The sequence below is a fragment of the Tuber melanosporum genome (assembly GCF_000151645.1).
Source record: "Tuber melanosporum whole genome shotgun sequence assembly, scaffold_135, strain Mel28".
NCBI lineage: Eukaryota > Fungi > Ascomycota > Pezizomycetes > Pezizales > Tuberaceae > Tuber > Tuber melanosporum.
The window spans coordinates 43167-114415 of NW_003298792.1; the positions used below are offsets into that span (position 1 = coordinate 43167).

At 46.3% G+C, this 71249-nt stretch overlaps 7 protein-coding genes; 5 read left to right on the plus strand and 2 right to left on the minus strand.

Moving 5' to 3' along the window:
* Nucleotides 1–27152: 27152 nt before the first annotated feature.
* Nucleotides 27153–34016, plus strand: GSTUM_00002531001 (uncharacterized protein; the record flags this gene model as incomplete). Its single annotated transcript, XM_002836203.1, has 8 exons — nucleotides 27153–27233; nucleotides 27299–27474; nucleotides 27530–27733; nucleotides 27797–28517; nucleotides 28594–31668; nucleotides 31702–31730; nucleotides 31788–32703; nucleotides 32760–34016. The coding sequence occupies 8 exons, from the start codon at nucleotides 27153–27155 to the stop codon at nucleotides 34014–34016; spliced, it is 6459 nt and encodes a 2152-aa protein (XP_002836249.1).
* A 987-nt stretch (nucleotides 34017–35003) lies between these two features.
* Nucleotides 35004–36809, plus strand: GSTUM_00002532001 (uncharacterized protein; the record flags this gene model as incomplete). XM_002836204.2 has 4 exons in its annotated part: nucleotides 35004–35489; nucleotides 35562–35929; nucleotides 36059–36736; nucleotides 36777–36809. The coding sequence occupies exons 1-4, from the start codon at nucleotides 35090–35092 to the stop codon at nucleotides 36807–36809; spliced, it is 1479 nt and encodes a 492-aa protein (XP_002836250.1). The 5' UTR covers nucleotides 35004–35089.
* Nucleotides 36810–36811: 2 nt separating this feature from the next.
* GSTUM_00002533001 (uncharacterized protein) lies at nucleotides 36812–37786 on the plus strand (the record flags this gene model as incomplete). XM_002836205.2 has 2 exons in its annotated part: nucleotides 36812–37323; nucleotides 37395–37786. 2 exons carry the CDS (start codon nucleotides 36812–36814, stop codon nucleotides 37612–37614), a joined length of 732 nt encoding a protein of 243 aa, XP_002836251.1. The 3' UTR covers nucleotides 37615–37786.
* Nucleotides 37787–40158: 2372 nt separating this feature from the next.
* On the minus strand, nucleotides 40159–40932 carry GSTUM_00002534001 (uncharacterized protein). XM_002836206.2 has 1 exon: nucleotides 40159–40932. Exon 1 carries the CDS (start codon nucleotides 40857–40859, stop codon nucleotides 40308–40310), a length of 552 nt encoding a protein of 183 aa, XP_002836252.1. The 5' UTR covers nucleotides 40860–40932; the 3' UTR covers nucleotides 40159–40307.
* Nucleotides 40933–41091: 159 nt separating this feature from the next.
* On the plus strand, nucleotides 41092–42078 carry GSTUM_00002535001 (uncharacterized protein). XM_002836207.2 has 1 exon: nucleotides 41092–42078. The coding sequence occupies exon 1, from the start codon at nucleotides 41160–41162 to the stop codon at nucleotides 42015–42017; it is 858 nt and encodes a 285-aa protein (XP_002836253.1). The 5' UTR covers nucleotides 41092–41159; the 3' UTR covers nucleotides 42018–42078.
* Nucleotides 42079–44928: 2850 nt separating this feature from the next.
* GSTUM_00002536001 (uncharacterized protein) lies at nucleotides 44929–46058 on the minus strand (the record flags this gene model as incomplete). XM_002836208.2 has 1 exon in its annotated part: nucleotides 44929–46058. The coding sequence occupies one exon, from the start codon at nucleotides 46056–46058 to the stop codon at nucleotides 45783–45785; it is 276 nt and encodes a 91-aa protein (XP_002836254.1). The 3' UTR covers nucleotides 44929–45782.
* Nucleotides 46059–51193: 5135 nt separating this feature from the next.
* GSTUM_00002537001 (uncharacterized protein) lies at nucleotides 51194–52965 on the plus strand (the record flags this gene model as incomplete). XM_002836209.2 has 2 exons in its annotated part: nucleotides 51194–51384; nucleotides 51457–52965. The coding sequence occupies exon 2, from the start codon at nucleotides 51712–51714 to the stop codon at nucleotides 52963–52965; it is 1254 nt and encodes a 417-aa protein (XP_002836255.1). The 5' UTR covers nucleotides 51194–51384; nucleotides 51457–51711.
* Nucleotides 52966–71249: the final 18284 nt, after the last annotated feature.

Here is a 71249-nt window from a genome sequence, read left to right on the forward strand (position 1 = left end):
GCTCTTCACAGAGAAGAGTTAGAGAAAGCTTACAATAGCTGTTCCCGATAGAAGACAGAGGTCTTGTACTATCGGTAATGTAGGCAGAGGCCTCGTGTTATTGTAATGTATTCGCAAGGTGCTAATCACGTTATCGGTAATAGATACGATAGTTGGCAGGTGGCCTGCTCTTCCAGAGAGGAGGCGAGAGCTGAGAACTAAAGGAGGCTTTGAGAGTGTACTGAGGAATAAAGAAATAACCGTTCAACCAAGTATATTGAAATACTATCTGTCGAAGTCTGCCTTTTCTATCGTAGAAACAGGCCGTCCTTAAATACACAAATCTGTTCATGTCTAGCATAAACGAAACTAATCAACGGTATCAATCGATACACTTTGGTAAAACTCCTTAAGTATCAAAACGATACTTAAAACAAAACATAAAACAAAACCAAGTATCAAACGATACTTTCAAACAAACCAAGTATCAAAGCGATACTTTAGTAAAACATAAAACAAAACCAAGTATCAAAGCAATACTTAAGTAAAACATAAAACAAAACCAATAACCGAGTACCCGTACCGGTTACATGAACACACTGATGTAAGAATGCCAATAGAATTCTCTCAGGATAGGGATTATTTGTATAGGCATTCTCGTTATAAAGTGGACTTGCTTTGGTATAGGATAGTATATATAGTTATGGGGTGATCATGGCATAATTATGGAATGGGCAGCTGTAGCATTTATAAGTCCACCCACGCGCCATTCGCTATATTGTTCCACAAGCCATGTGTGGGCCACCTCATGTAGATAACTTGGTATCACTACTCTGAGATAGAGATCGGGCGGTGAGAAGTGAATACTAATTTAGATCAGCAATTGGTCAAATTTTGTACAAAGGGGTATTACCGAAACCGATGTTCTTCTAAGTGGTTAGCAGGATGGAATAGGCCTTTGATTACCTCCTGGCAGTCCGCAGATGGAAGATGAAAAAACTCAAGTACTTTAGGTTTCCCGCACTTAATTGCGTCGTGGACTTTGTAAAAGACTTCTTTGGACATAGTTTCAATTAAGGGAAGAGAGGTGTCGAATAAGAAAGAGAAGTCACAATGTTTGTCCAAGGAAAACACGTAAGCTGTTATGGTTTGCTTGTGTTGTGAAGTGGGCCCAGGGGAGGTTTTATGCTTAGGTTCTTAGTAGTTTTACACCATGATTTCGGAGTGAGGTGTTCACTTTATTCTGATGTGTGGGGGAACAGCAATACTATAAAAACTTATGAAATTGGCTATCTCCTATCTATGACGAAAATCTCTACAAATGGTGACATCAGCACAGTATAGGTTTAGCTTGCAAGGTTAACAAGATCTAGCAAATCCAAATGGGTCAGGCCATACCATGTCAGGAAATTACTAATTCTTCTTAAGGGATGCTGACTTGGACTCCAGAGATTAGGAGTTGCCGGAGAGAGCCAATTTCAGGAGTTTTTATGAGTACAGTACTGTGGTAGTCACAGAAGTCTTAGTGTTAACTTCTTCAATTTTAGTGTACTCTAACCAATATGAAAAAAGACAGAGGCAACACTAGAAAATCCAAACCAGTTTAGGTGTTACTAATCAAAGTGTAGCTGGCAGGCTGGACTCTCCTGTTTTACGGGTGTCTCCCTTTTCTAGGTCACAGGATCCCATAATCTGTGGCAGATTTCGCAACTTTTCAGCCCGATTAGTGGCATATGTTAATCAGACCTTTACCCAAGGTAGCACCGCCATGGAGCTCTCGCTGTGCCCCAACCAGTAGAAAATATCTCTGCGATTGCAACACTAGAGCAATTCCTGATCTCGGAATATTCTAAGGAACTAAAAAGCGACGAATACTGACGAAGGGATAAGGCTTTTTAGCCCCTCTCGCCTGGGTGTTTTTGGCGGACCCCGTACCCAGCTTTGCTAATTGGGAATTCGCTATGCCGGGATTTTCTTAAAGGGAGGTTTCGACCTCTATATGAAGGAGGATAAAGCAGAGAGACAGGAGACTCGCCAAGGCAGGCAGTAAGGTATTAAATATTACGTCTCAGTCTGTTGGGATTTAATACTGATCGTGCTAGTAAGAGAAAACCTTTCAAATACCATGGAAAATAGGGGGGTACCTTTATAATACCATTCTTGGCAAAAACATACCATTGCAAGGTTTCACATTGCAATGATCAACAAAATATTCACTCTAGCACAGAGTTTCCCAGTCTTTTTACCCCTCAAACAATCCAAAAATTTTGTAAAAAGTCTTATAAAAAATCCAGAACTACTTGAGACCTGATGATATTTTTTTATATTTTTTCTTGAAATCTTCTTAGGATTCTTGGCCCAAAAAAACACCAAGAACATGCTACTCTTAAGCAAGGTCAGACCAATGTGGTTCTGTGTGAAGGTTTCACTTTTTTGATGGTATATTTCGCGATCAATGGTATCCGGAAGGTTTTTTCGCCAAGAGCATGGTATTGAAAAGGTTCACTCTGCTAGTAATGGTTTTGCTTCACAGGGATACAGAAGCGGGAATGTTCTCCCGCTTTACTTCTTTTGCTTCTTTTATATTATGGAGTTTATAGCTAGGTGTTTACCTGTACAGGGCATGATGTTGTTTTTGTTACATCTTTTCTGCACACCCTAAGGGTATATTTATGCTGAAATACCTCCAACAAAAGAGGTTCCTCACAGGTATAAGCATCACCCGATTAATGGAACTGGAATACCAATCAGCGAACCCAATCAGTAATGTTCTACCACTGTGATATCGGAGGGAGCGCTCGTACAAGTACTCCTGCTCTCGAGCCAAAAATTGCCACCTCTTGTGGAATACTTGTGTCTCCGCGCCAAGAATTGGCACCCGTTTTGGAATAGTCACCTGCGGGCCCATATACTCTTATACTCGTAGTGTTTGAGCTGCTTGGAGGGGTTCTACTCGTAAACGCATGACGTTTGCGAGTAAAGGTTACTCTCTCTTCCAACGAGGCAAGGTGCTGAGTCAAATTTTCTTTTGACCTCTGAGGGTGGAAATGATGAGGTCAATAACAGTTGTCAAGGTGCCCAAAAAGGAAGCAAGTAGCATGGCACTCTGATTGGGGTCTGCACTATTCTTGGTGCTCATTTGGGTACCTTGGCAACTGTTATTGGTGGAAACAATGAAGCCAATAACGGTCATCAAGGTGCCTAAATAGGATGGGGCACCTGATTGGGGTCAGTAATTTTGCATCTGGTGCTGCCTATAATACTTGACCTCAAGAACAGTCTGGATACAAACAGCAAAGAGGGGGACATTATGCAGAGCTGGCTACGTAAATTTGCACCTGCATTGATCAATTTTATAATTGAGTCAATTGAAGAGACAATATCGCAGATCACCAGGGATCGGGAGATAAGTCAACTAATAACTCTGGTTGGATCAATCTTATTAACTATCCAGGTTCTGTTCTTCTTGAATGAATATCTTGTCTGAGGAACGATATCTGATATTAGCAAAATAAGTACCAGCCAAGTAGGATATAGGTTGGTTAGAGAACAAAATGCCGATGCCCATATGATAGAGAATGTAATGGCTGAGGTCTGAGTTTAGAGAGGTAGTCCAAGGCACACTAAAGTTCAGGTAGGGGTCGAGTACAGGCAAAGGTTCAGGAGTACAGGTGGAGGTTCAGGGGTACAAGTACATTGTACAAGGTGGCCAGGGTTTCCAGGGTTCTGGGGTCCAGGTGACACAAAGTCAAAGATAGTTGTAAGTCCTAAGTACAGGTGTAGATAGGAAAATACCAGATTGCATAAAGAATGTAAAAGTAAGGAGGCACGCCCCCTTTATATAACAAAGGAAAGTACTCTGATTAGTAATAGGCTGTCCTCCACACAGCCTCCATCTACCCTTCTATCAGATTCCATTATATTCCGTTACATGATAACCATATCTAATTATAATTACATAAGAAATCCATTGATATAACTAAAAACTTAACCCTAGTATATGCAATCAAAAACCCACTACTGCCCACACTCCCATTACAGGATGGCCGTAATAAGAAACAAGAAAGCCAATCTTGATCAACTTTGCCCAGCGTATCCCAGAGGCCTTGTGCTTCGGGCTATTTCGTTGGGCTGAGGGTTGGGTCTCAGTACTGGTGGGGGGGCCGTGGCACACTGGAAGCAAAATAATTTTACTTTCTATCAGCAGATACCTTTGCAATCATCACCTAGGGAGAACGAAGAGGAAAAGGTGTGGTGACTTTATCAGGCAGTCAGAATTACAGATACAGGAATACAATTGATAGCATATCAGCGACAACTATCGCTTTTCCTATCGGCCTCAGCTACTGAAAATACCAGGCAAGATAGATTACTCGGGATCTTGGAGAGGATTGACAAGTGAAAGCTGAGTTATAGGCTTAAGACTGTCCGCAGATAGTCAACACTTGTTGATGAGTTTAGTATCGGTATCCTGGTACTGTCCAGCATGAACTTCCTGCACTATATGTAGGAATTGATGCTCCTCTTAAATTGAAAACCAACAAATTGGATTAGTTACGAGCAAAGACTAAGGGGCGGAGGTATTGAAGTACTTATCGAATATTTACGAAACTATTGCAAGGAGATTGTAAAAGCTAGCTGAAGAGGGTTCTGGTATCAATCTTCAAGGTCTTTCTGGTGGATATGGCGGTAAGGACTCGCCAAAGACCTCCGCTGATGAGGAGGGCAAGGGAAATATGCAAGACAACTCTCCCATCAGAGAGGGAAGTGAAACACTAGAGAGCTATATCAGGGGGGATAATAGGAATCAACTGAAACCCCGTCCTGCTGGAAATGGCAGTACTGGCCAGCCAAAGACTTCCGATGGGGGGGAGGGCAATGGAAATATGCAAGACAGCCCTCCCAGAGTGAAGGGAAGTAAAATACTGGACAGCTGCACTGGGAGGGATAATGTGAATCAACTGGAACCCTCGACCAGTAGCGATATCGAAAGCCAGCTAGACATGTGTGATGATGGGAAGGACAATTAAGAGCAATAGCCCGAAATATAAACTCCTATGGGCTGCAACAAGTAGCGACTAAAGACTGGTGTAAGGGGAGGTGGGGAGAGACCTCTTCCTGAAATCAGTGGTGAGGACAGTCTGAGGGGGTTTCCAATAAATAGATTTGTCTGAGATTGTGGCAGTGACCAAGACTCATTAAGGGTACTTACACTTGAAGATAGAGAGGAGGAGTGGCCAATAGATCCCGTTCGGGGTAACAGGGGCCAAACTCGTCCTTTTACTACTGTTGGCTTTGGGCATTATTATGAACTTGAGGGTGTGGGTGTTGGTGTAGAGGTGCAATTCCCAGTATCTTTAAAGTTTTCATCTTAGGACAATTTCTCGCCTTCAGCCACTTTGGAGCCAGGGGAAGATTTTTGGAGTAGCTGGGTAGATATTGTATGTCTGTCAGATCGCAGATCCATGCTAATGTGCTAATAGACAGAAAGAATATGTTGCGTAAGATTTGTGTCACACAATCCATTTCGGAAGCAGGAATTTCGTCCTCATATGATGTTAAGACTAGTTCCAGGAAACTGCCAAGAGGAGAACATTGTTAGATACCTGCTATTCCTCCACAACAGAAATAGTAGTGATCAAAATAAAAAGTATATCTCCGGTCATTCATATCTAGCTAGTGACTCTAGGTAACTCGAGAAATTTCTCAAATGCCATACCAATTTATATGAGAAGACAATAGTATTTCCATTATTAGTCAGTGGAAACTACTGGGTTTTGGAAGTCATGAACTGGCAGGAACAAAGTGTAAAGATCTATAACTCCTTAGGTAATGGAGAGAGGGGCTAAAAAGTAGGTACACTTAAAAGTCTGTGGCTGTCACTGAATCTGGGGAAAGGAACTTGAAAAAATAAGCACAATCTTCAACAGCATGGTCAAAAAATGGAGATATGAATATGTAGTATATATAACATTTATCTTTTTTTTTTCCTACCAAGCCCTGATATTATTAGAAATGTGTCATGCAAATGAATATTGTGGATTATAGAGTTCATACAATCTGGAATGCGATTTGTGTTTTTATTGAAGGCAAATCCTTTGGATTGAGTCAGTACTGAGTGGCTGAGACAAGAATTTGCACAACTCTTGTGGCAAGCTACCGAGGAGTTCGATTCCATGCTTCTAGTAAAATAAATGAGGTAGATAGAAAGGGCTGATTAGATAGTAGAATAAAGACGATACAAAGGTGACGTAGACAGAAATATTAGAGATTTAGTAGTTTCTTTTAGAAAAATGATAAACCAATATAATGCAAGTGAGTAATAGATGAAATTGTACCAGGACCATTGTACCAAATATGTTGGAAATGCTGCTCGACATGGTATAGCTATTGCCTGTTGGTTTGCATACTACCAGCCGGTCGCATCCTATCACTTTCCATTGTTATCCCTTATCATCTTAATATCTGCCTGTATATCCTATCCTGTATCCATGATCGCCCACGTGTACGTTATTGTCCATCCGTATCACTACCTCGCCCGCTACTACTATCGTCACTCTTTAACGTCTAAGAAAAGGCATGAGAGTCCCTTGTAGGAGATTAGGAGCGTGAGAGTCTCTCGTAAGGAATCTGGAAAGCTGAGGGTGGAAAGAGTTAGGAGAGTTCTTTTGTAAGGAAGTACGGGCATGGGCAGAGGCTAGAAAGACAGGAGAGAGTTCTTAAAGTTTGTCTTTCCTTTGTTAGCGCAAGAGTTTAAATGAGAGAGCGGGAGACATGCATGGAAAGATAATGTATGGTAATATGAAAAGATAAAATGTTGAGTTCCATGCAGGGCTCTCGTTGGTTTTTTTTTGGATATAAATATCTCTTGTCTTTTCTATTAGTCAATTAGTATAATGATCCTACCTTGGATAGTTAGTTCTTGGTGACAGGAAACCATACTTCTCTTCTTCTTCTTCTTCTTTGTCTTACGATAGCACTAGGCATATGCCGACGTTGCCAATAGTACAAGACCTTTATCTTCTACTGGAAACGCCTATCGTAAGCTTTCTCTAACTCTTCATCGTGAAGAGCTTTCTTGGCCTAATAATAATAAAGGTTGTGATAATAATAAAAAGTGTAAAGGTGTTTTATATTTGTTAAAGTAATAAGTAGGAAAAGTACTTAGAATTCAATCTAATTTTATTTAAACTTGTACCTCCAATACTAGTATACAACGAGCTCCAGGGCCGGGCTCCCAGGTTGTCGCATCCCAGATATCACTAACTACAAACTAACTAAAACTCTGACCCTATACCTTAAATGTAAGGTGTTCGTAAGGAGCTAATCACGTTATCGGTAATAGATACGATAGTTGGCAGGTGGCCTGCACTTCCAGAGAGGAGGCGAGAGCTGAGAACTAAAGGAGGCTTCGAGGGTGTATTGGGGAACAAAGAAGTAACCGTTCAACCAAGTATATTGAAATACTGTCTGTCGAAGTCTGCCCTTTCTATCATAGAAACAGGCGGTCTTTAAATACACAAATCTGTTCATGTTTTAACATGAATGAAACTAATCAAAGGTATCAATCGATACACTTTGGTAAAACTTCTTAAGTATGAAAGCGATACTTAAAACAAAACATAAAACAAAACCAAGTATCAAACGATACTTAAAACAAACCAAGTATCAAAGCGATACTTAAAACAAAACATAAAACAAAACCAATAACCAAGTACCTGTACCGGTTACATTCCCAAAAACAAAACAACTGTTTAAACAAACAAAACCTAATAATCATCAAAGGCGGATTCCGAGAAACTCATGGCTTCAGTTTCCGCCAAAAACTCTTCATCATAGGTATCACACCAAGGACAAGAGGAAACTCTAAGGAAACACTTAGACTCAAAGAAATCTAAATCACAGTAGTCACGAATACCAGATTCGTGCTGTACATTAACCCAAGCATGATCACAATCCGGACAGTAGTCAATCCAGAGGATTTCGAAGTAGTCCTCAAGTTGGATAACATCGCGGTTCAACAACAGCCCAACAACCTGTTGTCGCTGCCTCACATTGAGCTCCACATAGTTTGACATCGTTATGGTATTCGGATGGTGATTGGTGACTAGATAAAGTTGTCGAGAGCCTGCTCCATAGCTTGATTCTCCTCATCGCTACTTTCGAACTCTGACTCAAAGTGTTGTGCCCAAAATCCATTTCTAGCTTCGAGTTCTGCATGCCATCGCTCAGTTTCTGGCATTGAAGGTGTCCAGTACATGGTGATATAATTGATTGTTGGGGGGAGGGATTCGTTTGGCATGTTGTCTTTCCACCATCCGTTCACCATATCCATAGCGTGCTCTAGTCCTTCCAGTGGTTCCCAACTGTTTTCGCTTGTCGAATATCCTTTCCATTTGACTAGGAACTGATCATTTCCATGCCAAATGTGGTGGTCTCTGATTTCTTCAACTTCCCATTCATCCTGCTTATCGATGATGATAGGTGCAGGCCGAGAGTGGGTTCTTCCAGGAAACTTGGAGTCGTCATTTGGATGGAATCGCTTGACAGCTGAGGCGTAAAAGACTGCAGTATTGCGGCGGTACATGCGTCCATCCATCTGGACAGTGTAGTTCTCTGTATGCTAGTCGAAGGATATGACTTTGAAGGGTCTGCGCCATTAGGGTTCTAGTTTCTTGCTGCATCCGACATTGGTAATGAACATGTTACCGTGTACCATGAGCATGTCTCCTGGTGAGATGGGTACATGTTTGCGTTATCGTTTCTGGGCAGTAGTGGTTCTTCGGAATCGGGCAGCCTTAACAGCTTGGAAGGCATCGTTCCGAATTGCTTGATGGCGGTTTAGATGGTCATCGGAGGCAGGGACTGAGGAGTTCTTGAATAGTGTTGTAGGTAGGAGAGGGTATTGGCGGCCAAAGACTGCCTTATATGGTGACATTCCCAGGGTATCTGAAAATCCGGCATTGATATATGCGGCTAGTTCAACTAGGGCTGGTTCCCAGTTGGTTTGTCGTTCATTGATCATGTTCCTAATCCCGGTCTTGACCTCGCGGATTTTTCCTTCTGCTTGGCCATTAGTCTCATGGTGTCCTGGGGCAGCCATAATGTGGTTTATTCCGAGAGAGGTTAAGGTTTGGTTCCAGAATCTGGCAGTAAAGCGGGGATCAGCATCACTGACAATAGATAAGGGGAACCCGTGGGGGGTAAATCAGTGTCGTTGTAGGTTATTCCAGGTGTCTTTGGAGGAGTCGGTAACCTTCATTGGTATTAACCAGGTGTATCCAGAGAATCGATCCACAGCTACCAAGACGGTGTCATATCCGGCGGACTTGTTGAATGGTCCTGCGAAATCGATGGCATAGGATTCAAATATTTTACATGGTAGTTGGAGGGTCTGAGCTTTCCCTTCAGAAAGTTGTGTTCGCTCCTTATTTGCCTGACAGAGTTCGCATTGCCTGACAAAGTCGCGAAGGTCCTTTCACATTTCAGGCCAGTAGACATATTCTGAGGCATATTGGAGGTTGCGATCTGCACTATGGTGTCCTTTGTTGTGGATTTCGGTAATAACATATTCTCTAATAGTCATTCCATTGAACATATGGCCTTTTGGTATGTATAGGCAATGTTCACCGTAACGGGTGCTGGTAAAGACCATTCCGTTAGATATGTTGTAGGGGGCAAGGTCTCCGTGCCTGGAGCTATCCATGGCTTTGAAGTAAATCGGGTCATGGCGGTATCCTGCTATCATTTGGCTTCGGAAAGAGGAGGTTAATTCATCCGTGGTCGACCTAACATCTTGTTCATCCTCGATTAGGGATCCTCTTGTTGGTTCGATAGGGGCTTCCTCTTCCTCAAAGGTTTCATAGAGTTGACGCCGATGCTCGGGAATAGTAGGGGGTATGACCGAGACAATGGTTTCATTGTTGTATACTCGTAAGGGTCCACCATATAGTGGTCGTGAATCGATTATGGGAAGAGAGGATGGCAGGGCTGACTGTGGGGGGTGTAAATTCGATATTGCATCCACGTAGGCTGCTGCTTGTTCAAGTTCTTCAAGACCTTGGTATCGTGTTGGAACAGGATTAAGGATATGAGGAGGTTGGGTCGATTCATCTTCATTGATCATCTCCTTTGCTCCTTCTACAGTGTCGAAGCTGGTGTCTTGGGAATCGTCAGCAGGCATATTGTAGGGTCGCTGGTATCGGTTGCCGAACTTGATCTCAGTCTGGTAAAAAGGGCCGGTGTCGTGATAATAGTGGGACCAGTGGAGTCTGCTTTGTTTAAGTTCGTGACGAGCTATTCTGCGGAGCGTGCAATTGTCTTTCCATTCTTCATCAATGTCCTTTCCTCGTTCTGTTCCTGCAGCACTGTACGTGGTGTAAGAGAAAGGATTGGAGGGAGTGGCAGAGCTGGCGGCAGCCATCGATGGTTCTTGTTCATAGGAGGTGTGGTCAGGGCTGTCCTCGCTTTGTCTTGTGTGGTCATGAACAAGGAGAGGGTTTGCGAGGTCTTGATTCTCATATAGGCGGGAGAGAGCATCAGCTAAATAGTTCGTTCTTCCAGGGGTGTAGATAATTTTTGCATCGTATTTGCTGATTTCGCCTATCCATCTTGTTCTTCTTCTTCCAGGTATCCTTTCTGTTTTAAGGTTAGTGAGAGGTTGGTGGTCGGTAACAATAGTGAAGGTATTCGCCCATCAGGATGTGGTTGAAAGCGGCGAGAGCATCAATCACAGCAAGGGCTTCCTTGTCTGTTGTTCCATAGTTCATCTGTGAGTTAGTGAACTTCCTGCTGTGTAATGCCGCTGGCCTTGCCGTTTCATGGGAGGCTCCTTGCCTAACCCATGCTCCAACTCCAACATCTGATACCTCAGTAATCAGCCATATCGGTTCTGGTTTACTATAGTCGATGGGTTGAATAACGTTGGCGTTTTTAATCAATTCCTTGATGTTGGTAAAAGCTTGGTCATGAGTGTGGGTCCAGACAAATTCTGCATTGCCGGTAAGGTCTGTGAGCGGCGCTGTCACAGTGGCATGGTGTGGTAGGAACTGGGAAATCTAGTTGACTAGTCCTAGGAATCGCATGAGTTCCTTTTGATTCCGGGGTGTTGTCCACTCCGTTAAACAGGCTATTTTTCCAGGGCCTGTGTGTATTCCTTCATCATCTATAACATGTCCTAAGATATCGAGTTTATCGGCAAACAGAATTGATTAGTTTCTGCTAGCATAGAATTTAGCTTCCCTTAGTTTGGTACAAACCAATCCTATATGGTAGGCATGTTCTATTTCGGTGTTCGAGAAAATGATAATATCATCCATGTAAACCCAAACAAAATGGTGGAGCTATTCGCTCAGGAGGTTTTCCATAATTCGCATAAAGGTGGCGGGCGCATTCCTATCACCTTGTAACATAACTTGGCTAATGAAACTTCCGAAGGGTGTTTTGAAACTGTTGTAGCGTTCGCTTTCTGGATCTAACCTTGTTTGGAAGTAGGCATCGCTTAGGTCAATCTTACTTTGGAATCTAGCCCGTCCAACTGCATTTAGGATCTGGGTTTGGTTTGGGATAGCCGTGCTGTCCATAACTGTGTTTTCGTTCCGTAGCTTGAGATGAACCAAGTGGCGGATTCTTTTGCCATCTGCTTTGGGTTGAACAAACATAGGAGCGGTACCTGGGGCTTCTGCTCGGTAGATGACTCCTCTTCTTTGTTGTTGGTTGATCCAATCACAAAGTGGGCTTTTGTATGCGTCAGGAATAGAGTAGGTGGGTTGGTTCTTGAGATTGGAGGGGTCTCGGAGGCGGATGTGGTGATTCACCTCTCTCATAGGCGGTAGTTCTTTGGGTATTTAATCAGGAAAAACATCAGAGTATTCATCCAATAGTTTTTGGGTAGTTGCTTCACAGACTGCGGCTCGGTATTCTCCGCTTGTTGGCTTGCATGACACTCTGACCTTCTGATCTGGGAAATCGATGGTTGATTCCCCACACTTGATTATAGCTTTGTGGCGAGTTCAGGAATGGCATGCCTATTAGGGCATCGTATTTGGCTAGGTTTCCAATCAGCATTTCCTGGGGGGTAGTATAGCAGAACCAAGTCGAATCGTTGCAGAACAGGTTTTATGGCTTGTGGATCGTGATCCCTTTACTGCCATATTGACTGGTATGGGTTGGTTAAGGTCTCGGGTTGGGAGTCCATGGACAGAGACAAAGGCATTACTGATCATATCTCTTCCGATTGCGCCAGGGTCGAATAGGACTCGAGCCCTTTTGCCATTGATCAGGATAGTACCTTCCAGAGCGGTGTGTGCTTTGAATGTAGCAGAAGGTCGAACACTGTTGCATTCCACATCGATATATCCGATATGGATCTCTTCATATTTACTGGATTGGGCGTTATCGCTTTCAACATTTTTGGCTGATGCCTCTTACTTTATTGCCTTGCCTTTTCCTTTCTTCGTAGGACAGTTTTTTGCCATGTGTCCTGTTTTTCCACATTCAAAACATTCTCCTTTTTGCCGTCTCGATTCTTTGGAGGATTTTGTTTTCTTCTTGAAAACCCGTGGGGTATCGTCTTCAGAGTTGCTGGAAGCTTTGTGTCGTGGCTGGCTGTTCCTACTAGAGGATGTCTGTGTTTTGTAGGCCTTGGTCTCATGGAGAATGGCGTCCTTTCGTTCTGCTCTTGCAATTATTACTGCAATATCATCGCCGTGTTCCTCGCGTTGTTCCACTTCTCGCCGGAGGGTAGGGTGCATGGTGTCGTAGAATCGTCGCTTCAGGATGTATTTGGAGAGACTTCCTCTCTCCATCCGGTCCTTATACATCATTAGGTCCGTAGCCACATCGGTGATTCGCTTGACATACATTCTGTTAACTAGCTGGAGCTGGTTGAATTTGTTATATAGGAGGTCGTTGGTTATAGAGGATTGGAATCGTCCTTTCAGGTAATCGAGAACTGTAGTTCCTCTTAATCTTACATTCCCGCCGAAATCCTTATAGCATTGGTGGTCTGTGTCGGTTGCCTTTCCTTCACAGAATGATCCAATGATAAGTCCGGTTGTAGGATCATCCACATCTTTTCCTTGTAAGAGTAGGAAGTGTGAGAGTTCTGTTGCTCATTGGTCAAAAGCTTCAGGTTTGAGGTCTTTTCCTTCTCCTGTGAACTTCACTGGGAGGTGGAGTTTAAACTTAGGGGGTTCAAATGCTCCGGGTACCTCCTCTTCTTCAGGCCTTGCCCGAGATTTGCCTCCTCCAGAAGGCCCTCCTCCTGTGCTAGCCATATCCGATTCGCTACGAGATTTGGGGTCGTTTGGAGGTTCAAAGGAAGGCTTCTTTGCTGGGGTAGAAGGGAATTCTCCTGTAGGTTGTGTGTCTTCTGTGTTTGCAGGATCGCCCGACTCTTTAGCAGAGCGTCAGGGTTGTTTCTTTCTTGTAAGGTCTTGCCGTGGGATTTGCTTCCCACTCCTGGTCGTCAAAGACTCTATCTTGGGTTTGAGATGAAGCCCAATGTGCTGTGATTCTGCCGCTTCTCTCCCCTAGCGTTCTGAGGTGGATATCGATAGGTACATCAGGCCTAAATCCGGGGACAGGTTCTTAACCACTTGCTGAGGTTAAAAAAATGTAATGTGTTCGTAAGGAGCTAATCACGTTATCAGTAATAGATACGATAGTTGGCAGGTGGCCTGCTCTTCCAGAGAGGAGGCGAGAGCTGAGAACTAAAGGAGGCTTCGAGGGTGTACTGGGGAACAAAGAAGTAACCGTTCAACCAAGTATATTGAAATACTGTCTGTCGAAGTCTGCCCTTTCTATCATAGCAACAGGTGGTCTTTAAATACACAAATCTGTTCATGTCTTAACATGAACGAAACTAATCAAAGGTATCAATCGATACACTTTGGTAAAACTTCTTAAGTATCAAAGCGATACTTAAAACAAAACATGCAACAAAACTAAGTATCAAACGATACTTAAAACTAACCAAGTATCAAAGCGATACTTAAAACAAAACATAAAACAAAACCAAGTATCAAACGATACTTAAAACTAACCAAGTATCAAAGCGATACTTAAAGCAAAACATAAAACAAAACCAAGTATCAAACGATACTTAAAACTAACCAAGTATCAAAGCGATACTTAAAACAAAACATAAAACAAAACCAAGTATCAAACGATACTTAAAACTAACCAAGTATCAAAGCGATACTTAAAACAAAACATAAAACAAAACCAAGTATCAAACGATACTTAAAACTAACCAAGTATCAAAGCGATACTTAAAACAAAACATAAAACAAAACCAAGTATCAAACGATACTTAAAACTAACCAAGTATCAAAGCGATACTTAAAACAAAACATAAAGCAAAACCAAGTATCAAACGATACTTAAAACTAACCAAGTATCAAAGCGATACTTAAAACAAAACATAAAACAAAACCAATAACCAAGTACCCGTACCGGTTACATTAAATATGCCTGGGCCATACCCAAACACAAACACTAAATACAAAGCCATCAACGGTAGAGAAAATCCTCCTCAGCCCAGCCTTTCTGCCAGCCAAGTTATCCGTACAAAAGACAATAATTCCACTATGGCCACCTGAATATAACCTTGCGAGAACCTTTTCTACAGTAGAAACCTACCTAAATGCTCGTGCTTAATGATCTCAGGACACTCCAGCCAACTGCCAGGCATCTACCCACAATCCTAAACAAAAGAAATACTCAAGACCCAAGCTTGGAGACTTAAAGAAAACCCGACTTACAGGGCGAGTGCTCCCTAGTCGAGGGGGTACAAACCGTCGTACAGAATTAGGGGGGCACTACATCCGTAGTGCAGACCGAAAACCTTGACAGAAGCAGCCAGGACAATATAGTCCCCAGGCCGTTGACACTTTGCTAAACATGCCCAAATATTCAACTCCTCCTCTAATTCTCCAGCTCCCTCTACAGGTTGCGGACCTGCCCTACTCTCAGTAGTAGCCAGTTCACTTTAGCGAACTGGCAAAGGTGATGACTCTTCCAAGTCAGGGACTAGTGGCACAGGTGAGGTCTAGTCTTGTTTGACCTGGCGCTTCTTGTTCTTCCTCCTCTTCCCACTCCTGGGTGCTGGTTTAGTAACAGGAGTAGATGGGCTACCCTCATCGCCACCCACCACCACAAGAGAGATGCCACCAGAGGCATTTCTCTGACCAGACATGGGCTCAGCTACAGATGACTCAGGCACCTTTGCCCCCGAAGAGGATGATACTGCCACAGCTGGTATTACTACACTAGGATCTACCTTACCTACAACAGTAGCAAGTACCTCCTCTGAACCTGACAAATCAGGAACAGGACTACCTACACCACTATCTACAACCATAGCTACAGGCAGGGCAGAGATAACTGCCAGCACAATACTCTCTCGAGAAAGCTCCTCCACTTGGCACTGAGAATTCTCAGGGTCTAGCGCACCTCCCCCAACCGAGACCACTGTAGTAACTAAAGTGACCGAGGGGACAGGCAAAGAGGGGATAACCATAGGAACTTCGTTTACCAACATCATGAGGTACCCACGATTAAGCATGGGTTCTGTTGTGAGGACAGATGACAAGGTAGATATCTCTTTCTCAGTATGATGAAATCCCCGAGAAAGGATGGAAAGGTGATGCCGAAAGGGAGAGACTTCAGCCTCTAGGATATAGTTCTTCTCTATGGCATGAGACAGAACTACGGACGAATGTATAGCTGACGTGGTGGAGGAGGTGGAGGCTCACTTAGCCATTGTAACTGTGAGGAGCTGACCATAGTGAACAACTGAAAGGATAAGTAAAAGGAAGAAAGATCTTCCAGCAAACATAGGTGAAAAGATTAATAATGATGCCCTAAAGGTAATCAATATTAAAGACTTGAAGCCTATCGTGAGTTAAAAATCAAGGGCTCTGATTGGACCGACACCGAACCTTCACTACAAACACAGAGTGAAAGAAGAAGGAAAAGTACATAGAAGAGAGCATGAAGAGCCTATCCTCCTTGGCCGTACCAGCCTCCTTTTATAGTACTCTTCCCACCCCAAGTCATGTGATCTAAAGTGGTCACATGCACGAAACCAATTCATAACAAACTAGTCATATGACTAAAGTAGTCACATGCACAAAACTCATGACCTCATAGTAAGGTCATGTGCAAAGACTTATAAACTAATCGTAACACAATAATCAAATCATATGACTCCAAGTATTTACATGAGTAAAACCTATGACCTTATAACAAGGTCATATGTGAAACATAAATCATATGCACAAGGCATACATGCAAGGCATACTTGCAAGGCGCACTTGCCAGGCGCATGTCCCATGACTCACAATTGAGTCATGTGAGAAACATAACAAATCATCACATAATAAGTCATATGCATGAAACAATAACATACCTATAACTCATAATCATGAGTTATGTGAAAACCTTTTCCACGCCAAGCCACATTCGTGACAATTAGTTAGCTAAGCATTATGTGTTGAGTTGAATTGGAACAGAGAAATTTTTCTTCTTGTTAGAATAACCTCTTTTTGTTGCTTTATCGTCGGTAATTTTCATTTCTGTTCTATTATAGCCAGTTACTCGATCATTTCACATCGTCAAATCAGTGCTACCTTTTCAAATAAACTATACCTCTCCTGATAACCCCTCAACCAGTTCAGATATAGAGTCCTAGAGAGCTGGAAAGTTGGATCCCAGGAATTGTTTCACATATAAGTAAACATCTAGTTTGTATTACCTCACTAGATCTGTGGTTAGAAGGCCATGAATATGGCTGTTTTCAGTAGATAATCCTTACACTAGCGACCATTTTTGATGCTAGGCTTGTACAGTACTAGTACAACATCGGGATATATATTTCAGTACGATATCATACCATAAAGAAAAAAAATCTAAGTACCTGGCTGCTGATAGTAGATTTAATCAGTTTTCACAGTTGTGATACTGTATTAGTACTGTACTGTGAATACCACCAAGATTGAAATGCAAACTTGTCTCTAGATAGAATTTAGATTCCATGGTCAAAATTGATCCAAGGGAGTACAAAGTAAAAGAAAAGCTCATAACCATAATAACAATACAGAATTTTTCATTCCTCATCTTGTTAAGCAGGACCAGCTCATGCAGTAATTCCCAATTTCTAGAAATTATGTTCGACCAGATTAGCAAATCATTATTTGTAATGATCAACCTGTGGCTTGAGCAGCTGCAGAAAAAAACTATGGGAATTGAATGAGTGTGTGTATTTATTTTTTTGCCAAGATGTCTCCTGTTATAAATTATTTAGTGCACGGTATAGACGTTAGAAATAATTGCAAAGGGGAAAACTAAGCTCAAATGAAATACTAAATAAAGAACGATGACAAGGTAGTAGAGCTAAACCCAGAAAATTCAAGGAAACTAACTTAGAAATTGCAATCACATGGTACTACTCGCTGCTACCAAAAAAGTGTTCAAGCTTGACCCTCAATATTGTTTCACCCTCTCTACATATACGCTCGAAAAAGTATATCCTCGTACTATATTGTAGAAGGTGAAATGTCTTCACCTGGTGAGTCCTGAATTCCCAATCCATCTTTATGCGCTCTTGCTTGTTCTATCTTTATTGCTATAACCTAATACTGTAGATATTGGCAAAATAGTTCTTAAACTGGTCTACATTTTCTAGAGATATTGAACATTCTTGGTAGAGGCAATCGACACTTACGGAAGCTTTAAGTTTGATTATATGGGTGCATATGTGTCTGATTGTTGTCCCAAGTGTCACATAGACGTGAAGTCTAAGTATAGAGCGAACTATAGGGTCTGTGAGGCAAAAGGAGAATATTCGCCCAACAGACCTAGAGGCATGAGTATTAGATGCTGTTAGGAGAGGTATTGTGACACTGTTGTTGCTTGTATAGCGTGGAGGTCTACCTTCAGGTTTGACTACTGGGAGGCCCGAAACGGGGTCTTTTATATATTAAGAAGGTTCTGTAATTTGATTGTAGCACAATTGTACCATATCCACTATAACTTGAGTAATAACAAACTCCATGTGGCATAAGAAGTATCTCGCGATTCGGGTACGCTGGACTAGTTTAAAATCAGAGATAGTGGTTGAAATCTTTTGGTCGGGAGTGTTTCTATTTTTAAGTTATTTTGAGATTTTCAAGTAATTGTATTGCCAGTAATATTCATCTCACACTTGTTTAAGTCTGGCAACTCTGACTTTCTGTCTCAAATTGTAGATCTTCACTGATAATTACCGGTGGCGTTTCCCCAATAGAGTCTCTTTCATATTTGTAATTATTCTGTAGATTGCTAGGATTTTCTTCTTGAGGTCTTCCTGCTCAGCATTCAGAATGGATAACTGAGGGTGATCACTCTCTGTCACTTTGTTTTCCTCCAAACTCAGCTTTACAAGAGCTCTGGAATCTCTCATTCTCCCCATTTGGATCGAGGTCTTTGTTATCTCAGCATAAAATTGCTTCCTAAGAAATAGAGATTGGGTATCTACTGTAACTAGTGGCTGCATATAGTGTTTGATCACACTTAGGCTGGAATTGCTCAGTATCTTTTATCTAATTGCCTTTGTGACTCCTTCGGTAGCTGCTTGCTTGCTAAGCAAACTATTAACAGTATGATACCAGAGACAGTAGGGAGTAAGCTTTTTTATAAATCCCGCAACCATACTAAGGCGACAAAGTTGGAGAGAGAGATCACTGTAATACAATGAAAGCGTCAAGGATATATGTGAATTGCCTTGTTCAATCCTCTGAAAAACTGGAGTGTCAAGAATAGACTTCTTCCAAGGAATAGTTAGAACACTGCTGTTTTCATTTTGGATTTTGAGCTAGAAAATATCCACAGGCGTTATACTTTCATTTTCAAAGGTATCATCCGTAAAAGCAAGAGATAGAGAGAGCATTATCGGACAACATAAAGGAATATCAGGTTCTGGATATAACAAATATTCTACACTATTTCTTCTTAGCCTCTGGTGCTAACAAGTATACTTCCGGATAATACTTACCATTCTCTAGTGTTTCTGCCTCCTTTTAGTAGTGTAGTTCTAATAACTAGGACTAGGGAATCCCTAAAACCATCAGTAGTATTCTTAACTACAAGCAATCACATGTCCTATATACTTTCAGTTGTGGGTTCCTGGCACTTTGAGGGGTAGCTTACTTTATATGTGATGCATTCATTCGTGTTAGCATAGCCAGATGACTCAACCAATACACCGGACCTAGATGAGGTATATGACAGTAACTATATTAGCAGAGCTGTTTGAATTCGATATCTTTCATGCGAAAGGCTTTCTGCATCAAAGCACCAACTAAACTGCAATAGTGCATGCAAGTCAGAGGTGGTACAGATTTCTTTTTCCCAGGATAGGGGCACTATAACATTCTCCTCCACCTCCAGTTGTATGATGAACTAGAGCTGTAGTCTGTACTCCTCTCCTGGTGTGCATTTGTATGTGAAGACTTATACCTTGGACTATTTTATATGTATATTCCTTCTCTTGCTTGGTGAGAAGCCTCAGTTTCTCTAATTGAATTTCCAATACTAATTATTGGAGTCTCTTATAGTCCATGAGGATGGTTGACTTGGAAGGAGGGTGCCCTATCTTCTCCACTATTTCTCTTGCCTTCCAGGAAAGAAATGTGCAGATGTCTTCTGGATCAAATTCTACTAGGACCTGATCTTGATCGACATCCTCCTCCTGTACATCCATATAAAAACTGGTATTAGGCTGTTAGAATTTGAATATATAGAGAATATAGTAAGATAGCCTACTAGGTCTAACTTTCTTTAACGTAACTATTCGCTTTCTCTGTGGGCCTGGCCCATACCATTTTTGGTTTATTCACCTAATTCAGACCAAGTAACTTGTGGTAGATATCCAAAGACATTTCTGGTGTAGTGGGAGATTAGAAGGAGGAGCTGAGGAGGAGGAGTGTAATGTGTTCACAAGGTGCTAGTGACATTATCGGTAAAGATACGATAGTTAGCAGGTGGCCTGCTCTACCAGAGAGGGGCTGAGAGCTGAGAATTAAAGAAGATTTTGAAGGTGTACTGAGGAACAAAGAAGTAACAGTTCAATCAAGTATATTGAAATACTGTCTGTCGAAGACTGCCTCTTCCATCGTGGAATCAGGCGGTCTTTAAATACACAAATCTGTTCATGTCTAGCATGAACAAAACTAATCAAAGGTATCAATGATACACTTTGGTAAAACTAATTAAGTATTGAAGCGATACTTAAAACAAAACATAAAACAAAACCAAGTATCAAACGATACTCAAAACAAACCAAGTATCAAAGTGATACTTAAAACAAACCAAGTATCAAAGCGATACTTAAAACAAAACATAAAACAAAACCAATAACCAAGTACCCGTACCGGTTACAAGGAGACTACGAGCTTATATATTCATTGTTTGGCTTGTTTACTTGAGATTGGTACCACTTAAACTCATTAATACATGGTATTCTAAGCTGTTAATAACTGGGTCACAACTACAGGACCCTCTCAAGCTTTCACTGACCTACATCATAAGCAAACATCACCTCAGGCTGGTAGACCCCCCTCCACCCTATCCAACCGCAGAAGTTTATTTAGACACTAGGCTAGCTTAGTGGAGATAAACTTTGTGTGCTTTATCTAACAATATAACAATTGTTGTGGTTTTCCCAGGCATGTAACTGGCTTGCTGAAAGATATTCAATAAGGTCTATTGTAAAAAAGAGCTCGTACTGTACTGGTTTTTGTTGTGGTCCCGAGATGAGAGATCTAAGCTTTTCTATTCCTTACTGGCCTCCCTCAAGAGGGATCTGTATCCTGCGGTTGGCCTGTAATAGGTGAGTTGAGACTGCTCTACTGCTCCTTCCAACAGGTAAGGTGCACTAATCAGAATCTAGATAGATGGCCAGAGAGTGTCTATTGTTCAGAACATGTCAACAACCTTTGTAGGATTTTGCAGGGAGTATCCAGCCTGATATAAAAAAATACCTAGGCTTGGTATAAGGGTTTTCTGGAGGTGCATCACTTGGTGAACAATGTTCTTTATAATATTGTGGCAGCTTTGTGTAAAAATACAATACCACTTTGCTTGTATTTTTGCGGAGGTATTACATCCATCTTGACAAAAATATGCCTAAGCTTGATGTAAAAAAAGACAATAGGTTTATAATATAGTCTTCACTGTAGTCATGACAAAACTGGGATGGTGGCGAACAGGGATCAATGACTGTAACGTGTTCGCAAAGGTGCTAATCACGTTATCGGTAAAGGACACGAGAGTTGGCAGGTGGCCTTCTCTTCCAGAGAGGAGGCGAGAGCTGAAAACTAAAGGAGGCTTCGAGGGTGTACTGGGAAACAAAGAAGTAACCGTTCAACCAAGTATATTGGAATACTGTCTGTCAAAGTCTGCCTTTTCTATAGTAGAAACAGGCGGTCTTTAAATACACAAATCTGTTCATGTCTAGCATGAACGAAACTAATCAAAGGTATCAATTGATACTCTTTGGTAAAACTCCTTAAGTATCAAAGCGATACTTAAAACAAAATATAAAACAAAATCAAGTATCAAAACGATACTTAAAACAAACCAAGTATCATAGCGATACTTAAACCAAAATATAAAACAAAACCAAGTATCAAAACGATACTTAAAACAAACCAAGTATCAAAGCGATACTTAAAACAAAACATAAAACAAAACCAAGTATCAAAACGATACTTAAAACAAACCAAGTATCAAAGCGATACTTAAAACAAAACATAAAACAAAACCAAGTATCAAAACGATACTTAAAACAAACCAAGTATCAAAGCGATACTTAAAACAAAATATAAAACAAAACCAAGTATCAAAACGATACTTAAAACAAACCAAGTATCAAAGCGATACTTAAAACAAAACATAAAACAAAACTAATAACCGAGTACCCGTACCAGTTACAATGACCAGTAATTTTCTGTAACTCTAACCTTGGTGAGTTCATTTTTTGACCACCAAATACCCCTTTTCACAACCACCCGAGTTTCGCTACGACTATGGTGAAGACTGTATTGTAACAGCTTTGTGTAGAAATAGAATATGGCTTGGCTTGGATTTTGGTATCTAGCTTAACAATAATATACTCAGGCTTGGTGTAAACATAATAATATAATTTTTATGGGTTTTGCCGGACATCTAACTCTGTGAAAATATTCTATGACAGCTTTGTGTATTAATATGACTTTGCTTGGGTTTTGGCATTTAACTCAACATAAATATGTCCAAGCTTGGTGTAAAAATAATAATATAAGCTTTATGGGGTTTGCGTAGTGCCTAACTTGGTGAAAATATTCTATGGCCGCTTTGTATAAAATATGTATTAAAATGACTTTGCTTGGGTTTTGGTATTTAACTTGGCATAAATATGCCCAGGCTTGGTGTAAAAATAATAATATAAGGTTTTATGGGTTTTGTGGGGGTGCCTAACTTGGTGAAAAATATGCAATTGTTAGCTTTGTGCCAGGTATTGGAGTTTGTAGGATCTTGCTGGTGTCTGAGGCATCATGTTGGCTTCTGGTATTTTAAGTTGGCTTGGTGTGTGAAAATCTACCCTTTGTGGGGTTTGTGAGGTTCTTCTACTTGGTGAAAAGATGTCTTCCGAGGGCATACTGAACGTCTGGTCATGGAGCCAAACCTGGCTCCAAGAGTCTGTTTACGGCTTCAAGATGCTGCTTTGGGGCTGTCCGGATCATCATCTAAGATCATATCGAGTGATCTACAGTGATCGCCGGTCCGGAAAGGGAAGGTCCTGGAGGGATGTTGAGATTGAAAGTGATAATCACATGGAAGAAGTATTCCTCCCTTGAAATCTTATTCGCCTCCACTCCCCCCCCCCGTCACTACCGGAACTAATTTCGCCTAAAGCGGGAGAAACACTTTTGCTATGCTACACGAAAGATAAGTCCTGACAGGGGTTAATTATTTTCCGGCGAGAATTGCTAGGTGAGAGAGATTTTGTCTAATTACCAGCAAAAATTACAAGCGGGAATGGACATCTCGGAATTCTCTGATGGGACGCCTTATGGGAGCTCGGGGGATTTGTGTTGGGATGGTTTATGGCAATTACCGGCTGCTTTCATAGCCAGGTCTCGTCCCACACCGGGATGCCGGACAGCGAGGAGAGTGGGAAGCGAGCGGCGGAGATTCCCACCGAACCTTGCGCGGACCTTTGATTCCCTTGTATGGTATGGTATCTTCTTTTGGCTGTGGAAATTGTTATTTTTCAGTGGGCATTTTTCAGTGGGCATTTGGGATCCCGGGTCGTGGAGAGACTTTACTGGTGACAGGCTTTGGGGGGCGATGTCTTGCACTTTACCTTTTCGACGGAGTGGGTGGTTGTGGTAGCCAGCTCAGTTATGCACAAGCTCAAACCCTGATACAAAGAGTAGGAAAAGGGACATGTGGTGGTAACTGGCGTATGGCTGCTGCGCCCTCTTAAAACCATCTCGGGGACATCTGACTGGATGGTGACTTGAAGGTACGGTAGGCATCCTGCTCTTTTCGTGGCACACTTGCTTTATGATGAAGTTAGGGGGGTTTCCCAATCTCTGGCATAGAGTTGTCATTCGGGGTGTTGGGGGGAGGGAGACTCAGTCATCTATCCGTCTCCCATGTCCAGATGGTGGCATGACCGGCACCGTCGATGAGCAACCGCGATCAGCTGCGTGGAAGGATCGTACCGTACTTGGGCTAGAGTCGGCCGTTAGGGGAAACTGCACTAGATCTATCTTGATCGACTGAACAGCTTCATGCCCGCTTACTCCGGGGATATCTTAGTTTAGTAATGGACTTGCTTCACATCTCACTCGTAATTAGACAAAATCCGGAACTCCAGAACCGGGTATAGCCACAAGTTATCAAACTCAAGTTGTACAGTACAGTACAGTACAACCACCTTTATACAACCGTCAGCGGATTTAATTTTCCCCCCACCGCGCGGCTGCCCTTTTTGTGCTTGGTTGTCGTTTCTACACTAGCCCACACTAAGAGTCCTCTTCCTCAAATATCCTAGCGTGTCTTAGGTAACAGGCGCAGTGCTCGAGTTTCATACTTGCAATAATTGCGATCCTCGTTATCATAAAAGTACAAACCCGTTGGGCTCCATATAGATTTTCATAAATACCTGTACTATTATTGGATAACTTGCTTGAACTGGACTAGACATGTTCACCCCCATCGCCAACTATTGCCACTGATAAATTTTGGGAGAAGGATGCGATAGTTTATTTCTCACTTCCGCTCACTGTGCCATCGTACTATACAGTGTAACCTCACCTCTTCTCGGGGGAGGTGGGTAATCACGTTTCTCTTTCTCTCCCCCCCATCCCCCATCATCGCCCCAGCTGGAAGGTGGTGGCGGTCACGAAGTGTATTATTCTGTGTTGTGCTATGCGTGGGGGTTCTCCTTGAGCTGGAGAGAACCAGCAGGAAAAAGGGGAAGTTAGGTGAAGGAGGTTGACGAGCGATACGCTGTACGACGCCATTGCGGATTTTTGGGTCGAAGGGTTAATACGAGTATTATGGCCCCCTTGTGTTATGGTGAAAGGTACTAGTACTAGTACGGTAGGTTCATTCATCTACAAGTACAGTACTCGAGTATTTAATCCTCCCGCTCCCGAATTCCACAGCCTTATACTCGCGTCACACGAACAGGCCGTAGGAATAGGTAAGGGGTGGGTTTTTTTCTTTTTTTCGTCAGGCGCTTGCTCGTGATACACGACTATTGTAAGTGCAATTACTATTTTGTTTGTGCGACAACTCCATCACAATATCTGCTTAGTTGGCATGAGGCTGGGCAACACTGAGAAGAACAGTACGTCCCAGGATTCGGGTTATGGTCAATTTGATGGCGACCACTTCGGCCTCAGGAAGTGCGCTCACTGAGAGAGAGAATCTGTGAATGGATGTGAGAATGGATGAGTGGATTTTTGTGTGATAGCTGCGTTCCGAGAGAGCGCTCTGCTGGCGATTGGGTTTCCTACCAATAGCAAGAGTCTAGATTCCCGAGGCTGGGTGCCTGTCCCGTGCCAGAAGTGCCGGAATAAACAAGGGGGGGGGGTGTATCTGTTAATTGGCGCAGGTACGAGCAGAGTTTTTTACCATCTGTTTCTCTAACCCCTGTTTTCTTGCACTTTCTAGCCTGGGACATGCAGGGAGGTGGGCGGGGGTCGGATTTCTGGCAAAGCAGGGAATGGGCTAGAAGTACTAGAACTAATATCCCGCCTTTGTGTCTATTTAGTCTTCGTTCTGAGAACTTTTGTCTCGCATAGTCTGCTAGTCGACTTAGAGCTCTCCTGGACTCTAGTGGTATGACCCGGACCGGCCAGGACTCCCCTGCCAACTCTGCCCAAAGGCTGAGGTGCGAAAACCAGGAGCAGAATCTATCGGGCTGTCTCAGTCTATTTGCTGTACAAACCTTTAGATAGGCACTCATTCGGGTCTTAGAGCCAAAAACTCTTCTATAAAGAAAATCGGAGCTACAGCCCCTTCCCTTTCCACCCCCCCCCCCCATGTAGCTAATGCAGGTACCCGTGATTCGGCGGGTATTTGATACCGACGGAGGCCACACCTTTCATCTCTAAAAACGATCCCTAGTATCCCATTTTCCCGTAGCAGGCTACTGCGCACCTTTTGGAGATACCGTACAGTATCTGGAAAGGCTGAGTTTAATTGCAATCTTGGGATAACTTCCCCCCATCCCCTGTGCAAGATGTTCCGTGGAGAAGCTTTTACAGTGTCGAGTGATATGAGGTGCCTGACGGACTCCAGGTCGGGAGATCTGATGTGGGGGGAACACTTCTCCGGAGAATAGGATTAATCACACAAACGTCAAATAGGTTGCGGCCTTCAGCAGTGTTTTTCTTCTGCTGTGCCCCGTCTGCGGCGTCTGGAGCGGGTTAGTTTATCGTAATATCATTTGGACATAATCAAGCTGGCTATCTGAAAACAGCACAGTTTCCGACATGTCCGCCTTTGTACTAAAGCTTTCGCTGGCAATGTAGTCTCAACACCAGCGAGGCAGCAGCGGCGAGGAGATGGTGAGTTGGTGGTAGAGTATTTTCTGAGTGGAGATTCTATGACTCTGGTCTTGTGGAAATTTCTTTCCAGCTGAGGGTGGCTATCGGAAGAGGAATGGATTGATATTGAAAGCCGCGGCTGCAGGAAAGTTGGCCCAAATAACGGGAGAAGAGTTTGAGAGATAGAATATCTTACCGTATTTAACTCTGTGAGCTATCGCTAGTTGCAGGAACTCTTGGCTTTATCTGTGGCATACGGGCATTCCACTTTCGGATCCAATAGCTGACGCTCCATGGCCGCACACTTCACTCGCCTTCTACAGCGCCCCTTCTGCCACCCGGGGTCTGCCGGACCTATAGGGGGATCATTGGCAATTGTCTGGAATTAGAAACACCAAGGAGATCCATGCTCTAGTGGTCCATGTTGGTACCCCTACTTCGGGTGAAGGTGGTCAGGAAATTTCACAACGGGCTCCGGTTACGGAAAGCCTTATCACCATAGCTCACATCAGGTCTGGCATACTGCCAACATGGACATCACTAGCGCCATAACAATTTCGACTCAACCCAGCGGGCACAGCCAGTTGTGACAATTGTTGGCGGTAACCGTTGGTTATCATATATGGGGTCAGGTTCCCCGGGCTTACCCTTTCCCCTCTACACTACTGCTATTCGTAGCACGATACTATACTGTTACCTACAGTTTCTCCTTATCAGACTCGCGTTCTTTCAGAGTCTGCCCGCTCCTTTTTGTATTTCGTTATGGCACGGCTGTCTCGGAGCTCCCCAACTCCTAACAGCACTACCAATACATTCCCTTTTCTCGTAGTATTTTGTCTAATATCTTTTGCTTCTCAGTTTGCCCATGCACTCATTCACCTCCCCGAGGAGGTCGGGCATAACCTGAACGAGAATGTCACGGCGGTGAACCCTCTGGACTACTGGGGCGAATGGCAGAACCACACTTTCAACGGCTCCCCCTCGAACTGGAGGTTTCCGTTTTACACAATCTTTTTGGACAAGTTTGTAAATGGGGACCCAAGGAATGACGATGCGAATGGAACGGTGTTCGAACATGACGTTATGGGGAATCAGTTGCGGCACGGTGGTGATGTGAAGGGTTTGGTGGATAGTTTGGATTATCTGCAGGGGATGGGCATCAAGGTTTGCATAGACGATTTCGGTGAAGAAGTTTTGCCATAGCTGCTAATGAATTGTCGTCACTGTAGGGAATTTATATTGCAGGAACACCGCATATTAATATGCCTTGGGGCGCAGATGGTTACTCTCCTCTTGATCTAACCCTTCTCGATAGACACTTTGGAGATATTGAGGAATGGAGGAAGGCCATCACCGAGATCCATGCCCGGGATATGTACGTTGTCTTGGATTGCACCGTGGCTACGTGAGTTCACCTTGGAGTCAATGATTACTAGTCTCTCGAGCTAACCTTTAGATAGTATGGGTGACTTGATCGGCTTCGAGGGTTACTTGAACACAACAACACCCTTCACCTTGAACGAACATAAAGTCCAGTGGAAAAGTGATAGGAGGTACCGCGACTTCGAAATCAGCAACAACTACAAGGAGGAGTGCAACTACCCGCGATTCTGGCAAGAGACTGGCAGCCGCGTGTATCCTCCTGTCAAGGGCTGCTACGATGAGTAAGTATCCCCCATGCAGTCAACGCCTCCAGTCCAATAAAATATACTAACTCCAGCGCACAGTGATTTTGACCACTACGGCGACACCGAGGCCTTCGGTATCTTCCCAGACTGGCAAAGACAACTCTCCAAATTCGCCTCTGTGCAGGATCGTCTGCGAGAGTGGAAACCGAGCGTGGCCCGCCGCATCGAACACTTCGCCTGCATAACCATCGCAATGCTCGACATCGACGGCTTCCGCATCGACAAGGCAACGCAAATCACCGTGGATATGCTCGGTGACTGGTCCGACTCGGTCCGGCAGTGCGCTCGCAGGTTCGGTAAAGAGAACTTCTTCATCCCGGGAGAGATCACGGGTGGCGATACCTTCGGGTCTATTTACCTGGGCAGAGGCCGGCAGCCGGATATGCGACCGGTGGACGTCAAGGAGGCATTCTCGCTCACCGGTGATTCCGATAATAAGTATTTCATCCGCAAGGAGGGGAAGAATGCACTCGATGCCGGCGCGTTCCATTATTCCGTTTACAGATCTTTGACCAGGTTCTTGGGGATGGACGGTAACTTGACGGCTGGATTCGACACGCCGGGGAACTGGGTGGATATGTGGAACACTATGGCTGTCAGCAATGACTTGGTCAACGCGAATACAGGACAACTCGATCCGAGACATATGTACGGCGTCACGAATCAGGATGTGTTCCGCTGGCCCGCAATTAAAAATGGAGAGCACAAGATGTTATTGGGTCTGTTCATTACAACCTTGGTCATGCCTGGTATTCCAAAGGTACGTTTGCCGCCGCGGCGGGTGATATCTCATGTCCGAATTAAACGATAAGCGAGGCTAATGATTATCCGTTCAGCTTCTCTGGGGTGAAGAACAAGCGATGTACTTACTAGACAACACCGCCGACAACTACATCTTCGGCCGTCAGGCAATGTCTTCCGCCCTTGCGTGGCAGAACCACGGATGCTACAAGCTTGGTTCCTCGCAGTACTTCAACTTCCCACTTGATAAAGCGCTTCGAGGCTGCGAGGACGACTGGAACAGTCTTGATCATCGCGATCCTAGCAATGTCATTCGCAACGTTCTCAAAGCGATGTACCATATGCGCCTTTCGTTTCCAACTCTGAACGACGGTTTCCAGCTCGAGCAGCTTTCAAATCTTACCCAAGAAATTTTCCTCCCCGGTTCCGGTACCACGCCAACGGAAACAGGTATCTGGTCCGTTGTCCGTGGCAACTTCGATGGGGTCCAGAATCTGGGTGAACTCAGTGGAGGCGGTAACCAGAGCGTCTGGTTGGTCTTCTCGAACAATAACAAGACGACAGAGTTCGAATTCGACTGCGATGATGCGAACAAGAACCTCCTAGCACCCTTCAAGCAGGACACTGTCGTGCAGAATTTGTTCTTCCCGTATGAGGAGTACACGCTTAAGGCATCCAAGAAGGAGTTCTTCGTGGACTCGGTGAAGGAATTCCGTGGGTGTCTGGATAGCCTCGAAATGCCAGCATGGGGCTTCAAAGCCCTCGTTCCTAAAGAGAAATTCGTGGGAAATCGTCCCTCAATCACGAAATTTTCGCCAGGTCACGACGCCCGCATCGTCTCCAAAGTCGCCCCTGGCAAATCCCAAGACGTGGAAATCGGCTTAACATTCACCCACGAGATGGACTGCGACAACCTAAAGGAGGTAATAAGCATCTCTTCCAGAACCGAACGTCCCGAAGAAAAAGCCCGATTCGAAGACATGCGCTGCGAGAAAGCGCAAAACATCACAAGGCCCAAAACCGTGGGCGCACCACCAGGAGCCTTCACATTCAAAGCGACGCTGAAAAACGTCTATGAGGGAATCCACACAGTCACTGTGCGCAACGCCAGCGCCGACAGCGGAAGGTTCTACACCTCGGCAATTGATCACTTCCTTTTCCGCATCGGACAGCGTGATAACCCGATTGTCTTCCCTCGCACAGCGAATTACACCTTGGGCCTGCTGCACAAGGAGGGCGAGCGCTTCTACGTTTCGCAGAAAGCGGCGGGGGCAGATTTATTCCGCTACTCGACGAATTGGGGTTCCAGCTGGAGCGCTTGGCAAAACTACCGTGGTGGGAACTTCACGATTGACCGGCAATCCTGGTCTGGCACGAAGAAGCAGAAATGGAAAGGGGAGCACATCATCATGCAGTATTGGAGTGAGCCAGCAGGTTCATCGGATCATATCCAGCATGCGGACTTTGGTCTTCCGTCAAACTTCCCCGTGTCTAGGCGGTTCCCGCACTTGTTCCTTCATGGCCCGTTTAATCTCTATGGGTACGACGCGGGGACTAAGAATGAGATGAAGTTGCTCAAAGACGGGAAGTGGAAGTTTGACTTTATGGCTGAGTGGCCGACCAGGTTCCATTTCAACGTTTGGGGAATGAACCGAGACGGGAAGCCGGATTCTACATTTGTCTATGGAGATATTAATAGAGACGGGGTACTAGACCGCATGCCTCCGTCCTCCCTCGCCGAGAGCGTAGTAAATGTCACAGCCGCACCGCCGAAAGGATACCTATCATACCGCATCATCCTCGATGACGGAACATACAACTACCGCATGATCCCCGCGGGCTCCAGCACGGTCCAGATCATAATCTTCGCACTACTGTTCGCAGTCCCGGTGCTCTCGGGTTTCGTCGCTGTATGGACGTTCGTGGCGGGCTTCTACCAGGTCAAGACGAACACGAAGGGGATAGCCATAAAACGCAACATTCTCCCCATCGCATTGGCGAAATCAATGTTTTATTCCCGCCTGAATAGCTCCAGCGCCGCTGTCACCAACGAAAAGGGAGAAGCGGAGACAGGCGTAGACTCATCGGAGTTGACGACAGCTGGTCAGAAGCGGCCATCGGTACTCATCGCGACACTGGAGTACGACATCGAGGACTGGGCCATCAAGATCAAAATCGGAGGGCTCGGTGTGATGGCGCAGTTGATGGGGAAGAACCTTGGACATCAGGACCTTATTTGGGTCGTCCCCTGCGTGGGAGGGGTGGACTACCCCGTCGACACCCCCGCAGAAAGTATCGAAGTCACCATCCTAGGCCAAGTTTATGTCATCGCCGTGCAATACCATATTCTGAATAACATCACATACGTCCTCCTCGACGCGCCGGTCTTCAGAAAGCAGACAAAGGCAGAACCGTACCCCCCGCGCATGGACGACCTCGAGAGTGCAATCTTCTACTCCGCGTGGAACCAGTGCATCGCGGTAGTTATAAAGCGCTTCCCTATAGACCTATACCACATCAACGACTACCACGGCGCTCTCGCACCCGTGCACCTGCTCCCGGAGACAATCCCGGCGGTGCTCTCCCTCCACAACGCAGAGTTCCAGGGCCTCTGGCCGCTCCGCACACCGAAAGAGAAGAAGGAAGTATGCTCGGTTTTCAACATTTCCCAGGAGCTCTGCGAGAAGTATGTCCAGTTCGGTGACGTCTTTAACCTCCTCCACGCCGGCGCTTCATATTTGCGCGTCCACCAGCGCGGCTATGGAGCCGTAGGGGTTTCGGCAAAGTACGGCAAGCGCAGTTGGGCCCGGTATCCCATTTTCTGGGGACTTTCTGGGGTCGGGGAATTGCCGAACCCGGATCCGACGGATACAGCGGATTACGACCCCAGTCAGCGGAAAAGTACAGAGACGGTTGTGGATGCGCAATTTGAAGCTGGGAGGGCAGAGTTGAAGCGCCAGGCTCAGGAGTGGGCTGGTCTGGAACAGAATCCTGATGCCGAATTACTGGTGTTTGTGGGGAGGTGGTCGATGCAGAAGGGGATTGATCTGATCGCTGATGTGGCGCCGCAGTTGCTCAAAGAGCATAAGAATTTGCAGTTGCTGTGCGTTGGCCCGGTTATTGATCTTTACGGGAAGTTTGCTGCTATGAAGTTGCAGAGGCTTATGGAAGTTTACCCGGGGAGGGTCTATTCGAAGCCTGAGTTTACTTCTCTACCGCCGTTCATTTTTAGGTATTATATTTCCCCAATTCTTGACGCTTCTTAGTCGGAGATACTAACATGATAAAGTGGCGCCGAATTCGCATTAATCCCCTCTCGCGATGAACCCTTCGGTCTGGTCGCCGTTGAATTCGGCCGCAAGGGCGCGCTCGGGATCGGTGCCCGTGTCGGTGGTCTTGGGAACATGCCGGGATGGTGGTTCACCATTGAATCGACAACACCTGCTCATCTCCTAGCTCAATTCGAAGCTGCAATTCGCGAAGCCCTTTCATCGCCGCTTGAGGTTCGCGCACGCATGCGGGCTACTTCTGCTAAGCAGCGCTTCCCAGTAATGGTCTGGGTGAAGCAGCTCGAAAGACTTCAAGCGGGTGCGAAGCGGTATACTCGTATTTTGAGTGCTGCTCCTTCCGAATTAAGTTTACAGCCCCCCAGGCCGGCCTATCTCACAGAGGGACAGCTGACACCCCCGCCCGGAGAATTTGGATCGTCTTCCGAGTCTGACAACGAGATTACTCCCGCCGATCAATTGCTACCACCCCCACCTAGGGCTCAGATCTGGAGCTCTGAATCCGCAAACTCTTCAACGCTAAGTCTTGCCACTGTTGTCGGGGAGCGAAGAGACTACTGCCTCCAGCAGGTAAACGCAAACTTCACCGACGCTGACGGGAGTGCCTCGAAAGCCTTCGAGCAAGAACTCGCCCGGATAGATGAGAAGTCTGGAAGGGTCGATCTCTGTATCGAAGAGTACCTTATGAAGTGGGAGAAGAAGTGGTTCAATGAGATGAGGTTGCGGAAGCTGGGGATGAGCTCTCCAAATATCTCCCGCTCCGATGTTACTACTATGGCGGAGGGGTCAAGGAGCGCTAGTCCTTCTGGCTGGGATGATTTGATGGAGGTACAGGGTTTCAAGCCGCCGACGGGTTTGAAAAGATTCATGATGAGGAAGATTGGGGATTGGCCATTGTATAGCTTTTTCTTAGCGATTGTATGTTCCCCCGTTCCCCCGTTCCCCCTGCTTAACGTCATGCTAATAATCTCCAGGGCCAAATAATAGCAGCAAACTCCTACCAAATCACCCTCCTGACGGACCAGGTCTCCTTGACGGCCGACCGTCTCTACGTGATCTGCTCAATCTACATTGGCGCCTCAATAGCATGGTGGTTCGTCTTCCGCCACCTAAAGTCCGTCTGGTGCCTCTCTCTCCCGTTCGTCATGTACGGGCTTGCATTCTTCCTCGTTGGGCTGTCTGTCCTGCCACCGCTGTTCCAGCGCAGGTACTGGCTCGGTAACGTCGGTACGGGATTCTACGCTGCGGCTTCGGCCAGTGGATCGCTATACTTTGCCCTCAATTTTGGAGACGAAGGCGGTAGTCCTGTCAAGGATTGGGTGTACCGGGCTTGCCTCATCCAGGGTACACAGCAGATCTATGTAGTTGCGTTGTGGTACTGGGGATCTAAACTCACCTCCCGGGCCGTGGATGGTGTGCTCCAGGACAGTGCCCCGAGCCCACTCATCGCGGCGATAATTATCCCGCTTGCTGTCGCTTTTTGGGCGATTTCCCTCATCCTATGGTTTGGACTGCCAGACTACTACCGCCAACTCCCCGGTAAAGTGCCCGCCTTCTACAGCGCCATCCTCCGCCGCAACATCGTGAAATGGTTCTTCGTCGCCGTCGTCATACAGAATTACTGGCTGTCCGCGCCTTACGGTCGGAATTGGACGTATCTCTGGAGCAGCACGCACGTCTCGCAATGGAAGATCGCGCTATTGGTAGTCCTCTTCTTCATCATCATCTGGGCCGGCATACTCAAACTCTTCGCCATCCTCTCGAAAGAGCACTCCTGGATCCTCCCCGTCTTCGCTATCGGTCTTGGCGCCCCGCGTTGGTGCCAGATGTTCTGGGGCATCTCGAATATAGGTGTGTATCTTCCGTGGACTGGCGGCCCAGAGGCCAGCGCTCTCATCGGACGTTCGCTCTGGCTCTGGCTAGGGGTGCTCGATTCAATTCAGGGAGTCGGTCTCGGGATGATCCTCCTGCAAACCCTTACCCGCATGCACGTTGCTTTCACGCTCATCGGGGCCCAGGTTTTTGGGTCACTGGCTACAATCGCGGCCAGGGCTACCGCTCCGAATAATATCGGTCCCGGGGACGTGTTCCCGGACTTTACCTCTTGGAGATTCGGTGAGAGTGCGGAGGTTTTCGGCAAGATTTATTTCTACGTCGGGCTCGGATTTCAGATCCTAGTTTGTGTGGGATATTTAAAGTTTTTCAGGAAGGAGCAGTTGACAAAGCCCTAACGGGTTTGTATTATTATCACGACAAAAACTTTGTATATATATATATGTATTCTTCCTTTCTATTTTACCCTACACTACCTAATTGTTTTCTTTCTTTGTTTTGTTTTGTTTTGGGTGGAGTTCTTTTCCTTGCCGTTGTGCATAGCTAGGGTTTTTCCCCCACTTCCGGTGGGATTGTGTTTGGCACCGGGCAGATTTTTCCTTTGGAGGCGGTGAGGTAGTTTATTGTAATTATTTCGGCACTGCACGGTCGAGATTTAGTAGAATAAGTTAAATAAAGTTGATAGTCTCTTGAGAGTTTTTGTCGGGATCAATGTGCAGAATTCAGGCATTGTACGGCACTGTATCATACTCGCGCATATTAAGTGCTGGAAAAGGAAGGGCGCGGGGTGTTCCTGACCTCGATGCGAGCTGTGCATTGAGCGCAAAGCTACTGGTGTAAGTCCATGCGAAGCAGGTGTTGTACACAAAAGTACTTGTAGCACTGTGCTCGCATAGTCAGATAGTCTAGGTGCGGAAGCACGGGGTAATCACATTCAAGGCAAGAAGAAAAGGTCTACCATACCAAGGGCCAGTAAGACACCCCTACCGTACCAGTATGATATCATAGATACAAGTTTTGTCCGAGCGCGTGGGATGGGATGAAGGGTCTCTCAGGGCGCAGTATGCTTTTGCCTGATTTTTCCAGCTTGAGTTTGCATGGGGGCCGAGAGGATAGTTCTACAGAACGCATCCCAATAACGGGTACCGTACGAGTACCGGTATTCACTTTGTACGGGGTAGACTACCGATAGTCTATCAGACTCGCAAAGGATTCTTACCGGCATGATGAGCAGAGCAGGATGCTCTGGTCTTGGCATGCAACCGCTAGGATGTTTTCAGCTGGAAATGGTTTTGGTGTGGTTGCCCCACCCCGCTTTCGGATCCCCCCTCCTCTAGATAAGGAAGAAAGGGAGAATCCAGCTTTCTCCCCCCACCATATATGAACACTAAAGGTACCTCCACTCCATCCCATCGCCAACATTAATCGCCCCACTGCATATCTCGATTGCAAAGTTAAAAATTCTTCAAGCATGGCAATGTGCAAGAGGACCTCGCTCCTCCTTCTCTTCACCATTCTCCTATTCCTAACCCTTGCATCTCCGGCCGCCGCATTCGGTGCAGGAAACATCGCGAGTATCGCCAAAATTGAGGGGAGAAACTGGCGACACGGAGACGTTGAAGACACGTTAAAGACACTGCTGGCGCTTAGGGGTGGGAAATGGACCGCTATGAATGTCCGACGTGTGTACTTTGGGAATTGGTTGAGGGATTATTCACAGGCTCTGGATGTTGGCACTCTCAAGAGCGTTAATAAGGACACTATTCGTATTCTCGTTTGGGTGTTGAGCTTTTTGAGCTTCGGCTATGCTACGGGGGAGTTTGAGGTTACGGAGGAGAGGTTAGGAGTCTACCGGCCTGAGGAGCATATCGGTTAGTAGGCTGCTACTCAATTGCTTGAGCTTTGGCCTTGATTGGGTGGGTCTACTGACGACGGTGCAACAGATAACCCAAAAGACTATGCAGACAACATGGACGCACGTCATTATGACCCCCGCCTTCGTCCTCCGGTCCACCCGGCAGAACTTGCCATAGACCCCCTAACCGGAATGAAAAATTATATCGCCAACGAAACTGGAGGATGGGCAACTTCCACTGGATACGTTAAGCACTCTCTTACCAGATCCATCCACTTTGGCCGCCTCTACACCTCGGGCGGCACCGGAATCGCCGGTCGTGAAGGTGACCTTTGTGAGGCTCTACGCTGCCTCGGGCAAGCATTGCACTGTTTGGAGGACTTCTCCGCACACTCCAATTACGTAGAGCTAGTCCTTCGCGAACTTGGCTTTCACAGCGTCTTCACGCACACTGGTGTGGGCACAGAAATGATGGCGGGCCTGGGCGCCGCAACCCCCGCTCAACCTAGTGCACCCCCGTACGGTGGCTACGCTGGCGGGTATCCCGTGCATCAACAACAACCTATGGGCGGGGGACCAATGAAGCGCGTATTCCCACTCGTGACGGGTACTTTTGGAGCAGTAGACTTCTTGCACTCTGTCCTCGGTGAAGCCCAAGATAAGTTCTCTCAGACAGAAGTAGATGAACTGGACAACGTCCTTGGGGAAGCCCACGAACAGCAAAAAAAGTCGGAACGCAGCGGGCAAAAGAGTGTTCTGCAGGGCCTCCTGCAGCAGATTCCCAATCTTGGTGGTCTCTCTGGCGATGCAGATAGACTGGAGGCGCAGAGCAATGCTAAAGAAATGGAGAACATGCACATATCCCCACAACAATCCCGTGGGCCGGCAGGCGCTGGCGCTGTTCCACTATCTGGCGGCTTCGACCCTGCAAAGACCGCGCGCGACATATACCCAATCCTTGAGTTCAGAGATAAAGTCATGCGCTGTATTGAAGAGACTATAGAACAAATCCCTGGTCTCTCCGCGCTCGTTGAGAAGATCTCCGAAACTCTTTCGTTATTCATACTCTCCCTCTTAGCACCCTTCGTCCGCCCCATAATAGCCCAGGCCTCCCTAGAACTAAAAATGGGTTCTAGTGCCGTCGTCGACTCCTCAGCTGCCCACCAGTACGAACCATGGACCGTACCGACATGCACTGACCCGACCCACTCCCTCCTATCCAAGGACCACTTCTCCAATAAACTTAATACTCCCGCCGGAGAGGTCGCTAGCGCGATATTAGCATATGCAGTCCCTCGCATAGTCTACGCCTGGGAGAACCCCACCACCCCGATAGAGATGGTCCTCCATGATGTCACCCGCGTGTTCCATCACCCGGCGCTGCGTGATCCGAATGCTGAGGTCCAGGCAACGATGTTCAATACCGTCGCCACATGGGTCGAGCGCCTTCACGACAAAGGCGCATCGCTGAACGACATACTATCTAGTGAGGGTGTCCGCGCCGGGAAGAACCACGAAGGAGGGGTATTCGCCGGCGGTCACGACGGTGGCCACGGGAAGCTTAAGGGCAGTGAATGGGAAAAGGCGAAGAAGAAGAAGAAGGATAAGGACTCTAAGAAAAGCAAGGATAGCTACTCTATCATCCCGGGAATCTCGTCGAGTGGTGGGAGTATGAACGTTGGAGGGGTCAATATCCCCGGTCCCATTGGTGGAATATTTGACGCTGTTACGGCTGGGTATAACGATAACAAAGGTGGTGGCTCCTCTAGTGGGAAGCATAAGGAGGAGAAGTACTATGATAAGGAGAAGAAGAAGGAGAAGAAGGAGAAGCATCACGATGAGTATGATAAGTATGTTCTTCCCCTTCCATCTTCTCTTCCGCCAATCGACGAGCTTATGACTAACATGTCTTCCATCGCAGGGACAAGAGAGACAAAAAGGACAAGGATAAGGATAAGCACAAGGATAAGGACAAGAAGGACAAGAGGGACAAGAGGGACAAGAGGGACAAGAAGCACTATTCTGAAGACGAGGACTCTGAGGATGAGCGTCGTTATCGCAGGCGCAGTGGGGAGCATGGACATCATAGTGGATATGGGCATCAGTCAGGGTATCCGGGGGGATATCCGGGCGGGTATTAGTCTGTTTAGCCGCTTTGTCGGTTGGGTTGGGGGTACCGTCGCGCTATGTGTTTATCATAGTTTAAGTTCTGTTCTCTTTTTCGAAACTCGTATTGTTTTGGTGGCGGTAGTGGCGCACGAAATATCACTCGATAGCTGAAATACCGAAGTGTTGTGAGAATATTGGATAGAATGATGATACGAGATATGAAGAAGTGATCGATTGCTTGAGAAACTTGAATGCTTAACACTTTCAAAGGGAAGAGCTGAAGACCCTGACTATCTACTGTTTTGGAGCAAGACAAATAGCTTGAGCGAACAATAACAATAATAGAGAAAAGAGGTGTGTGAGAAAGGCAAGGAGGTGTCTTCAATAGTCCAGGAGGTCTAGATGCGCCATCAGGTTTGATGCGAGGAGAAAGTATCAGTAGTAGGAGTAACACTGCAGTAGTGCGAGAAGTAAGTTTCAACACGAAGTGTGGCTATGATACCGCAGAAGTGGCTCTATGGCTTTTGCCTCCTGGCTTTAAAGTAGGGCTCAATGCCCCGAACAATTTATCACAATCTAAATATTATTACACTTCTGCGTTATGCACATACTAGCGCACTGTCCCCTAGTCCAAATACTCTCTACTTACTGCAAAACCTATTGTTCCACCTTTCCCTACCATGGATACCCCAGTTATACTCACTCCTCTACGCGCAAGGACTTATTCGCTAGTTAACTCATGATCGTGGTTTCTGCTCCCCATGAATGTATCATATCTGCTCCCGTGAGGCCCGTCGCATTCAACCTTTAAACCCAAGAAAAAAAAGGAAAAAATCAAGTCTACCTTCCGGAGGATAATCATATATTCCCATGGTAACTCCACATGGCTGGCGAGGCGGTCTATGGCTTAAGCACTGCGCCACTAGAAGGTCGGATCAGATAGGACGGATTGTTAATGAATTGTGGACTGTACCGGTAGCATGTGGGGTCGTCTGGCCAGCGCCATGGAGACTTGATCTGCCTTTTAAGAGTCTGGGCGCATTTGCTTTGTATGGCAATAGAAACGAAAGAGCTGGGAAGTGATAGTGCAGTCGAATATGAGCAGAGGCGTTACGATACAATACCCCGGAAGTTCATCCGAACACACCGCATAGAGATCGTGCGCAGTGAAATTTTTTCAACACATATTTGGACCAGCCCGCGAGGGGTCGGTGGGGTTTTTAACTCGAGCAATGGACTTGATGATACCACGTGTGCATGTTTCTTCATCCTACGATTTCTGACCATTTCCCCAGTTGCGTGTATCCGGCAGTACCATAGGTGGGATAAAAAGGCGACTGACTGGCCCGAACTTGGCCCTGGTCCGTCGAGAAGCAGCTTCGAAGCTTGAGAATCCTGGGAGTGAGTGGCGGGGATGAAGGCGATAAATTTAAGAGGTGGAGCCCTGACGCGGCGCTTTACTGCGTTGAGGGGTTGGAGTCTTGGCACCCGCGTGTCAGGGGGACTAGGTAGGTATGGAGGTTATTGGTATTTATATTGTTCGAGCGGCCTAAAAGGCCTCAACCAGATATTTAATTCTCAGAATCTATAAGCTCTTCAATAAGCAGGGGTTTTTATTTAATTCTTCGCAAAAGATTTTGTAGTTGCGGAGGCTATAGAATTTGAAAATTGAATGTCTAGGGCACCTTTCGCACCGCTCGAAACATACCGCTGGTTATATCGGTGGCCAGACTGTCCGGTATTGTTTGTATCATAGTTTCTTTTCATTTTTTTCCCCTCATCCGTTTAGGACTCGAGTTCGTTAGTGTATCGTAAACGAAGAATTCTCAACATTGATGCTTTGGTGGGCTGGTGTTGGGGTTAAATTTATATATCATAGATTGACCATATACATTGCTCTGGTTTGTTATGGCTTTCCAGTAACTTTGCCAGATACACCATCGGGCTCTGGGTGGAAGGAGAAGGAAGGGTCATAGTTGGTCTTGTCTTGACGGCAAACTTATATATGCAGATTTTTGTGGGAGTAGTGGCAGCAATATATCAATGGGAATATCATACAGTACTATGGTAGCAAGGGGGAGTGTCGATACGCTAGTTATGTGCGGTTGTGCGGGTACTATAACTTCGCGGGCAGGGCAGAAAGCGAACCCCTGTTGTCTACTGCACAGAGAAATAAAGTAGTGGTATGGCAGAATATCCTTTCAGCAAGACCCTGGAGTCGGTACGCGCGCTGTACTGTACAGCGCAATGAACTTTTTGCCGTACATCCGCCCCGAGTGCTTCTCGCCAAATCGGATAATATAGTGCCCCTAGTTGCGGTACATTTCCTCCGCAGTTGGGCTGATAGCCGGGTAGTTTGCCAAAGAGGTAAAGATAGCACATGCTACCTTAGCGACATGTGATGAGAATTTACTATCGCTATCGCTAGGGGATCATACCCCACTGGGACTTACCAAGGGCGGAATCACGATAAAGTTTTGTGCCCGAGGGATCGGCCAGGGATTTGACTGTTCCCGGTTTCAAATATCGCAACGAGATGTACCCATAGGGATTACCATCTTACGATCCTTGCAACTCCTTATAAAAAACGAGTTTTGATCGTTCCCATGATAAGTTAGATAGTGCCTTCAATATCTCTCCTAGCAACCCTTAAAGGGCATTGAGAAATGGAGATCCCCCCCTAACAGCGCCATAATTAAAAAGCGCTTGGGGTGATAAATTCCCTCTAATCAGCATCTAACCTCCATAGACCATCCCCTAAATAATGCACTGTCTCGACTCCAATCCCTTTATTCACCTTCTTAATCTCATCAGTGCCCATCTTCAACATTCCCACCATACACGCATTCTCTTTCCCCTCCGCATTGACTGCAACCACCATCCCAGCATTATATCCCTCGCCCTCTGCCGGCAGCCTCGCCCCAGGCGACGTCAGACCCGGACACATCAGCATCGCGCCCGCAAGCACAAAGCGAATGGCCCCGCGATCGACCTGCACGGTGGGAAAGCAGTTGGGGAATTTATGCACCAGGCGTAGTGAGGGGAATAGCGCATCGTCGTGGTGCTGGAAGAAGAGAACTTCATTGCCGAGAGCGTAGAGAGAGAGGCGTTCGGGCGCTTTGAGGAGCGAGAGTTGCGACTTCTTAGGGAGGATTTCGTCGATGTGAGGTGCTAGGAGGGGGAATTGTTCAACCAGCTTTGCCCGCAGGGAACGCTGGACGGAGGACTTGAGGTTGGTTTTTGACGAGCCGGTGAATCTACAGATGGCGGTTAGCATTGGTCCATATGGAGATGGGATGATGTAGATAAATACCCTTTTTTAAACATGACCGTGGTTACAGAAGACGGAATCTTCCGGGATGTTAATGAGGGGCAGATCAATGCGCGAGGCCAAGCGTCCGGCGCGGTAGCAACCAGTACGCTAACCCCGCGTTTCCGCCGGGTAACTAAACACTCGCGATAAAAGCATGGATCTTCAACTCACCACTTCAGCCTCATCATCTGCGGCACAAAGTTCACCTTCCCCCTTCTCCACAACAAAACAAGCTCACCACTTTACAAATAGCCACTCCCGAAAATGTCCGAATACTGGAAATCCACGCCCAGGTACTACTGCAAACATTGCAAAATGTACGTAACCGATACCCCCCTCTCGCGTAAAAACCACGACGCCTCCCCCAAGCACCAAGGCAGTCTGAAGCGCTTCCTCCGCGACCTCCACCGAAACAACGAACGCGAGAAAGCTGCTGCCGAAAATGCCAAACGGGAAGTCGCGCGCTTGAATGCTCTCACCAGCAGTTCCTCCACCTCTGCATCATCATCTTCGTCATCCGCCACCGCTAGACCCCCACCGCCAAGACAGCCCGCAAGAGTCCTCACGGATGCAGAAAGGAAACGTCAAATGAACGAGCTCGAGTCTCTGGGCGTTGCGTTACCGGATAACTACCGTGCGGAAATGGCGCTGATGGGAGAGTGGAAGTCGTCGACAGAGGTAGTGCCCGATGCGCCTGAGAGGAAAATGACAGAGAAAGAGAAAGTCCAGGAGGAGATTCGGCAGGACATGAAGCGGAAGTTTGAGGAGGAGGAGGCGGAACGGAAGTGGGAGGTACTAGACGAAGATGAGAAAGCCATAAGAAGCTTTAAGATTGAGACTAAGTCATATCCTGGGATGGAGGATGAGGGTGAAGGGGGTATGGAGCGGTTACTTAGGTTGAAGGGGAAATGGAAGGAGGAGGAGGTTCGGGAAGAGCATGATGTTAAGCAGGAGGGAGCGGATTCGGGAACAGGTCCCAAGATCAAGGCTGAAGAGCCGCACTCGCCGCCAGGGATCCATGCCCTCGAGGGTAATGATGGCGCTGCGTTAGAGGTAAAGAAAGAAGAGGGCACTGGAGTGGTATTCAAGAAGCGCAAGGTCAAAAATATCCGCAAGAAATGAGATTTTCTATCATTTTCTCTCCTGTTGTAATATCCATGTACGATATTTTAATAGTGGTTTAGACTAGCGATTGATCCTATTTACGTGCCTGCAACACTTTCCCTCATTTTGGAGGTGCCGTATTCGGCCGGCCACTTTATCACTTGGGTAACCTAGGCATAGTATAAACAGCCGTAATCCTGCATCTTCAGATCGCGGACATCCTCCAATTATTACCTTGGCCAGGGAACGCATCTTTCGGCTGGCCTCTCTTTCCGGAAGAAAAATCCTCTGCGCTCGTACACTACAGAATGTCACATCTAATCAAGTAACCCTAACCCTCCAGATGCCTGTCTCTCTCAAGACTTTAATATATCCTCGTAGGATCGGTTTGAAAATCTGTGGTAAAAATGGAGATTTGGAGTGATTCGTCTTATCCTGGGGGTCGCAGTGGCTAGCAACAGACAGCGGTGGGCAAAAATATGATACGTTCACACTTTTAGTAAGCCCAAACACCTAGAAAATGTGAACGTATTTTTGCCCCCTGCTGTGGCACAGACCGCTCTGGATCATTGTTTATCACTCGGCAGAATTGTTTCGTTTAATCCTGGAATCGATTCGTTTCTCTAGCGAGTCCAGCAATACCACTCGGGAAGCCGAGGGGAGTCTAGCAGAATGTTAGGCATACAAACCTATCGCGCTAGAACATAGAATATCTTACAGTTAACCAAGAAAAAATTCCGGTATGCCCCGCCCGATACCCCGTCGGACAAGATATCATATTTTTGGATTTTACAGAGGAGAACATGGCATATCAAAGCGGGCCCAGGGGCGAATGTTCATTTCACGGAAGTTCTTTCCAGAACCATCCCACCACCACCACCTCCCCGTCACCGAACTTTGTCACGTATGCAGGTGAGTTAGAGACTACTGGCATTAAGTCGGTGGTAGGAGGACTCACTTCACGGACCTGCGAAAATTCAGCTCCAGATCGAGAACACGGATGGGGTTTTGTACGAGAAGGCGGTAGACACCTCTGTAGCCACTAGCCTTTGGCTTAGTGTTCGCCAGGTCGTGACGCACCCCTGCTAGCAGGGGGACAGGAGGCGGGCAGTATTCAGGAAGCAGTCGTCCCGCCGGCTGGGGTAGTTAACGTTGTTCACCTATTTTTGGTGGTGCAGGTCAACTTGTAAGCTCCATAATAACTGTTTTTTTGTTTTAGGATCATCGGTTTGTAAAAACGCAGGGAAAGTTACTTAAAGCTATCTTTTGTTGCGTGCCAAACAGTGTCCATCTGTGAGGTTAGGCAATTGAGCTATCGAGCGCTTTGCTATTTTCTAGGAGTTGCCGTTTGTCTCCCACTCTCTTAATCGCGCTTCTACGTATACCCTTTCACCCCTACCCTTTCCTCCTTCACCAGCTCCCCCTGGCAGGTATTTGGGTCTTGATAGACAAAAGCCATCCCCCCCGGCAGCGAATTGGGAAGTTTTCAAGTTAAATAAAGACTTGCGGCTCGTGGACTTTCTTTTAGTAGAAGTTCTTCCTGTGTCGGGGGAGTGCGTCACTAGCGCAAGGAAGCTTTGGATCGAGCACGTCGACAATCCCTCTACTTTTCTAGCACCCGGATCATGGAGCGCAAATGCACAGGAACGATGGCCGTTAAAATTTGTTCTTAGTTTGCTTTAAAATTTGTCTTGGATTTTTTATATCTGCCTCAGGTTGCGTCATATTCCAGTACACTAGAAGGTGCTTGGTATTCTCCTGCACTATTACGATTATAGATACATCGCAGAGTTAAGGGGAAGGAAAAAGAAAGAAAATAAGTAATCTAGGAACCCAACCACCCCGAACTCTGCCTGGTGACACTCTACTCATTGTGTGTGATAACAGAGCCTTTGGACATAGCTTGAGCAGCGCCTTCTGAAGAGCTCGCGGACAGAATCAGGACTGAGTGGGAATAAACAATCGACTTGGAAAGGCGAGACACCTTCCAGTCCTCTACACAACCCCTCAAAGTCTAGTTGCGCAACGGCTATAATAGGGAAGGGAAGGAGCGGGATTGTTTTCCGGGATGGTGCCTTATGGGAGTAAAGGGATTATCACTACCATACCCCAATAGAACTACTATAGAGGCACTACTGTATGCACGGACCCCCCGACTCTTTGGTGGTCGGTATTTATACCTTAAGTTTTTTTCTAGGATCCCAGTTTCTCCCTTCCCTTCCATCAGTGATCAGGAGAAACGCGCGCATATATAACCAAACCCTCACTGCCGGAAATCCCACAACTCTCATTCCTCACAGCAATCAAGAACATATCACACTACTAGTACAGTGTGGGACCCTAGAGTAGCATCGATTTAGCAACTAGTCGAAACGGTGCAGAACACTAATCTCTCTCAGTAACTACCTAGCCAGAGTTACAGCGAAAAGGTGTCACCGGCACCGAACAAAAAAATAGCCTAATGCTCCGAAACGTTCCTCGGTCTTCCCATCGATCACGAAATATATCGAGAAGCGTTCGACCCCCAATATTTACTCTTGAGACAACCCCCTGCGCTCGTCACCGCGATCCTGTTGTAGAATCTCAACCCCATCGCTGGGCGCCCGGTAACTGTGTCCCAAAAGTTAGGTGGCTAGCTGTCATAATCCGTTGTGCAATGCATCTTGAGCGTGGCGGGTCCTTGGCCCCCGAGATCCCGGCTGTTTCACCTCCCAATCCAATCCCTCGCCCAGAATCAAATCCACTAGGAAGCTGTAAAAGTAGCATTAGGAAAGAAGAAAGTTTAGAGGACTTTTGGAGAACCTTGATATTGTCTAGGCAATAGGCACGCTGGATCTTATAGGTCGAGAGATGTGCTATCACATTTTGTTAGTTGGAAACTTTCAACCGCCAGATCAAGGCTTCGGAACAACTATAGTAGGCCAGATGAGTCACACGGGTGTTTGGCACCCTAGAGATGAGGGCGGCTGGCCGCATTTCCGGTGCCTGAGCTAAAAGAAAAGGAAAAGAGCGTAGGGAGATACACCTTTGATGCATTGAGGCCGGGCGAGATTTAGAGTGACGCTTTAAAGGGGAAAAGGTGTAATAATGTATCTTCAAGGCGACACGAAATTGCCGAAACAGGCGTTATTCCACCCGTCTTGGGGTCTGGGGCTCTGGAAATCTAGATACACCGCAGATATCTAATGCTGGCATATTATGTGAAATTTTCGTGTGGCGCAGCTTTCAGCGCTTATGTCAGCTGCTTCCTCACAACCGGCAATTCTGAGACCGACGTCTTGCACTAAAGCGCAAACACCGATATAGTAGAGGGGTTAATAGTTCCTATTTCCGTGGAGGGACGAGCACCGCGCCTGTGGAAAAGTGCTGCTCTCATTGATAAATCAATTGTCCAAGAGTGCAACCTCTATTGAACCGCTAGGTCATGGCATGAGACCTCTAGATCACACAGCAGAAATGACGAGAAATCGCAAATAACCAATAGCGAGCATCCCCGCGCCCCCAAGTCGGTCTAGGAAAGTCGTTGAACTCCTCACATTCCTAGGAAAGCAACTATCACACTCTCGTGAAGGGGGAACCTGGAAATTTAAACCATCAGTAGAAACAAAATCAATATATTCACCAACCTCACTCCATCTTCCGCAAATTAGGAAATATCTGCCTCAGCACCTTAGCATCTTACCCAGGGTCAACCTTCCTCAATGCCGGGTCCAGTACAGAACAGCGAAACTCTCATTGATAGTAGCTGATAGTAGCACCACAGTGGCGCAGCTATGAGGACAGTCAAGCCCCACTATATCCTCCAAATCCGTGTGATCCTTGATGCATTATCCCTTGCCCTCTCACACTACGTAGATCCCACAACAAAAGCTCCCTCATGCAAAGTTCTTCCAGGACATCCCACCAACCAACACCAACACCCGTTTCCCAAACCACGTAGGAGACGCGGCCACCACCATCACACTTTTCTGTCCACGCACCAAGCAGTGCACCCGCTTGTATTGCTTGCGTTTCTAGCAACTCTTCACCCAAAAATCCCTTCTCTCTTCTCCTACACATCGTTCTCCCCTCCCTATCCAACCTTTCCCTCCAACCGCTTCTTGGCCAGCCGATATACAGAGGCTTTGCTTGCTTAAACTTCTTTCCTGGTTAGTATTCTTTTATATCCCCATCCCTCATCTCATCATTTTCCAAGTACCCAAAGGAGCTTAGACCGCGCCATCTCCAATTTCGGACTGCTGATTACTCTCTTCAAGAAACATTTGGCTCGTGAAGTTCCTAGTGTTTGCAGAAACTTACTGTGCGTTGGCAATCACCGCTGCCGCTACTCTTTCTCTTGGCATTTCACAGTTCCTTTACCCTCATCAATACTAACATCTGCGTCATCGGCTGTCACCCGGTCACAGAACCATGGCCCCAACCGCAAAATTTTCTAAAACTTGGAAAAAACGTCCAATCGGCGGGCAAGATACCATCATGGGCAATTATCGTATCCCCAAGAAAAATTACACAGTTGCGGATGAGGAAAGGAAACGACAGAGACTACGTGACACCCGTAATCTTGCTACTGGAATTGAAATCGCCCTGAAAAACTTATTACCTAATGATAGTCAGATCGTTAATAAGGCGGTCTGGAACACTCATGACTCTTTGGCTGTTGACATTGAACTCGGAATTGACTCACGTCGTACTGATTTCCTGGGTGCAAGAATCGTTGATCGCGCTACTTCCAAAGGTATGTGTTAGTAAACTAGCTGTTTTCGAAGAAATCCGATCTCTGACCTAGGATCACCATCCTCTAGGTCGCGACAGGGAGAATTCGAGTACTAGTCACGGAGGACTTAACGACGGTGGCAGAAATTTCCAGGGGGTTCCTCTCGGCCCTAGATCCATGGTCAAGCATTGGTCAGTCCTAGATCAGGGAAAACTTCCAGATCACCCATACGAACAGGACCCCCGAGACTCCAATAGATTCATCGGTGTTCCACGTCCTGCTTTGCCTGCATACGCACCCGACTCGAATAATGGCGAATCTTTTTCAGATATCTCCCGCCGCACTACTCATCCGTACTTGCAGGACCCCACGGATCCAAACAGGCTCATTGGTGTTCCGCGTCCCCGCTTACCCGCATGGGCCACTCGCCCAAATTATCGCAAATCCGGGTTCGAAAATTCTGTCCGCGCTAGCCATCCTTACTTGCAGGATCCCTCGGATCCCAACAAGTTCGTGGGAGTTCCTCGCCCTTTTGATTGGAAGGACCAGAATACATCGTCAGATCACTATACTGGACCAGCGTTCTATGACAACCGCCGTAGGCAGATAGAGCTCGGGCTTGTTCCATCTATCTATCCCGACCACTGGATTAGTGGACAAACATTTGGCGACGACGAAAAAGATATATTTTCGGCTAAAAGACTCCACGAGAAGGGTAGGCATATCTCCTGATATCCGTCCTTTGGCGGAAACCCTCCAGAACTATCATAGAAGCTGACTTGGTGTTTTCAGAGCAGAGAGATTTGAAAGGAAATGCAGGTGTTGGGCCTTCGGACGATTTGGACAGAGACGGCGATGTAGTCATGACCCAGAGACCAGGAGTCTTTGTGCGGACTACCCCAGAGGCAAAAATTTTAACGCCCACTCCAGTCAGCGAATCGCTCGCTCCCGTTAGCGTACCGCTTGCTCCCTTTAGCGCATTACCTACTCCCGTCGGTAGTGTATGCGGGTCGCTGATCCAGGTCCTTGATGGGTTTCGCATTGATGATGAGGTCGTCCTCGACACTCCCGAAACCGTCAAGGCTCGTCAAGATTTCTTTGCAGAGGTTGAGTCAGATGAGACTACAGTAGGTCCCGTTGGTGCCCCTACGGCAGGTGAGGGGCGTTCTGGCAACAACGCAATTTCTTCTTCCCTTGTCGACTTAGCCGACTCGAGAGCATCAGACACCGCTTCCACTTCGATGCTTAGTCGTATTGGTACCGCGTCGAGCATGAATACCCTGCTTTGCTCTCGTATTGAGAAGATGCAGCCGTATCGCACCTCTAGCGTAGTTGGCTCTACTTATGCACCAACGGCATCGAGTGGAGCATCGGACTTTGACGGGCATTCTCATAAATCCGGTCTAGGAGCTCCATCCCAGAAAGATTTTGGACGCTATAAAACTCCCAACTGTGGCGCAGCTTCCAAGTCACCTAGTACGCTCTTCTCCTACGCCGGTAGTTCTGCAAGTCGCGATCTCCCCTTCGGTACAATGATCGACTCTGTGCTGGCCAACGCCATCGACATTCCGGTCCTCGAACCGACTCCAGCACCCAAGAGCACTCTTTTCGCAGGACATGCCGCAAATCTAAGAGCTCCCATGTCTCACAACGAAAAGGTTAACCAGTGGGCTGCGTCTATCGTTCCCAGCGGGAACACGAATGGTCAACCTGCCTCTCCGAGTAGGTTTAGTTCGGTCAACAAGGCGCCAGTTGAGTTTATTTTCACCCGCAAGGGGGTGTCCGGAACTAAGGCCGCTACCCCCACGGCCAGGCCCAGTAGCCTCCCTTCCAATGACCTCCTCGAGATGGCCGGCGGGGAAGACGGCGACATGTACACCCCCCCGAGCCGTGGAAAGCACTGAAATGTGGAAGGCATTATATACGCAGCAAAGTTTAACCTCGTCGATATTTGCATTACTCGGGCTCTATGATCTCTTGTCGGATAAAAAATCCATTTAAAAAAACCTAAAAATTCTCATGAAAAAAACTCTTTGCAACTGCTTATCTTTTGGCTATTTACCACACCTAGTCCCTTCCTATATGTTAGAGGTAATCACGCAAGTGGATGTTAGGGGTTGCGCTCTTTGCTATTCAATCAGATTTCTAGAGTTGCCTGTAGTTTCTCAGGTGTCTGAGTCTCTATGAGGGTGATCTACTATCGTTGGGTAAAATCTCTGGCTCATGTGGTGGATTTGGTGGGGTTGCGTTATTTTCCATGGGGGGATTCGTGGGATTGGAATGTAGCTTTGGCTAGCATAGGCTATTCTCGGCCTCTTATTGTTTTTAGAAAATAAAAACTTTGCAGTTGCATTGAAAATCCTGTGGTTTTTTTAGGGGGCGAGTGGTTGAGGTGAAAAGGCGATTGAATACCATAATGCCCTTTTGGCTATGAAAGTCCCCATCAGCAGCTATCCAATCGAGGCTTCCTTGGTAATTATGAACGCCGTAGCCCACCCACGGATCATTACCAGACATCGCACCCGACAATCCTACCTCTCCTAGAGTTAGTACTACAAAGATCGGTCCGTCCTGTAGACGGATTGAGCCAATCCTGGAATTGCTCGGGATCAATGCGCTCTCCCTAGAACCTCTCTATAGCGGCTACAAAGTACCAGTAAGTCGACAACAAGATCTCCCCCGCTTTGACTGAAAACATGATTCCAGAACTCCCCTATATATCAGCCAATCCACAAGCCGCCCAAATCCCCGTCAGGCATTCCCACATCCAGCACAGTTAAGGAGTGTGACGAAACTTCATATGTCGTATTCCAGAGTCCCCGCAGCCCCGCCCCCCAAAAAAGACCCTTTCTCTCCTCTCTCTCTCGTTGTGGACCCGTTCGATGATGGCATGTAATTTCATGAAGCTGGGTTTTGGTATCATTAGGGGGGAAAAATTGGGTGCTGGTGTTCGAGTAGAGATTTTGGACTTGGTTTGAGGGTACTGTCTGTTTGGATGTAGTCTAGGATGGGTTTGAAGCGAGCGTTCAGCGCTAACTACGGTAAAGGTGGGGGGGGGGGTTAAAGTAAAGTGGTGGGGTAAAGCAATCTGCGAAGCTCTTATCATACAAGTAAGTGGAAATCTTATTTGGGTTACCTTGCCCCTCCAGGGGCTGGTCGTGACCTCATAACTTGGGTCATGATCCCCAGACTGGGCACACTCGTGACGAGTTGCTGTGGCAACTAAAGTTGGATCAACATTTTTATCCCTTGCAGCACATGCTGCACAGTACGGTAGACAAAGCAACATAGGCTCGCCGAGTAACTTGAGTGTGAAATCATTTCTTCTTGCCCCACAAGTCGGCCAAATCCATAACCCTCCGGTGCTTGTCTGTTTGCCACTCATTCTATCATACATCGAGCTCAGTCGAGTTCCTCTCCCTCACCTACCAAACCAGCTAACGGTTATGGACGCAACCTCCTAGTCAATTCCGTACGGCTAGTATCGCATGTCTGCGCTCTATCTACAGAAGGGCGGACAGGAACATTATCCACACCGTGTATGCCATGTCATGCGTATTCTTCGTGATACCTGCGATTTAGCTTCTCTCTAATATCACCAGTGTCGAGAGGGGAGCGCGGCACTGCGAGGTCACACGACACTAGTCTACCGGCACTGGTACTCGTATTGGAGTGCGGTAGATTGTGTCAGCAATTGGCCCTGCCTTCTGAGACCTTGTATGGAATATCTAGACATCGGGGGCTTGTGGAACGTAGCATATCATTACTAGTTCGGCTACCCACACTCCCCTCCGGGTGGTGTGCTTGAATTGAGCTTGAAACCTTTGGGTGACACTGCTGTGATCCCACATTTCCCGGTAACGACTCGAGTACGCTTTCCGAGTGAGAGTTGTGAAGATACTGGTGCAGTACGGGTGATCAGTGGTCGCATGTTACTCGAGTAGAAGCTCCGAACACGACTGACATCTCCGCAGAGCCTCAACTTAAACAACTCGCTTCCGCCTAGTTCGGCGACACACCCAAAACTCCAGGGTTAGGGATGTCACAACCCTTGCCTGCATGAAACCAAGCAAATGTTGGGAGTTGGCAATCGAGCCAAGGTCCCTAAAAATAGCTTTGAGATGATCATCGAGCCAACCAATAATGGCGAGGAATCGGCATCGAATGACAGGCGGATTGGAGACCCACAGGGATGATAAGTGGAGGGTAGAGGAGGAGAAGAGGTTTGTTTGGTTCCTGATGTGCGGCTATTTTTATCTGCGGAATCCAATGGAAGAAACGGAACGGGATTTCAGTAATTTTCTCTTCTCCCCGAAGGGGGTACGTTAATCTACGAATGCTGGGATGGAGTAAAGGAGGAGAAATACCCTCCGGAGGAGAAGAGTTCCTCATCGGTTCGAGCTCACGGGAACACCCTTTCTTTTTCTTTTTCTTCCCCTTCCCTTTTGTGCGTGGTTGTTGTAAATTAGTGCAGAAGAGAATACAGCCCAAGGCTGAACTCTCCAACCCCCTATCATACATACAGTACGGCTGCTGTACAGTGAGAGGTACTTGACTTCATCCATCGTCTCGCGGGGTCATCCATAGGTGCCGCTCGCTACTACCCACGGTACTCTCTTGCCCCTCCTTCGGTCGCGCATCGAATCACGCGCTTGTCAGATGCGTGAGTTTGTTCGTTGATTCTTCCCCCTGTTTAGCTCCTGGTAATTTAGGCCATGCGCTCACTAAGGATGCCACGGATAGGAGAAACTAACTGACTACTACTATTTCTACTACTGCCTTTCAGCAAAAGTACTCTCTACCCGTGTTCCAGGCCCCGCTCTCGTTTCTTTAGCTACGACGAACCCGATAGCTTAGTTCATCACAGCATCAGCCGCACAGGACGATTGCTCTTCACAAAACTTCCCCTCACATCTCCCCCCACCTTCCGTTTCCCTTTCTTGATTCAGAAACTCCGCTCCCCGCATTCACAACTCCAACTTTTCCGCCAAAAGCAATATGCCGTCTACCTCTACCTCCACAACGCTGCCCCTCTCAATCCAGAACGCCAAAGCGACGCTTGAACCCCCCACAAATGACTCAACTACCCGCGTCCTAACTGTAGAATGGGACATCTCACCCAGCACAAACTCGTCAAACGGCGAATGGGTCGTGGAGTGGGACGCCATGTACGCCGCTCTATCAGCCGATGTGTATTCGGCTCGAAGTGAAAAAGGTTCATACTTTGCCCTCCAATACTCCTCCTCGGCGAACCAGACCCCAAATGCACTCTCCCCACAGCAGCGTGCTGAGGCGGCATGGTTGGATCGTCAAATAAATAATCCGGAAGACCTCCCCACGGCTCCACTGTCCACGGCAAAGTTGCTGCAATTTGAGAATGGGGGATTGGATAAATTGGAACCGAGCGATGATCTCCCAGCTTTCTTCTCTGCGAGACCAATTGTGCAGGCTCCGACCCATATCCTTGGCGGGGAAGGGAAAGGGAAAGTTTACTTCTTGTTGACCGGTGACGCAAAGAGTCCGGATTCCGTAAAAATCTTGTTCTACCCAACTTGGACGCCGCCGGTTACCCTCGGAGAGGTGGGCGTTGTTAGTGTGCCCGCGGGGACAGAGGGACATACCGCTTGGGCACAACATCGCCTCGCTGACCTTAAAGCCCTCGAAGACATTGCCCGTGAACTGGAGCGTGAGGGTGCTCGTGGTCTCGGTACAGGTAGGGTAAAAGTTGGTGTTGAAGGTGGAGGAATGGACGAGGAAGCCGTTCGCCGCGAGGGTTGGATGGTGGGCGAGGAAATGGTATGGGTGTCGGAGAACTTCCTGTCTCTCCCCCCAGCAGTCGCTTCCACTCCTGCCGCCGCTGCCGTCGCACCGGTACCCACACTCCCGGCGACGACGACAGCCCCACAGTTAAAGGGTGGGCTAAAGCTCACCACGACCACAAACAACACTCCCTTCCAACCATCCCACGAGAGCCCCCTGGACGAGGACGGAGAAGACCTTTTTGCTCTCCCATTGAGCCCTCGGTCCCCAGACATGGCCAAATCGCCGTTCTCGAGGTTTCGCGGTGAGGCGCTTGGAAAGAGCCCGAACCTCAGCAAGCTGAGCATGGTGGAAACCCTCGAAGATGAGGAGAAGGAGAAAACACCCACGGGGATGGGAGGTTTGGGATTGGGTCTTGGAATCGTGGGCACTGAGAGCGGGTTCCCACCTACTCCCCCTTCAGAAAGAAAAGCTAGGGCGGGGAAGGAGTAGTTTTTTTTTTTTGTCGGATTCTCTCTCTCCAAGATTGGCATTTTTTCGGACGGATGTGATGGATGAATGGATGAATGGATGAACGAATGCGGATACTATATGGTAGGACGGAAGAATGGGATGTTAAAATTTTGTAGTTGTCTCCATAGTATTTTTTTCCTTCTATCCTAGCTCATGTTGAACAATTGCATTGAAGGTCTGCGGATCCCCTCACGAGCTAGTTGAAACGGAGAACTGAAGAGCGGGGAGTACCGTGACATGCCGTGCCATACTATACCATATCAAAGGCTGTAGCGCACCCACAAGCTACATTGGTCGAGATGATAGTGACGAATGTACTATTTTTTTTATATTTTTTTTACGAATCTTTACAACGATAGTTGGACATGAAAAGTTCTGTGTTTGCGGTGTTTTTCCCATCATTTTTTTCGCGCTGCTTATCGTTATCATGGTTTGCACGACATGACGAATCTAGCACGCTCCAGTACCGGCACAGACACCGCACCTGCAGATGAGGTTTTATTCGCCGGGGTTGGAAAACTGCGTGTACAGTACTCATATCTAACGGCTGCAGGAGTTACATGTACGAGTAGATGAGCGGTTTGGATATACTCGTAGCTGTGCAGTACTGTGCTCGTACAACGCGTTGGACCGGGGAGTACAGTACCGGTATGGTAGGTGGGACGGGCGTCCCGTGGAACTGAATCACTTTGTTGTTTCGAATACCCAAAGTCATGTATCATACTAGGGTACGAGTACAGTACCGTACTGTCCCCATAGTTATTACCGTAAGAACTCGAATAAACGAGCCTTGTGCTACTGCTATCATAGAGTGGGTAGTCCAAAATTTCCTCCTCCGGGAAAAAGGGGGGAAAAAAGCGATCTTACTAAGAGAGGCAAGTCCAATGTCCTAGCACAAGGATCGGGTATTCGAGTACCGGTATCCATCTCATGATCTGGATTTTCTCCGTCCGTGGGCGCGCGCAGTGATTCAGATTTCTAGATCTTTACTCTTTTGAGATGCGTTCTGGTCGAGTCACCTCCCTGTCTGGTATCATAACGGAAAGTCACTGCACCGCGGTATACGCCGGTCGGTAGGGAAGCCAACCGAATGGTTCCGATACAAGTAGCCGCCTGTGTGTGTCCTGTAGTGCATGCATAAGTTTGAAGTCAGTATGATAACTTCCGATGCAGCGGTAAACCCCGAGAGAACAGACGTGCGATAGGGTAAACCCCGAGCGCTCCGATTGAGTTATCGTACTTATCATCCCGGGCATCACTGGGAGAAGGAGGAGAGAGAGGGGAGTTTGTCCGAGCTTGGGAGTCAAAAGTTGTCGGTTGTGTTTGGGGGGGGGGGGGCTTTTTCATTTTAAATCCGGGCACCGGTTGTCCGAATTATATGTATCATAGCGGGGTTTCGGCACTGGGTGTGTTTCTATGGTCTTGGGGATGTGTGTTGGGATGTGTTGTGGGTTTTCGTGTTCACGGGTTGTCACTCGTAGGTTGCGGGATAGGACTGGTTGCTGAGAGGTTTCCTTTGCCGGGGTAGGAGGGATGAATTACTAGTATTGTAGTCCCTGTGATCGCTAAGATAATGGCCCCTCCGTACTTGTCCGTACGGATACGTACTGTGTGATACTAGAAATAATGTGTTATACCGCAGTGTTCGGCAATCGTGATGGGAGTATCCGTTTGGATACCGCCATGCATGCACCTGTAGGTGGCCACGGAACAGACTACGACCAAAGTGCGTAGTCCACTGATTGGACGTGTGCAGTGGGTATCGGTCATGTATTTAGAGCCCATATTTTCACACGGCTATTGCTCATAGCGATGCTCTTTAGCGTCTCACAGGATTAGTCTTCCATAGTGTGTTACACCTCCGTTTACTAGATACGTCCACAGCGTGCTGGTTTTCCTGTCCCGAAGCAAGCTTTTGGACTTTGGGGCAGCTCGTTAGGTTGGGATCCTTTTTCCCCCATTGTACTGCATCTTGGTTCTGAAACTCCGCTTTCTCTCATTCAATACATCTTATGTGTTTTTTTCTACCCCCTTTGTATATGATGGATTCCTATAAATCTTGCTATCATATGATAGGTGTCTTTAAACGGGGGCTTCTGAGTGGGGTGACGTCAAACGCCCACCCATCGTAATTCCACGATCTGAAACGGAGTGGTCCCAGCTTGCAGGTGGCTCGAGGGAGTGCCTGCGGGACGAATAGGCTTCCTCGAGTAAGCAATTATTAAACTGTTATAAAGCGGGTGGTCCGCTTTCTCATAGAAAAACGTATCGTCGAGATAGTCATTGTTTGCTTTTTTCCTCCCTCTGGATAATAGGAGGTGCGGCTGCGTATCGCGCACTTGAAGAGATCTTATAGGATATCTTTTGGTGCTCCAGTTCGTTATTTCTAGATCGGGGGGCAGTGATTGGAAATCCAGAGTTAGATTTACTCGTGCATTGCAGTTGATAATACCACAGGGCAGTTCCTCCGTGCTGGTCTTAATGGAGGCGGATGTTTCCTTTTCCAAAAGGTGTTTCACAAAGTGAAAACCCGGTGGAATCCGGATTGTTAATTCTCAGTACGATAGCAGTTAGAGGTGGGGGGTATGCGAGTTTGGAAGTTATCATTGAAAAAGAATTGTCGCAAGCGACCTGCAGGTGTACTAGCCCCTGGACCTGGACCCTAATAATACAGCTCTGTTCCCGCCTTTAAGCATTTTACTCACGGGGTTCGGTTTGATCTGCCAGTTCTTATAATGGTATCGCTTATCTTTGGGTGTTTTAGCCAATAAATATGTTGAAGAGTTATGGTTGTAGTGATAATGAAACGGTAAAGGACACCTTAAAAATAAACTGATACGCTGTCCACCTGTATTGGGTGTCTATAAAAAGAGACGGCCTAAATTGAGTTCTTAAAGTAAATACAAGATACTATGTGTTAGGATGTTGTATCGAGCGTTGTCCTTCTCCAGTACACTTTTGTGTTACCTTGCGTAATCCTACAAACCGGCAGAGAGAACAGGTGGCCAAATAACGAGCTCGTGGGGTGGTAGGAGTGGGCAATTATGGCGTAATCCCAGGGGCGGGTGTGTGCCGGGGCCTGTGGGGGCATGCCTGATTGTGCGAGCGAGAGCCATAGGTTTTGGTTGCGTCATAATTTAGTTGCGGCATGGTACGGTTGTGGACAGTGAATTACTCGAGTAGTCTACAGATATCATGTTGGATCTGTGGGGGCAGGGGGTGCCTTGGCATGCCCACTTTCTTGTATTTAATCGTCCACCTCTCTTCATAGAATGAACACATCCAGAACACTTTCGGTGGGTCTTTTTCTCTGCCGCTACTCACCATTTCGCCGCCACGCAAGAGGATATTGTGAGGATGCTGCTGGGAGAGAAGGGCGTTAATTCCAATAAAGTTGGCAAAAGATATGGCCGCCGAACACCACTCTCGTGGGCTGCCGGGAATGGGCGTGAGGAGGTCGTGGGGATGCTTCTGGGGCGTAGTGACGTCGACCCCGATGCAGTTGACTCCATAAGTGGCCGAACACCGCTGCTGTGGGCTGCCGAGGGTGGGCATGAAGGGGTCGTAAGGGTGCTGCTGGAACGGAGCGATGTCGACCCCAACGCAACTGACCTAAGTGGCGAAACACCGCTTCTGTGGGCAGCTAGGAATGGGCATGAGGGGGTTGTGAGGATACTACTAAAACGTAGTGACGTCAATCCCAATATGGCTGGCACTGGAGGTGGCCGAACTCCACTCACGCACGCTGCCGCATTTGGGCACGAGGGGGTGGTGAGGGCACTTCTGGAACGGAATGACACCAATCCCAGCATAGCAGACACTCAATACGGCCAAACGCCGCTAATGTGGGCTGCCGAAAACGGGAACGAGGGGGTTGTTAGGATATTGCTAGAACACATCGACATCAATCCTAGCACAACTGATGCCACATTTGGCCTCAGAAAAGCACTCCATTATGCCTGCATTCACGGATATGGGAGAATCGAAAGGCTGCTACAGGAACGGGTGGATTCGATTGCCAGATACGAAAAAAGCCAGCAGTCAACAGCAACCCACCACAAGCCACCAGAGCTCTCCAAACCCCCGCCTAAAAGGGCCCGTAGGTTTTGATATCTAAGGATAAAGCCTGTCACTTTCCCCCCTTCATTTCCTTGATGTGTCCTCCAAGCGTGGAAATATACTTCACCAAACAAAAGCCTAATCCGGATTTACAAGTCACCGCATATGTAAACCCTTTGGATCATTTGCTTGGGGAGTCTCGTTATCTCTGTTGAAACGTACTATGGTTGGACCAGGTGTTACGGCGGACTCACCAGAATCCCGTGGCATTGGGAAAACTCATATATAATATACCTGCTGGATTTTGATAGTGAAAACATGGGACCCTGGAGATGGAACAGATTGGCAATAGGCACTGCTTATGTATTCTTTATTAGTATTAACATCGTTTGGGGATTTAGTGTTGTGGTGAACTTCCTCCCCATTATTATGTAATTCGTGCCCTTTCATAATATTATTATGTCTCTAATTTTTTGCCAACCCTGCCTGTACTTTGTAAAAGACCCTACCCTACGCCCTACCCCTCTTTCCAGATCACCATCCCCGTACAGGTGTATGAATTTCTTCACCCCTTGGAAGATATCAATCCCTACTCATCTTTTTGTCACTCTTTTTGTTATCTCTAAATAAAAGTGAATATACCGGCATCCGGACGCTTGCCCAGTTACTAGGCGACCTCCTTGGTTCCGGTAATTCAACCTATCTTTTGCGCTTCCTTGTTGCGTTTTTTGTGTTTCATCATAGTTAACCAATTTTGTAAATATTCCTGGTGAATAAGTACTCTTGTAATTCCTTCTCTGCTTATATATCCGCACCCCCTATCCGGGGCCCAAAGAATCTCTTAGGTCCTGCAGGTGATTCGGGACAGTTGGTCAAAATTTGGTGCGAAGGAATTTGGGACTCCGAGGTTCATATGGGGCGGTAAGGTGTTCGTGTGATCGAGGTCTGGGATAACAAGGTGTTACCCTAGGGAAAATTTTGATTTGCCTTTTATTTCCTATACACACTGTGTTAATTTATTTTCATCTCTGTTACTTGGGTTGCAATTTACTGCGAAATTACGTGACTTGGCTGGCAGTTGCGTTGTATTGTGGGGCACTTGGAAGTATGGTTCCAGAAGACGAAACTCCTTATTAAGTTTCTAAAAAAAAAAGTGATAATTTTTCCTGTAACATTGTCTGGACAAGTTCTCCGAGGCTAATATTACTTGGAGGAATATGATAAATGAAAGAATGGGCCTAAATCAATTTCTTAAAGTAAATACAAGGTACTACCCACCATTTATTATTCTCACCGTGAACGATACATCTACTAAGCTTTTCATGGAGGAATTGACAACCTCTATCAGTCAAGTCCGGTCGGAGCCCTCACCGAACCTAAACTGATGCACTCGTACAATGTACTAGATGGCTTCCTGACTGCATACCCATGATCCCGAGTCTATTTTAACTGTCTCTATTGGATGATAGATAGTCCAAGTCTTTAAGGTCTAGAGTTGTCTGCTGGGTTGCATATTGCAGGTACCGGGGAACGAACAAGTGGCATGAGTATCTAGACAAATAAGCCGCTCTGGGGGTGGTATGATGGTACTCCCAGTACTCGTACATGTGGTCATTGTTTGGTTTGATTATTAAGCAAAGCCTTGGTATCATACTTTTTGCAATATCGCAGGCAATTGTTGGTCAATTCAGACAGAGAAAAAGAAAATTCGGTTCGGAACAGGGAACGTGAAAAAGTCGAAATCGGTAGGTTAAAAAGAAAGAAAGAAAGAAAGAAAGAAAATCAATTCACAAAATTCATATCAATTGGTCCTTGCACTCTCAAGGAAAGTCTTATCACTTGGGGTACTTCACTTGCACACTAAGACTTGTTTGGTTCAATTCATGTTTTGTGGAGTTCAATGTTAGTTCCTTGCAGTTGCTATCTACTTTGTAAGTCAGGTGGAGAAATCTCCCTACATACAGAAAGAAAACTTTTTCCTTCCTCCCTCAAACATACCCTATTACTTTTGCTCCCAGCCAATCAAAGCCCCAAAGAAACTTGAACTACATCCCTCTCTAAATCAAACTAAACCAACTAGCAGGACTTCAAACCAGATTTTGAGCCTTACAATATCTATAAAAAAATAAAAACATTGTGGTTTTGCCAAATTAGGACTAGTGAGATACCCCATCTTTGAAAATACATGACTTTGTTTGTTTTTGCTTACATTTTCCATGCGGCCATTGAGACTCCATTCAAAATACCTCAATGTCTAACTCAAGGATCATAGCCTTCCAGTCCATATTTCGCAAAATTAAAATCACAGTTAAATGTAGTAGGTGTCTAGCTATATTTATTTGATCCTAAAAACAAAAAAAAGACTTTGTCGCTCATAGTAATTGTTTGGTTTGGAGCTGGTCTAATAACTGTGCCAAGGTTGTAGCTCCACTACAACCCTGGCTTGCTTGTCAACTCACAACCATGGGCACTCTCAAGAGAGTGCCTCACAGCTCAATGCAAGTCACAGCTCAACACAAGAATTTCAGACACTGCTGTGATACTACTGCTAAACCCACAATCCCACCACCTATCCCATAACTGTGTGTTCTTGATAGGTTCTTCTGAGAAAAGAAAGCTAGACCATGGTAACTGAATCATCTCTGAAGAAAAAATGTTTAAATTCTAAAAGCAAACTAAGTGTAAAAAAACAGAAGTGTAGATGAAAGATCAATTTACCTTGGCAGTTCTTCCTCCACTAATTTCCAACTTCTACCCCTCCGCCCTACCCCCTCAACTGCAATAATGAAAGAACAAAATAAGATCTTTTCAAGATTCTCGTAAAGGTAACGAGAATGGTTGAGAATAAAGCAGGAAATCTCATCAAATAGAAGTTTCTGACACCTGAGTTCTTTGCTTTTCTCCTTGATGACCTTTCGCATGCCTTTCCAGATCACCTTCTACTAATTTTTTACCTTACTCTTCTCAGCTTTTCTTGCACTATCCAGTGTTTGCTGAGCCCTTTCAAGAACTTTATCTATGCTTTCCTTCTCTTTCTGTAGTACCATTCCCCTTGCCTCATTAGCATATAAAATACCATCTTTTTGGATGGATTGTAGGGACCAGATTCATATGACAGTCGGGGCGAGTTCGGCTGCTTTCGTATTTTTGAGGTCAGAAAGAACTTGGGCCTCTCCCTGTGCCAGAGCTAGGCTCCCTTTGAGATACTTCAGAAGGCTGTTGTCAGCTTACAGAGGAAGTTGATCAAATGGTACAAGGAGAAGTTGAGCATGCTTTTTAAGGGAGTGTATAGTTTGTAGTATTGTGAGATTAACTTGAGGAAGCTAGGAGGGGGTATTAGGGGTTTGTAATTCAGACTGCAGGGGTGGAGAGTATGAAGACCGTAACTCTCTCAAGAGAACTATTAAGCATATTAGGCAGTTTGTTGATAACAATGCTGGAGTTGAATAGAATTAGGGCTGTCGTCTTAGAAGCAGAAACAACAGTTGTTGGCCTAAATGTCTGATACCAGATCAAGTCAATTGCAGTAAGAAACTCTATCTTATGAAATTCGGATGTCATGGGGGCTCCCTCTGGGAAGATGGATCCCAAGATTGTGACCGTACCAAAATGAATTCTTCCGCAAAGTGAACAAATATAATAAATGTCAACAGTCTCAACAGTAGAGTTTGAAGAAACAAAATGGTAAAACTTAATATTGTTAAGCCACAGCTTTCACTCAATTAAGTCCTGATCTTGAGAGGTAGTTGATTGCCAGAGTAGAGGAGAACTCGCATATACTTAAGTAGATTTCATATACTACCGGTTGCTTCCCATCACTACTCTGTATTCACGAGCACTCAACTCCCTTGGGCTGCCTAGCTAATCTCCACGAGTCAGACCAAAGATCCCCCGTAGCAAACTAGACTACTCTTGTGGTTTTGCTAACATCTACCAGAGAGAAGTATTTTAGCCGCTGCATTTACAATGCAACTGCAGGAGTAAAAACTCTTCATATCTGTCACGAATGTGGCTTGGTGAGGAAAAGGTTTTCACGTGACATATGGTTATGAGTCACAGGTATGTTATTGTTTCACACATATGACTTATTCGAGTCATATGATTTGTTATGTGTGGGATTTGTGATGCTTTCGCACATGGCTCAAATATGAGTCATGGGACATGCACCTGGCGAGTGTGCCTTGCGAGCGTGCCTTGCAGGTATGCCTTGTGCATATAACTTATATTTCGCATATGACCTCGTTATGAGGTCATGGGTTTCACGCATATGACTCAGTCGAGTCATATGACTTGTTTATTGTGTTATGATTGGTTTATGAGTTTTTGCACATGACCTCACTATGAGGTCATGGGCTTTGAGCATGTGACCACTTTGGTCACATGACTAGTTTGTTATGATTTGGTTTCACACATGTGACCACTTTGGGTCATATAATTACGGGCGGGAAGAAGACTATATAAGGAGGCCGATGCGGCCAAGGAGGATAGGTTCTTCATACTTTGTTCTAAGTACTTTTCCTTGTCCTTATATTCACTTCGCTCCGAGTGATTCTTTCGCACCCATGATAGGCTTTGATGCCTCAGATTCTGGGGGAGATATCTGAGTTCGCTCAGTAGTTCCTGGGGTCTTTGGTGTTGAGGTCTGTTAGGCATTGCGTGGCGGATTACTTGTTTGCTTCTCGTTTTGTAGCTTGATGGTTTCTCACCATGCTGTCACTTCGAGCTCTTCATCGTGGTTGTAACCGGTACGGGTACTTGGTTATTGGTTTTGTTTTATGTTTTGTTTTAAGTATCGCTTTGATACTTGGTTTGTTTTAAGTATCGTTTGATACTTGGTTTTGTTTTATGTTTTGTTTTAAGTATCGCTTTGATACTTGGTTTGTTTTAAGTATTGTTTGATACTGGGTTTTGTTTTAAGTTTTGTTTTAAGTATCGCTTTGATACTTAAGGAGTTTTACCAAATGGTATCGATTGATACCTTTGATTAGTTTCGTTTATGCTAGACATGAACAGATTTGTGTATTTAAAGACCGCCTGTTTCTACGATAGAAAAGGCAGACTTCGACAGACAGTATTTCAATATACTTGGTTGAATGGTTACTTCTTTGTTCCTGTTAGGCGGAGACAACCCGATAGACTTCAGAGTTGTCTAGGCCGATCGAGATTCGTTTTTATAGACGGAGATTGTCTAGGAAGGCTTGGACTTCACTCGTTTCGTTTATGACTACTAAGAGCGAAGTAAAGTAGGGTAAAGTAAAGTAAAGTAAAATCGAAAGAACAATATTATATTGTTAAGGTCTCTTCTCCGTTGCTTGATGATGTCTAAAGCTTGGGAGACAATTCGATATTTATATTCTGCGTCTGAGTGTTCGCGGGCTACATCTAACTAACATACAACCATGTACCTTTTTCCAATATAACTCGCAACGTCGCGTTTTCTTCCAAGGTGCGAACACCTGGAGACCCTGAAAATCATCACACCCTCTTTGATAATTGTAATATGACTATTTGGAAATCATACTGTTTCCAATAGTAATTATCCGATGGTGAGAGTCTTTTTTAGACAATTGGCCCAATTCTCATGTCGAACTGTGTTGGCTCCAATCGTCTCCCTGCAGGAAGCCTTTCCATAGGGTTGGTAGATAATCCCTCGGTCGGTAACCCTTGGTTACTGTGGGTAATAGGATTCTGGTTACTGTTACCGGTTTGGGAGTCACCCCCTTGGTTGCAGTATGTACCTGAACTTAGTTGTAACACTCCTCGAACTCCATTGGGTTCGATGGTAGTATTCTCAGGAGTACCAGACTCTTCTGGTTATCGTAGGGTGGATGTGAATGTATTGGTCTTTCATTAAGATCCTTTACTATTCATCATCATCTCTTTACGCGAAAACGTCCCGTTACTTGTGGCCTATGCCAAAGATATCTCATTCTTAAAGCCTAGTAACCTTCTGGGTAGTTGACGGATTCACTCCGTTATACTTCCCAGACCTATCCGAAGGTCCCCTCTTATATATCCTAGTTGAACAGGATCCGGTCGGACGGACGGTGGTGACGTATATGGTGTTATTTTAACACCTTCGATTCTGTAGTATAATACTCACAGGACGCAACTTAGATTGATATGTATGATGACGCGCGGGCCCCGTAAGGGGGCCGGAGGGGGGTGTTGGAGACCTGAGATTTCGATTTTGGGAGAGGTTACCCTACCTAGGGTGGTTCCTAGGTATCGGATCTCGGTATTCCTAACAGTTCCTCAGTACACCCTCGAAGCCTCCTTTAGTTCTCAGCTCTCGCCTCCTCTCTGGAAGAGCAGGCCACCTGCCAACTATCGTATCTATTACCGATAACGTGATTAGCACCTTGCGAACGCGTTACATTTTTTTAACCTCAGCAAGTGGTTAAAAAACCTGTCCCGGACTTAGGCCTGATCAACCTATCGATATCCACCTTAGAACGCTAGCGGAGAGAAGCGGCAGAATCTCAGCACATTCGGCTTCATCTCAAACCCAAGATAGAGTTTTTGACGACCAGGAGTGGGAAGCAAATCCCACGGCAAGACCTTACAAGAAAGAAACAACCCCGGCGCTCTGCTAAAGAGCCGGGCGATCCTGCAAACACGGAAGATACATAACCTCCAGGAGAATTTCCTTCTACCCCGGCAAAGAAGCCTTCCTTTGAACCTCCAAGCGACCCCGAATCTAGTAGCGAATCAGATATGGCTAGCACAGGAGGAGGGCCTTCTGGAGGAGGGAAATCTCGGGCAAGGCCTGAAGAAGAGGAGGTGCCCGCAGCATTTGAACCGCCTAAGTTTAAACTCCACCTCCCAGCAAAGTTCACAGGAGAAGGAAAAGACCTCAAACCTGAAGCCTTTGAACAATGGGCAACAGAACTCTCACACTTCCTACTCTTACAAGGAAAAGATGTGGAAGACCCTACAACCGGACTTATCATTGGATCATTCTGTGAAGGAAAGGCAACCGACGCATACCACTAATGCTATAAGGATTTCGGAGGGAATGTAAGATTAAGAGGATCTACAGTTCTCGATTACCTGAAAGGACGATTCCAATCCTCTATAACCAACAACCTCCTATACAACAAATTCAACCAGCTCCAGCAAGTTAATGGAACGCATGTCAAGTGAATCACCGATGTGGCTACGGACCTAATAATGTATAAGGACCGGATGGAGAGAGGAAGTATCTCCAAATACATCCTGAAGCGACGATTCTACGACACCAGGCACCCCACCCTCCGGCGAGAAGTAGAACCACTCGAGGAAGATGGCGATGATATTGCAGTAATAATTGCAAGAGCAGAACGAAAGGACGCCATTCTCCATGAGACCAAGGCCTACAAAACACAGACATCTTCTAATAGGAACAGCCAGCCACGGCACAAAGCCTCCAGCAATTCTGAAGACGATACCCCACGAGTTTTCAAGAAGAAAACAAAATCCTCCAAAGAATTGAGACGGCAAAACGGAGAATGTTTTGAATGTGGAAAAACAGGACACATGGCAAAGAACTGTCCTACAAAGAAAGGAAAAAGAAAGGCAATTAAGCAAGAGGCGTTGGCCAACAATATTGAAAGCGATAACACCCAATCCAGTGAATATGAAGAGATCCATATCGGATATATCGATATGGAATGCAATAGTGTTCGAGCTCCGGGTACATTCAAAGCACACACCACTCTAGAAGGTACTATCCTGATCAATGGCAAAAGGGCTCGAGTCCTATTTGACACTGGCGCAATCGGAAGAGATATGATCAGTAATGCCTTTGTCTCTGTCCATGGACTCTCCACTCGAGACCTTAACCAACCCATACCAGTCAATATGGCAGTAAAAGGATCACAATCCACAAGCCATAAAACCTGCAGTGTGACAATTCGACTTGGTTCTGCAGTCCTACCCTCCCAGCAAATGCTGGTTGGAAACTTAGCCAAATACGATGCCCTAATAGGCATGCCATTCCTGAATCGCCACAAAGCTATAATCAGGTGTGGGGAATCAACTATCGATTTCCCTGAGCAGAAGGTTAGAGTCTCATGCAAGCCAGCAAGCGGAGAATACCGAGCCGCAGTCTGTGAAGCGACTGCCCTACGACTATTGGATGAGTACTCTGATGTTTTCCTTGATCAAATACCCGAAGAACTACTGCCTATGAGAGAGGTGAATCACCACATCCACCTCCGGGACCCCTCTAATCTCAGTAAAACCAACCCACCTACTCTATTCCTGACGCATACAAAAGCCCACTTTGTGATTGGATCAACCAACAACAAAGACGAGGAGTCATCTACCGGGTAGAAGCACCAGGTGCCGCTCCTATGTTTGTTCAACCCAAAGCAGATGGAAAAAGAATCCGCCCCTTGGTGGACCTCAAAATACGGAACGAAAACACGGTTATGGACAGCTCCGCTATCCCAAACCAAACCCAGATTCTAAATGCAGTTGGACAAGCAAGATTCCGAAGTAAGATTGACCTAAGCGATGCCTACTTCCAAATAAGATTAGACCCAGAAAGCGAATGCTACAACAGTTTCAAAACGCCCTTCGGAAGTTTCATTAGCTGAGTTATGTTACAAGGTGATATGAATGCGCCCGCCACCTTTATGCGAATTATGGAAAACCTCCTAAGCGAATACCTCCACCATTTTGTTTGGGTTTACATTGATGATATTCTCATCTTCTCAAACACCGAAATAGAACATGCCTACCATATAGGATTAGTTTGTACCAAACTAAGGGAAGCTAAATTCTATGCTAGCAAAAACAAATCAATTCTGTTTGCCGATAAACTCGATATCCTAGGACATATTATAGATAATGACGGAATACATGCAGCCCCTGGAAAAATAGCCTGTTTAACGGAATGGTCAACACCCCGGAATCAAAAGGAACTCATGCGATTCCTAGGACTAGTCAACTATATTTCCCAGTTCCTCCCACACCACGCCACTGTGACTGCGTCGCTCATAGACCTTACCGGCAATGCAGAATTTGTCTGGACCCACACTCATGACCAAGCTTTTACCAACATCAAGGAATTGATTAAAAACGCCAACGTTATTCAACCTATCGACTATAGTAAACCAGAACCGATATGGCTGATTACTGATGCATCGGATGTTGGAGTTGGAGCATGGGTTGGGCAAGGGGCCTTCCATGAAATAGCAAGACCGGCGGCATTACACAGCAGGAAGTTCACTAACTCACAGATGAACTATGGAACAACAGACAAGGAAGCCCTTGCTGTGATTGATGCTCTTGCCGCTTTCAACCACATCCTGATGGGCAATACCTTCACTATTGTCACCGACCACCAACCTCTCACTAATCTTAAAACAGAAAGAATACCGGGAAGAAGAAGAACGAGATGGATAGGCGAGATCAGCAAATACGATGCAAAAATCATCTATACCCCTGGAAGAACGAACTATTTAGCTGATGCTCTCTCCTGCCTATATGAGAATCAAGACTTCGAAAACCCTCCCCTTTTTCACGACCACACAAGACAAAGCGAGGACAGCCCTGATGACACCTCCTATGAACAAGAACCATCGATGGCTGCCGCCAGCGCTGCCACTCCCTCCAATCCTTTCTCTTACACCATGTACAGTACTGCCAGAACAGGACGAGGAAAGGACATTGATGAAGAATGGAAAGACAATTGCACGCTCCGCAGCACACCTCCTCACGAACTTGAAAAAAGCAGACTCCACTGGTCCCACTGTTATCACGATACCTGCCCCTTTCACCAGACTGAGATCAAGTTCGGCAACAGATACCAGCGACCGTACTATATGCCTGCTGACGATTCCAAAGACACCAGCTTCGACACCAGAGAAGGAGCAGAAGAGATGATCAATGAAGATGAATCGACCCAACCTCCTCATACCCTTAATCCTGTTCCAACACGATACCAAGGTCTTGAAGAACTCGAACAAGCAGCAGCCTAGGTGGATGCAATATCCTATTTACACCCCCCACAGTTAGCCCCGCCATCCTCTCCTCCCATAATCGATTCACGACCACTATATGGTGGACCCTTACGAGTATATAACAATGAAACCATTGTCTCGGTCATACCCCCTACTATTCCCGAGCATTGGCGTCAACTCTATGAAACCTATGAGGAAGAGGAAGCCCCTATCGAACCAACAAGAGGATCCCTAATCGAGGATGAACAAGATGTTAGATCAACCTCAGAAGAATTAACCTCCTCTTTCCGAAGCCAAATGATAGCCGGATACCGCCATCACCCGATTTACTTCAAAGCCATGGATAGCTCCAGGCATGGAGACCTAGCCCCCTACAACATATCAAACGGAATGGTCTATACCAGCACCCGTTATGGTGAACATTGCCTATACATACCAAAGGGCCATATGTTCAATGGAATGACTATTAGACGAATATGTCATATCCGAGATTCACAACAAAGGACACCACAGTGCGGATCGCAACCTTCAATATGCGTCAGAATATGTTTACTGGCCTGAGATGTGCAAGGATTTCTGTGATTTCGTCAAACAATGTGAAATCTGCCAGGCAAACAAAGAGCAAACACAGCTACCTGAAGGAAAGGCACAGACCCTCCAACTACCATGTGAAATATTCAAATCATATGCCATCGATTTTGCAGGACCATTCAACAAATCCGCTGGATATGACACCATCTTGGTAGCTGTGGACCAATTCTCTGGATACACCTGGTTAATACCAATGAAGGTTACCGACTCCTCCAAAGACACCTGGAATAACCTACAACGATACTTGTTTACCCCCCACGGGTACCCCTTATCTATTGTCAGTGATGCTGATTCCCACTTTACTGCCAGATTCTGGAAGCAAACCTCGACCTCCCTCGGAATAAACCACATTATGGCTGCCCCAGGACACCATGAGACAAATGGCCAAGCAGAACGAAAAATCCGCGAGGTTAAGACCGGAATTAGGAATATGATCAATGAACGACAAACCAATTGGGAACCAGCCCTTGTTGAGCTCGCTGCATATATCAACGCGTGATTTTCAGATACCTTGGGGATGTCACCATACAAGGCAGTCTTTGGCCGTCAATACCCCCTCCTACTTACAACACTATTTAAGAACTCCTCAGTCCCTGCCTCTGATGACCATCTAAACCGCCATCAAGCAATTGGGAATGATGCCTTCCAAGTTGTTAAGGCTGCCCGCATTACCGAAGCACCACTACTGCCCAGAAACGACGACGCAAACATGTCCCCATCTCACCAGGAGACATGCTCATGGTTCACGGTAACATATTCATTACCAATGTCGGACGCAGCAAGAAACTGCAACCCCGATGGCGCGGACCCTTCAAAGTCATATCCTTTGACGAGCATACAGAGAACTACACTGTCCAGATGGATGGACGCATGTACCGCCGCAATACCGCAGTCTTTCACGCCTCAGCTGTCAAGCGATTCCATCCAAATGACGACTCCAAGTTTCCTGGAAAGACCCACTCTCGGCCTGTACCTATCATCATTGATAAGAAGGATGAATGGGAAGTTGAAGAAATCAGAGACCACCACCTTTGGCATGGAAATGATCAGTTCCTAGTCAAATGGAAAGGATATCCGACGAGCGAAAACAGTTGGGAACCACTGGAAGGACTTGAGCATGCTATGGATAATGTGAACGGATAGTGGAAGGACAACATGCCAAACGAATCCCTCCCCCCAACAATCAATTATATCACCATGTGTTGGACACCTACAATGCCAGAAACTGAGCGATGGCATGCAGAACTTGAAGCTAGAGATGGATTTTGGGCACCATACTTTGAGTCGGAGTTCGAAAGCAGTGATGAGGAGAATCAAGCTATGGAGTAGGCCCTCGACAACTTTATCTAGTCACCAATCACCATCCGAATACCATAACGATGTCAAACTATGTGGAGCTCAATGTGAGGCAGCGACAACAGATTGTTGGACTATTGTTGAACCGCGATGTTATCCAACTTGAAGACTACTTCGAAATCCTCTGGATTGATTACTGTCCTGATTGCGATCATGCTTGGGTTGATGTACAGCACGAATCTGGTATTCGTGACCACTGTGATTTAGATTTCTTCGAGTCTAAGTGTTTTCTTAGGATTTCAACTTGTCCCTGGTGTAACACTTATGATGAACAAGAGATGGCGGAGTTTGAAGCCTTTGATTATTTAGCTGATGTTTTTGATGATTATTAGGTTTTGTTTGTTTAAACAGTTGTTTTGTTTTGGGGAATGTAACCGGTACGGGTACTTGGTTATTGGTTTTGTTTTATGTTTCGTTTTAAGTATCACTTTAATACTTGGTTTGTTTTAAGTATCGTTTGATACTTGGTTTTGTTTTATGTTTTGTTTTAAGTATCGCTTTGATACTTGGTTTGTTTTAAGTATTGTTTGATACTTGATTTTGTTTTATGTTTTGTTTTAAGTATCGCTTTGATACTTAAGGAGTTTTACCAAATGGTATCGATTGATACCTTTGATTAGTTTCGTTCATGCTAGACATGAACAGATTTGTGTATTTAAAGACCGCCTGTTTCTACGATAGAAAAGGCAGACTTCGACAGACAGTATTTCAATATACTTGGTTGAATGGTTACTTCTTTGTTCCTCAGTACACCCTCGAAGCCTCCTTTAGTTCTCAGCTCTCGCCTCCTCTCTGGAAGAGCAGGCCACCTGCCAACTATCGTATCTATTCCCGATAACGTGATTAGCACCTTGTGAACACATTACAGTGGTCGCTTACGAGCGCCTTTAGGTAAAATATCTTTGGCTTCCTGTCTATAGTCTACTTGCCGGTTTTGTGTTTGATTGGGGGGGATGGAATATTATGTTTAGTGGAATCACCCGTGTTGTTCTTTGGGCCAGCTCACGTTTGTATTGGGTTTTAATGGAGTCCTTAGTTCTCACGATACAAAATGCCCTTGGGTTAGACTGATGACCTTCCCAAGCTTCAATTCATCGTATCGGCCACATCATTCATCAGGTGGCAGGGTAGTATCCACCCAGCCCCTCCTCATTAAACTATGTTTTTACGGTTGGAATCCTATGATGTTTATCGCCGTTCCCTTGGAGTTTTAGTACTTATAGCATTTAGGATAATTCAGTCAGGTGTCTCCTCCTTGCCTTGGTGGATATGGCTTTGACCCTGAAAAACCTTGCCCACTGGTGCAGTCCTCTGTTGCTACCTAGGCTGGTGTGGGACGATTAGCTGCTAGACACTCACGTTGTCTGTGCGTTTGGGTGGTTCAGTTGTGAATCATGGTTGGCGGCTTTACCCATTGCAAGTTAGGCCTACCTTCTATTTGTCTGCTTCTGTTCATTAGCTCTCTCCCTTCTTGTCGTATCAGTTAGGGATGCCTCTTACGCGTCGTTCGGTCTGTGCCTGTTGCTGGACCTGTGGGGCTGGCTTTGGCTGGCTCTGCTTACTCTTTCCCAACTTGGTTGGATGGCATGGCTGGTGCCGGCACCTTTGGGTGTTGGTGCTACCTGCTTTGTGGCTCCCAGCTGTGGCTGGTGGGCCCCCCTCAGCTATACAATGTTGAGGGTTGGGGCTCTATTGGTATGGCCAAGACTAGTGGCTGCCTGATGGGGCTGGGTATAGGCTGTCCTGTGGCTGTCGGATGGTTGATCTGTCTGAGGGGCTGGGGGGGCTGGATGGGCTCTACGGCGTCTGGTGTGTGGGACTTGGGGGGGGCTGGTCGGGGGGGGGAGAGGCACCCGCGAGCACCAGTCAGGCCTGCGTCAGGTTGGGCGAGGTTTAATTAAGTGTTTCCAGTCTGGCTGGAGCTGTTGGGTGAAGCTGCTGAGTGCTGCAAAGCTCCCCGGTGGCCTGGCTGGCTGATGGCCACCTGTGCAGATAGTGGGTTGCGACCACCTAGTTGGACTTGTTTGGGTCTTACGCGCTGGGTTTTGTAGAGTTTGTTTGGTTTCTTTGGTTGGGCTACGGGTTAGGCAGGAGGAGGCATGGTACTACGGGTGGGAGATAGGCCCCACTAACCTTTTCAGTCTGTTACCACCTCTATGTATTTCTTATGTTTGTGTTGTTTTGTTTGGGGGACAGGCAGCTGGTACAGGTCCTCCTCACCAGTACACTCTCCGCAGGCAACCGGCAAAGTGGGTTCATAGGGTCAAAGGCAGGGCATGCGAGTACGAGAGGTTGATATATTGGTTG

Coding starts and splice junctions, on each gene's coding strand:
- GSTUM_00002535001 (XM_002836207.2), top strand. CDS start 41,160: ATGTCCGAATACTGGAAATCCACGCCCAGGTACTACTGCAAACATTGC.
- GSTUM_00002534001 (XM_002836206.2), bottom strand. CDS start 40,859: ATGCTAACCGCCATCTGTAGATTCACCGGCTCGTCAAAAACCAACCTC.